This window comes from Camarhynchus parvulus, chromosome 5 (assembly GCF_901933205.1).
Source record: "Camarhynchus parvulus chromosome 5, STF_HiC, whole genome shotgun sequence".
In the NCBI taxonomy this organism is placed as follows: domain Eukaryota; kingdom Metazoa; phylum Chordata; class Aves; order Passeriformes; family Thraupidae; genus Camarhynchus; species Camarhynchus parvulus.
In genome coordinates this window covers 56,377,447-56,442,793 of record NC_044575.1, presented here as the reverse complement: position 1 = coordinate 56,442,793, position 65,347 = coordinate 56,377,447, and the positions used below count along the sequence as shown (strand labels likewise).

General features: G+C 40.9%; 1 protein-coding gene across 1 annotated transcript; it reads left to right on the top strand.

The window, feature by feature from the left end:
• Positions 1–18,308: 18,308 nt before the first annotated feature.
• PPM1A (protein phosphatase, Mg2+/Mn2+ dependent 1A) lies at positions 18,309–53,036 on the top strand. Its single transcript, XM_030948750.1, has 6 exons — positions 18,309–18,674; positions 32,593–33,444; positions 35,150–35,267; positions 40,242–40,350; positions 42,989–43,046; positions 45,377–53,036. Exons 2-6 carry the CDS (start codon positions 32,611–32,613, stop codon positions 45,404–45,406), a joined length of 1,149 nt encoding a protein of 382 aa, XP_030804610.1. The 5' UTR covers positions 18,309–18,674; positions 32,593–32,610; the 3' UTR covers positions 45,407–53,036.
• The last annotated feature ends 12,311 nt before the right edge of the window (positions 53,037–65,347 follow it).

Here is a 65,347-nt window from a genome sequence, read left to right as displayed (position 1 = left end):
GAAAGGACTCACAGCGAGATAGCAGCCACGGGACACCTAAATCTTTCAGAGAAAAAGAATTTATTGCTCCATTATCAGAAGAAACAAACTTCTTCTTGCCTCGAAGGTGCTGTTAGGATTCAGAGGAAGAAGTTGACACTGACCAGACAGAATCCTGTATTTGAATGGAATTTAAGCATCATGTATGAGGTGTATGAATATGCAACAGGCTGTTGCTTTTAAGGGTTAATCCTCTGTTAACGTGGGTCCTTTTTCCAGCTCCAGCTACCCAGAAAAGGTACCTGGACAGTCTGTAACTCTTTGTCTCTATTGTCTCATATTGTCCTAATTCAAATTGTCCAAATTATTATTACTCTAATTGTATTACTATTTTTATAACCATTTTATTACTATTAAACTTTTAAAATTTTAAAAACAAGTGATTGGCGTTTTTCACAGGAAAGTAGATTTAATTGGTTTCTTTCCTTAACTGATCTGGGAGAAAAAAATTTTTTTGGAGAAAAGTGGAAAAAATCTTGTTTATTAAACAATTAAATTTTTTGTTACTCTAAAAGAGATGACAAACTCAGAAAGTTTCTTTTCTGGGTTGCAGCCCAACTTACTCAGTTTCTTATCAGTCTTTTTGGTGCTGGAAACACTGCGGCTCAGGCCCAGCCTGGTGGACTACAGTGAGTTGCTGGTGCTCTTTTGGGTGTTTAGTTTAGAGCAGGTTTAAACAGGTCTAAAGAAAAGGAGAAAAAAAAAATCTCCAGTTTAGGGAAGTTCTTTGCTTTAGCTAGCTAAAACTAATGAAAACAAAGGAGAGCTCTGTCCTGCTGTCTGTCCATCTGCAAACAACGCAGTCCAGGAGCAGGAATGTGGAGGAGTGACTGCAGTGTATGAAAACAAACTGCAGCTTCTTCTCTCCCCCTTCACTCTTGGAACAAGTCTTAAAGGTGCAAAACTTATTATTCAGCATAAATAGAACAAGACAGTTGGGGATAAAAGCATCATATAGTCAACCTAGGACAACACGACACATCCTTTCCCAGCCAGGTTCCTGCAGGAATGCTGCCCTTGGACATGCCTCCTGCTTCCCCACCTGTGAAAGCAAGCCCAGTTCTCACATGTACCCTCTCTGGCCAATGTTTCAGACCTTGGGCTCCAAAATTCCTGGTGGTGGATACTAAAAACACCAGGGACTGCAGCATTTCTGGTCATCATGTCACTCATCCACAGTTCTTAATGACAGATTTGTTAAGTCATTTCTTAATGACACATTTGTGCTTATGTGCAGAGGTGAAAAACTCTGCTCTGGCTGCTTTGATGTACCAAAGTATTTCACAAAAGGAGGTATAGATGCAAAAAAGAGGCCAGAGAGGGACTTTTTACAAGGAAATACAGTGATAGGACAAGCAGGAATGGCCTTAAGCTAAAGGAGGGTAGGTTTGGATTTGGTATTAGGAAGAAATTCTTCCCTGTGAGGTTGGTGAGACCCTGGCACAGGGTGCCCAGAGCAGCTGTGGCTTCCCTGTGCCTGGCAGTGTTCCAGGCCGGGTTGTATGGGGCCTGGAGAACCTGGGATAGTGGAAGATGTCCCTGCTCATGGCAGCAGGGCTGGAACAAGATGATCTGTGAGGTCTCTTTCAACCCAAACTGTTCTATGATTCTGTGAAAAGGGTAACCCACAGTAATTCCTGGCTCCTCACCAGATATGACACAAATGCATGCAGAGCTTATGTAGGACAGGACATACCTCCTGTTCCCAAAATCTGCCAGGCTCAGGCCCCTGATCTGTCAGCAGATGCAGCACAGGATGGCTCTTCACCACACACAGCTGCTCAGTCTGTTCCAGCTCCACCAGTGAGCAAAGATTTCATGAATCACCTCCTGAATTACCATAAAATTTGCATTACAGCTTTTTGAGGCAAAACACAGCCATGGTCTACCTTTGAACCTTTGGGCTCCTACTGATTTTTCAGCAAATCAGTCCAAACTTAATTAATACAACAAGGGAAATGTGACAGAAAACAAAAATACACCATCAGCATACTTTGTTTCTGTAAATAGCCCCAGTCATCAACCATGTCCAAACTAATAAGTGCAAATTAAATGGTTATGGTAGTTCAGAATAGAAACAGACCTCTGAAGGTTATAAAGGAAGTCACAGAACTATGAATGTTCACAGTTACACAGTTACAGGTAACAGCTATTCTTTATATTCCCCTGTTTTCTCCTGTTTTACTGAGTTAAAAACTATCTTGTGTTAATGCAATGCACAATGTAATGGAACCTTAATGTCATAGAGAATGCAAATAATATAAATAAATAGCAAGTAATTAAACTGTTTTCTGGGTCTCATTTCCTACTTGTGCTAAATGCAGGGGGTGCACACACAATTGTGGATCTTTGTGCCACAACACACCCAAACATGCAGTATAAACCTGGAAAAGGATGTAAACTGCAGCTGCACAGTGCATTTCCAGTGAGGGTTTTCCCAGCTATCCCCAAAGACACAGGAATGCAGCAGCTGGGGCTGAGCACAGAAAAGATGAGTAGGAGAAGTTCAGAAGCATCTTGTGATTGGTTAGTGGTGAGAATTTATTGTGTTAACTCTGTGCTTCAACCTTTCTTTCACAACAAAGCTGAGTAAAATATATTTCTCTTGCTAAAAAAAAAAAAAGGTTAAGTCAGGGAGGTTTTGTGCATTTGTACACTCACACAGTCTCCATCAGTGGGGATTTTATGTCCTGCCCAGAGACAGGCATGAAGTTCCTGTTTGGTGTCAACCTGAGCTTCAGAAGAAGAGCACTTGGAAAACTTAAAACAAGGTCTTTACAAGGTAATGTCCATTCTTGCTGTTTAACAACTTATAAAAAGTAAATACACTCATCTCATTAGTATTATCTTAATGATAGGTAAGCACATCTTAAGGTTACCCAGAGAAGCTGTGGCTGCTCCATCCCTGGAAGTCTCCCAAAGCTAGGTTGGGAGAATTCTTAGGGAATTGTTGGAAAAAGTCTTAAGGATTTTTTTATTCAAGTCTATTCTATGAATTCTGAAAGGATCACATCATAATGGAGCCCGTGGATTTGACCAACACCTTAATTTCCAAGGAAGACCAAAAAAAATTTTCTCCATGTAATGCCTGAACTTAGTTTCCACACGAGAAGCTAATTTTCACTTTCTGAAGAGGCCATCACTGCTAACAGCTTTTAAAAGTCAACCAAAGTCAACCTGAACATCAGAAGCAGGAGCGACAGCTCTGCTGCACTTTGCCCCATGGCTGATGCAGATGGCACTTTGGAGTTCAGCAAACACATTCTGACCTCTGCCCAACGTGCCTAACTCCAGCTGGGAAGTGCAAGAGCCAATGTAGAGCTGGAGTGCAAGGCCCTGAAAACAAAATCACAAGCAGTCACTGGTGTGGGAGGTCACAGCCTTGCCCCACACCCTCCATGAGCCCTGCTGAGGTTCCCCTGCTGTGTCAGTGGCAGCAGACAACAGGTCAATTAAACTCAGCACATAATATGATAACAAGCCTTATTCTCAAGAGTTACACAAATTATATTGACACACTTAGTGTAAATAAAAGCAAGATAAGCTGCCTTCTGTCTCTAAAGCAATATGGCAGAAGTATAGATTTGATTGGATTGCTCTTTCTACATTTTTTTCCTCCAGCTGTGCAGTGTTGAGGAGACTTTGTGCAGAAGTAGAACTGAGGGATGGAAGAACTGAGAGCTGTCCTGCAGAGAAAGACTTGGGGATACTGATGGGTGAAAAATTGGACATAAGCCAGCAATATGATCTTGCAGCCCACATTTTCCACCTCTACTCTGCACCGGTGAGACTGAAGATCTGTGTCCTGCTATGGATTTTTGGGACAAAAAAGGTGTGGACTTGTTGGAGGAGGGCCATGAAAATGGTCAGTGGGCTGAGGCACCTCTCCTGTGGCAAAAGGCTGAGGGAGTTGCAGTTGCACGCCTGGAAGAAGAGACCTCATTGTGGCCTGTTTATATATAAAGGGACTTCTAAGAAACACAAAGGTTACAAAAGATGTAGTGTCAGGATAAGGGGCAACAGTTTTAAACTGAAAGAGGGCAGGGTTAGATTAGACATTAAGAAATTCTTCCTTGTGAGGATGATGAGGTTGCACACAGGAGCTGTGGGTGCCCCTGCTTTGGAAGTATTCCAGGCCAGGCTGAACCAACCTGGTCTGGTGGAAGGTGTCCCTGCCCATGAAATGAGATGGTCATTCAGGTCCCTTCCAACCCCAAACATTCTGTGATTCTATAAAATGAGTAAATTTGCAGAGATTTATGGGCGAAGCACTTCCTCTTGGAACGTTCACAAGGTGGGCCTCCCATGACTTGCTGCCAGCCCTGCTAATAATACTCTGACAGCATGGGTGTGAGTGTTTTCCATAGTGCTGTGATGCAATTTCTTTGATCCACATTAGAGTGAATAAAGCTTCAGAGCAATTATCTGAGATTATTTCAGTGTCCGTGTAAAACATAGATTTGAAAAATGCTCTTACTTCACTCAATTATTTATGAGAGTACAATAACACTAAAATGAACAGCAGTAAGTAGAGCACCCTCTTCCTCTATTTTCTCTTTGCACTGTGAGCAAAACAGAATACTTTATAAGGAGAAAAGCTCTTTGCTTTGTTTAGGAAAACAAAACTTTAGGGAGGATCTGTCATAAAATGAATGCAAGTGAAGTAAGGCCATGTCTCCATCCTATCTGCTTCAGAATGTGATCTGTGCTGTATGGTTTAGTACTGCCTGAAGAGGAGACAAACACACATCCAGCCAAAGACAGTCCCATGTAAATGTAACAAAGTGCCAAAAATACTTTTTACATACATCTGTCTGAACAGACAATGGACATGTTCCTTTCCTCTATTGATTTTAGTTTATACCTTGTTTAACCACAAATTACTATTTCAGGAAGTGTCATCCCTTTTGTAATAGCATTTACCAAAAACCTAAAACTGTATCCTAGGTAAGAATTCATTTTAGCCCTTTAAATGTGGCAATCATTGTGACCTGATGTTGATTCAAGGAACAATTCTGCTGGCACTACATCAATTAAATTTTTCCTCTTGCTTGCAAACAGCACAAGCTCCTCTGCTTTCTGCATCCAAGTTACCTTCTGGAGCTCAAGTCTCTGAGGTTTTCAGCACTTAAGCCTCTGCATTCCTACCTCCCCTAATTGCCTCTCATTTCAGCTTTTAGCAGCATGTTGTTCCACCTTCATGTTTTTTCACACGTAACCCCTTCTGCCTGCTGCCTTTCTCAGGCAATTTAGAGACTTGAAGAAAATAACTCCCATCTTTTCTTCCTTCAAATCATTCCTTAATTCTGCTTAGGACTTGCATCCATTTCATTTCACTTTGTTTAGTTAAACTTTTGTGTGCAAACTCCCATCAATTTAAAAATGGATGTCTGATTCTAATTACCATAGAATTATTGAATGGTTTGGGTTGGAAAGGACCTTAAAGATCACCCAGTCCCAACCCCTCTGCCATGGGCAGGGACACCTTCCACTATCCCAGTTTGCTCCAAAACCCAACCAACCTAGCTTGGGAGACTTCCAGGGATGGAGCAGCCACAGCTTCTCTGGGCACCCTGTGCCAGGGCCTCCCCACCCTCACAGGGAAGAATTTCTTCCTAAATTCTAATCTAACCTCAGTCAGTTTAAAGCCATTCCCCTTTATCCTGTCACTCCAGTCCCTTGTCCAAAGTTCCTCTCCAGCTCTTTAGGAGCCTCTTTAGGCACTGGAAGGTTCCCTAAGGGCTCCCTGAAGCCTTCTCCAGGCTGAACAATTAGGACAAGATGAAATATTGTGTCTTCTATCCATTGGTAAAACAGTAAATACAGCTGTGAGCCAGTGTTCCCAAGCAGTTGATGGAAAACCAGAGACATTGCACTTTTTTTTTGCCAGAGTGAGCTGCATCTGTACCAGTCAGATCAAACAGGGCCAGGGTGTGGAGTTGTACACTATGGTCATCCACACTTTCAATCTCTTTCTGAGGTTCCTGGTATGGCTTTGCACACAAGCACTGCCCCCAGGAATGTGGGGCATGTCTGAGGGACATCAGCTACACACACAAGCCAGGTCAGCCCAGCTAATCTCAGTACTTGAAAGCTCAAAGATTGCTTTACTTGCTAAAGGTAAAGAGCTAAAGAGCAAAGGTGGTTATACAAGTCTGTGCAGCTACTTAGGTAAGTGAAGTGTAACTGTGAGTAAATAATTTCTCCTCCTCTCCCCTCCTTACATCTCACTGTTTGCTCCTTCAGGAAAAAAAATAGAAAAATAGATAGAAAAATGTTTTATAGCAACAGAGCATCACAGAAAAATAAAAAATATCAATATAAAATACACAAGGGTAAGACAATGCTTATTCAGGCAGCCAGGACAAAAACAGGAGCATCTTCAGGCACAGAAGATGATTCCTGGGTGTTGGGCAGTGACTTTTTGTGGCATACCCTGGGCAGGATTTCCTCAGTAAAAGAAGCAAGAGCCATTTGCCACCTTGTACCTGGTGTGACACTTGTGTTTGAAGCAGTAAAACTCTGCAGTGATCCCAGCCACCTGCAGCTCCACTTGGCCCTGCCCTTCTCCCCAATTTCACATCCATGACTTTTCAATTTGATTATAAACTCTTGGTTTTGTGTTTTGTTTGCAGAGTTCAGTGTCAGCATTCGCACCTGCATTAACTGTATTTGTTTAAAAGAGGCACATTACTTTTAAAGGACAACGTTTGCCTCCAGACAAAGAACTCCTGCACATCAAGTCTCCTCCCTGACCCAAGAGGATATTTTGTTGTGACTGAAGTGATGCAGATGTGTCCTTCACATAAGGTGAACTCAAGTCAGGTCTGCCTGAGCCCTGCACATTCCCTCCAGACCACTCTATTTTGACTTCTCTTCCTGTTTATTGACATTAAAAGCACTTTTATTCAGAGAAATAATAAAAAGAGAAATGCAGAAAAACTTCAGCCTTGTTTGCAGGAGATGGGCCAGCTATATGAAGATAAGATTTGTTTATTATGAAGGGACAGTGATGGAACCCAGAGTCCTTGAGTCATATTATCCATTTCCTTTTCATAACATACTTTTTAAAGTTTACATTAGGGGTGTGACTAAATCACCTGTGTTTATTTAAATAACAGAAATAGAGAACAAGTTCAGGTAAACTGAAGAAAATCCCATTTGATGATAATAGCATTTTGTTTGTGTGACATTACCTCTACATAATTCCTTCTGATTATTCAAAGAAACATTAGAAGAAGTCAAGATAGAAGTTGTTGATTCTGTTTTGCTTTAAAGGAACAGCTTTTTTGCTTTCTTGCTACAGAGCAAACCATCTTCTCTTAGTGAAGAGGCAGACAATATCATTGCTATTTACATTCTGATTCTTAGATCCCTGTTTTGTGTCTGTCAGCTTGGGGTGGTTTTTCCAAGGTCACCAAATTTAATGGAAAGGTTCATATTCCCTTTCCACATCTGGAATTTTATATATGTATATATCTCTACATATGTGTGTATATACAATATTTATTCAATTTAAATCTGCTGTGATGACTCTAGAAGGTTTTTTTTCCATGTGGTCTCTCTCAGTGCACTAGAACCGAAAGAATTACTCAAAGAGAACAGGGAAAACTTTCTCTCTTGCAAGATTGAATATTGTGAGTGAGGGGCAGGAGGAGGAATAGGAGTATTTCCAAAAGGCTGATTCTGCAGAGTTTTGCCTCACTGGGCACCTGCAATAGTCAGCAGAAAAAAACTCCACCATGGGGGTGGCCAGGGAACATAAGTTGGGAGCCTGCTCTAAATCCTGCACTGAATTTTTCTTCCTCCATCTCCTGACACAGAGGCAACTTAAGGAGCAGCTTGTGGAGGGAATGTCTTCCAAAAAAAGATACTTCAAGAAATCAGTCCTCTATTAGCTGTTATCCAATGACAGAATTGTATAAATAAAATTTCTTTCCTAATTGTCAATCTTTTTTTCCTTAATAATTGATACTACTTTTTGGACAGCCTCTTAATAGTGCAGTTTTCCTAAGACAGCTACTGTCCCTTCCTTTTCATATGTGTATTCTGCTTTGGTTTTAATAGAGAACTAAAATAAAGTGTGACTATTTGGGATTTTTTACACTGATATTGTTGACAACTCCAGCACAAATCTGGGATGGGGTTTGCTCTCTGGTTTAGGCCCCCTCTGCTGGTCTTCCCAAAGCAAAACACAAAATACCAGGAATTTTTCATTACCAACAAACCTTTTTAAGAGAAAATTTCAGATTTCTCTTTCTTAACCTTTACTATCTGAGATTAAATCACAAGGAAGATCAGCTTTGGGGCTGTGAACTCAGCACAGGGGCAGTTTTTAAAATGAATTCAAGAAAATAATTGCATAATCAAGCATGTGAACCTGTGGAATTTCTCAGGCAAAAAGTCCAAAAGTGAACATGGCCTAAAAAGCTGATCCCAGCCTGATCTGGCTCTTAGCAGCACCCTGTGATTGGCATTTTAATGAAGATATTATGTAAGGAGCCCAAGAAGCATAGGTTGCTGGGGATGGGGTTTTTCTGTGTATCTCAGCTAACAAAATCCAGAGGCTGCAGTCCTGCTCAGATAGCACACATAAACAGATAAGGAGGTGACTAAATATTAGCACCCATTCCAGCAACACCATAAAACAGAAATCTGGTTATCTGGGGAAATCCCTGGATGTCAGAGAAGTTAATAAAGCACAGTGCTTTCTTAACCAGGTGAAGGGCAGGACACAGTGGCACTGGGAGGAGGGAAGTTTGGTGCACCTGCTATTCCAGAAGTTCCTTTCTGCTATCTAAAACTGAGAAAAAGAAGCTCCAAGACTGCTCTAACCAGTACCAGCACCTAAAAATGTTTCCTGCATTGCCCAGGATCGGGCAGAAAAGGGTGGTAGCACAGATGTAAACCCACAGATGTTTATGAGAGTCACAGAAGACAATAATGGTTTATTTTGCATGGGTTTGCAGGATTTTTAATGATGTTAAAAAGCATTTCACACGTCACACCAACAGGCAAGATCCTGGCCGTGGGTATTTAAATCAAAGCTCTTTAAGCAGCCTCCTGTTACCTGTCCTGGATAAGTAAATTCATGAATGTTCTGGAGAAAGTGCAGTGGAGGCAACAAAGGTGGAGAGAGACTTAGAGAGCTGTCATTGCTCAGCTGTAAGGGGAGAAGGATAAGGGAAAGTTTTATTGCTGCCTTCAATCACAGACTCTTTTCAGAGATACGTAGTGATAACAGACAACACAAATTATGACACAGGAAATTCTGGTGGGAAACCAAAACAAGTGCCCAGTCAGGTGAGATTTCCATTCTCAAAGATATTTGGGTTGGATATCAGGAAGAGGTTCTTCACCCAGAGGGTGTTTGGGCACTGGAACAGGCTCCCCAGGGCAGTGGGCACAGCACCAAGGCTGACAGAGCTCAGGGAGGGTTTGGACAATGCTCTCAGGCACAGGGTGAGATTCCTGGGGTTGTTCTGTGCAGGGTCAGGATCTGGATTCCATGATCCTTCCAACTCAGGATACACCAAGATAATATGGCTCAGCTGGACAAAAACCTAAGCAACTCTTCATTGGGCCTGCTTTGAGCCAGGAATTGAACTAGGTGACCTCCAGAAGTGCCTTCCAACCAAAAATATTCCATGATTTTATGGGAAGTGACTACTGGATCATTAATCCAGCTTAACCTGATGGAAGTTACTTTGACAGTTCTAATGAGTGAATTAGAAATTTAAACCCAATCCAGACTCGCTGAAGTCAGTGGGAATATCGAGCTTAAATTGAAAGGCACTGGATCAACTTCAATGCTTTTAGGATTCATGTTCAATAAAGATACTAAACTTTGATTTTATAGGTGACACTAGAAATTGCCTTTTTTTTTTTAACTATGAGTTTCTCAATAGGTTGTATCTGCAGTTAGATGAGAACTGCTGTCTTTTGAGTAGTCACAAATCCTGCCCAGAGGGTCACCAGCAGAGCAGGAGTTTGCTCAGTGTTCTGGGGGGGTTGTAACTCCACTTTTCAGTTTGCACTTGCAGGAAAATTCCCATTTGCCAGGTGTTATTGGTAATGAGCCTCTTGTCTAACGTGAGTTCAGCTCAGTTCAGCTGCTGCTTTCATGTTGAGACACTGTCTATAATAATTGAAATTTATGTCATAGAATGGCAATCCTGTGACCTCTGTAGAGTGAGCTAATGGTTCCAATCCTGTTTTCAGCAGACTGCTGTGAATTAACATGGCCACTTCTTTCCCTTTTTCACCTCATCATTTTTCTTTGTAAGACAAGCTTTTTCCCTCTTCCTTCCTTATCTTGTCTCTTAAAAGGGATCCTATTATTTATCCTCATCATGAAACAGAGGAAAACAACACAAGGGAGTAATTACAACACAATAAATGTCAAGTACTAGCCAATTATTTTGATAATTCCTATGAAGGTGAAAGATGAAAAAAAGGCCAATGACTTTGTAAAAACATAGTGAATGCCTTTATACACACAAGGAGAATGGAAACATAGATTTATTTTAATAAATATGGGAGTCATATACTACAAAGAAAGAAAACAAGCAAGGAAACAAACTTGTTTCAAATCCTTAAAAGAAATCACATTCACAATCCCTCAAGAAGTAGCTGTCCTAATCCCTTGGATTAACTGAAATTTCCTGAGAAGGAAGGATACTTTTCTGGTTAGGGTGGAGATTTGGATTATCTCCAAGTAGCATCCATGTTTTGAGTAATCCTCTGATATGAAGCTGCACCTTAAATGTTCTCCAAAAGAATGCATGCTAATGTGACCTGCAATACAGATCTTCCTTTCCTGATACCTCTGGGTTTAAAATGCACCATGAGCACTTTCTTTTCATAATGGCTCCTGTTGTTTTGCTGATATTTTGTTATGCACCATCCCCAACAAAACAGAATATCGATAGTCACTGCGGGGTGAGGGTTGTCATAAAATGCTAAAAATCCAAATTGCTGCTTGTTTTGCTTTTCTAAGAAAGCCAACACATGGAACTTGTGATCTCATATCCATTTTTACCATGTCCCTTATGCCAGCAAACATGAAACAATGTCTTTACTTCTTAGTCATACCCCTTCAGCACCTATGTAATGAAACTAAATTTAAACTTTGGTTAGCCTGTCAAATAAAAAAAAGGCATGGGTGGCAAAAATCCAGCTCCAGACCAGGATTATCCTGTAAATCCGGGGCTTTCCAGAGTCCTTGGTACTGCGGAAAACTTATTTTGTAAAATACTGAGTAATGTTTAGATTTTAAATATCTCCCTGCCTTGGTTATTTGACTTGGACATGTTGCTTTTAGCTTAATTTAACTGTTTAATTGTCACAAAAAAAAATTCATCTCCTCAGCTGTGTCCCAGCTAACAGCTTGTTAAAAGAGACAACTGATTAAACACATTTATGTGAATGAACGTAGCAAAGCATAAGCTGTGTGTGGTTGTACAAAGAAGATGACTACATATTGAAAGAAAAGGGGTGGTAAGACAAAAGGGAAAAAAACGGAGTTTACAGAATATAAATCTTATCCTTTCATCCTAACTAATCTCCTTCACATCTGGAAATTTCAGTCTTTTTCAAATTTCAGTGTCTCTTGCCTGGATGTTAATAATCATAAACCCCCTAAGAGCATCATAAGACTCTCGATGAGTCAGGATGAAGTATTCCTACGCATCGCCAGTCTCTCATGTAATTTCAGCTGTGATTGCTAAGCTAATTCTTAGGTTAAACACCCGGCAATTGTGGGCAGGCCCATCACAATTGGCTGGCTAAGAGCAGTTTTCACAACGCGCTAATGACTGGGGGATTGATCCTGCGGCGCCGAGGTCAGTGGCAGCTTTGTCACCGGGGCTCCCTGCACGGACCGAGAGGAAACAAAACCAGCAAATTCTCTCACATTTTGAAAAGAGAAGAGAGTCTAATAAACAGAATAGGCGAAAGCCCGGCTTGTTAAAAATAGGTTAGAAACTGCTGTAAAATAGTTGCTAGATTGTTAAGCATGTACTGTTGGTTTGGTCATTATATTGTAAAAGGGGTTAGAAGGGGAGTTGTAAGAAATACGGTACTCAAGGTACCATAACACACCTAAGGAAAGTGCACCACGAGCCAGCCTGGACAGAACTGTAATGGGCCAATCAAGCTCCTTAAACCTTCATGCAAATGAAGGATCCAAAAAGAAACCAATCCAAAGGGACAAAAAACAGGATAACAAGGGGCTTCTGACCCACTGAGTGCGTGCCTCTCCGTGTGAGACATCGCTACATCGCTGCTGAAAAGAAAGCCCCAGCGCCGGCGCTGCTCCATCCTCGACAGGAGCGCTCCTGCTCGGCCCGCGGGCCCCCTTGCTTTAGGCCTTTATTTTTCTTATCATAAAAGCTGAAATCACTTTAGTACCGGGAGCCTGCTCTCGTTTTTATCATGGCTGATAAAATATTCTGGGTGTTCTCCACTTCGCAGCTTGTCTTGTAGCAGAAGATAGTCTTGTCAAGAGAATCAGACTTTGAGAAATGGAATACCAAGACATTTCTTGGTGTCCAGTGATGAAGATTAAACGAAGTGTACCCCTCCATGCTGGAAAGAACTGTGGAAGGTATCCCTGCTGGAGTCCTGGTGTGTTCTAATCTGCCCCAGCCTTTTAAATACTTCAAATCAACTTATGCTGTCTCCTAATGTGGCTTTAAGCTGATTGATGGTTTCTGTGCTACAGAGAAGCACAGATGGTCCCAAAGAGCCCATATGCATTGTACTGCTGAGAAACTGGTGGAGAGCTCAGGGACAGGGGCCAAAATGCATTGGCATAGCCAGGCAAGCCATGCCAGCACTCCTTCAGACATAAAACACGGTTATTTTGTCCCTTTTTCCATAACAAGTTCAGGACACAGAGGCTTTCTAGCAAGGCTTTTCCATTTCAACTACCAAGGCAGCAAAGATTCTAAAGGGAGGGGGATAAAAATCACTGTTTAAATGTTTTTCTTCTTTCCCCTCATTTTTAATTTTCTTTAAAATATATTTTGGTCTTTACTGTACTTTGCTTTTGCTGATTTTCTTGAATTATAGGTTACTTCCATCAGCAAATTCTCCCTGGAAAAATAAAACTCATGACTGAGCATCACTTGCTTTCTCTTACAGCTAAAATAAGAAAACCACATTGTGATGCCCTAATGATTTTATACCTAATTTTGTAGTTTGAAAATTACCAGCATTTGGTTTTTAAATGAGGTCATAACTGTTGTTTTTAAAAGCAATCAGCAGAGCATGGATCTGGTCTCAGAGGCAACAAAGTATGGCAGGTTGGGAAGCACTTTTCAAAAGTCCAGCAGAAAGGGGATTAAATCAAAAGCGCTGCATTTCAGGAATGCACAATGTTTGTATGTGATGACCAAAACCTTTGTGACATCCTTCAGATAAATTCAGGTTGAATGCAGGATCCACCCTAGGTGTGTGCTTTTGATGATTTAAACATCATGTGATTATTAATCATCACCACAGTGCCAGCATTTTATGGAGTTCCCAAAGGCACAGCTGCCTGAGCAGATCCCTACAGGTGCCATCACACCAGGGTGCTGCAGGAATAGCAGCAGGAAGATGGGAAACCTGCAGGGTAATCATCCATCTGGCTTTGGGATCCCAAAATTAGGTGCAGCCCCCTGGAGAAGGGATGGACATCAGTACTTCCCAAGCCAAGCATGAAGTTATGGCAACATCCCACTATTACAGGCCCTACATATCATTAATATGAAGATCTCTGTAGATAACCTCTAAACATCTCTAAAATCCAAGGTAATTAATTAATTAAAGCTATCTAAAAATTAAGGATCTAGTCTAAGTAGTCATCTCAGCTTCTTCTGAACTCACAGAAACTACAGAAGAGAAAAAAAATCACCTTCAAAGGACTCACCCAACCTGCTCCAGGCACTGGCAAAAACAAGACAGTAATGATCACCTGTCTCCTTCCACCAAACCAAGCAACCTGGACAACAGCTTGATTATACATCTAATATTTAGATGAGTATTACCAGGTGATACAAATCCTTTTCCAAACAAAACCCCACAGTTTACCAACTTTTTAGGCTGCTGAGTAGCTTGAAATGTATTATTTCCCACCTACATGAGATATTCATGGCAGACCATAAAAGAGGGGAGGAACAGGGACAGCAAGTAAGAGAAGCTGAAATGAAGGTTTCAGATGAGAGAGTTCAGTTTTTTTCTCTGAGAAGTCATGAAATCTAAATGGTGCAATACAACAGTTCACAGTTACAACAGTGATCCTCCACCTCTACTCTGCCCTAGTGAGGCCACATGTGGAGACCTCAAATCCATGCAAAATAAACCATTATTGTCTTTTGTGACTCTCCTGAACATCTTTGGGTTGATATGTATGCTACCACCCTTTTCTGCCTGACCCTGGGCAATGCAGGGAACATTTTTAGGTGCTGGTATTAGTTAGAGCAGTCTTGGAGCTTCTTTTTCTTAGTTTTGGGTAGCAGAAAGGAACTTCTGGAATATTCAATTCTGGTCTCCTCAGTTCAAGAAAGACAAAGAGGTACTAAAGAGGGTCTAGCAGAGGCCACAAAGATGATCAAGAGTCTGGAGCATCCCTCTAATGAGGAGAGATGAGTGAGCTGGGCCTGTTTAGTTGAGAAGAGACTGGGAGGGCCTCTCATCAATGCATACAAATATCTCAAAGATGGATGTCATGAGGATGGTACCAGATTCTTTTTGGTGATGCTCAGAGACAGGATGAGGAGAAAAGACCATGAACTAAAACACAGCAAGGCTCACCACCACATGAGGAAGAACTTCTCACATTGACAGTGGCAGAGCACTGGAACAAGCTGCCCAGGAAGGTTGTAGAGTCTCCCTCTCTAGAGACACTCCAACCCACCTGGATATGTTCCTGTGTCACTGCTCCAGGTGACCCTGCCTTGGCAGGGGGTTGGACTGGATCTCCAGAGATTCTTTCCAGCCTGGCTGTTCTGTGATTCTGTGATATTGGTATTAAAAGTCCCTTATTTGAAGCAAACACAGACAAAACTGTGATACTTCATGATAAGCCTTACAATAAAAGAAGTTTAATCACTGATATTGAACCAGGAAGAGTTAAAAGGGGTGTTGGGCAATCCAGCATGCAGAGATTACAGCAGGCTCACACAGAATATGGCCCCTGTGATGGAAGCTGATTCCAAAGTGCAGCTCCATTGCCATGTGACCCCAGAAGCCACTGTGGCCCCATTTTCTCTTTTATGGGAAATGATGTCATTTGGAACAGCTTCATTGGGCCAAGTGTGGAATTTTCTAAATTGAGTTTTAATGAATAGACAGGACAAAGTCATCCTCCTGCCTGCAATAACTGAGTGTGCATTGGTGACAAAAAGCTGCTTATTTAGATACACAGGAGTTTATATATTTTTTTTTAAATACTCTTGGCAATTACCATCCATCTAAAGACTTTTAAAAAGCTGTAACAGGAAACAGAATTAAACTGTCCAAAATAATATTTTCTAAAAATAGGCTGGGGAGCAGCATATCATTTTAAATATGACTATAATGCTAAAAGAATTTTCTTGTTCCAAACAGTGAAATATGATCCTTCTCAATAACTCATAAATGATTTATGATACAGAGTTGAGTTTCACAATGGTTCTTGTTACTGTGTTGCTAATAAGTGTGGTGACTACAGGTCCCAACCATCTGTATCACAACTTGGTGTACAGCTAAAGAGAAAATAAATACTTGTACGCTGGGAGATGCAGTCTTATCAACTACAAATACATTTAGTAAAGGGATATTATATACACAGCTGTTTTATCCTAATTAAAAGTGGTGCTTGAATTTCTTGTAAATATTTATTACCATTGTCAGTGCAACAGGCCAAGCAAATCTAGGCAGCTAAATAAAAGTTATGCTTTAAGAAAATATTGTAGTAATTTAACTTAGTCCAACTTCCCCTGAAAAGTGTATAAATAGCAAATGAGAGCAGCAAACTCTCTGCTGTCATTACATTCTTGCAGCTTAAAATGAGGCCATTGCCAAAAAGATACAGGGCCATGCTTTCATTCAGTTTTATTTTTTAAAAAAAGCACTCAAAACACGGATGTAGGTGGAATCTAAATGAAATCCATGATTGTATATAATTTGAAGTGCTAGGAGAGCTTTATTAAAGTGGAAAAAAGGGGTGAAAAATTAAATTTACTTTTAAATGCAGAAGGTAAAGAAACATGTCACATGCCTGCAGGAGCAATTCTGTGTAATCTTGGGAAGGGAAGGGTTAGGGCTTGCATTTAAATGTCTCTAAAGGTCTGTTTCCACCAACAAATTTCACTGCATTTAACTATAAAGGCCTGAAATTTCTAAACGAAAGGCCCTTAATAGCTACCAGAACATTGAGCAGGACTGAGCAGTGCTCAGCATCGTGATAAGGATCACGATTAGGCTGAATACAGGGAGATTGCTGTCCAGCCACAGGCAGCAATGGGAAATGGAGATTCTACAGTTGTACCAAAACATGGTCAGTTCATCTGTCACAGGAAAGATAGAGTGATGAGGTTTTGTTTTATTTTTCACAGCTCTTTAAGCTCTCTCAAGGTTTTGCTGTAAACTGCCCTCAGTCACTGATGCACTGCACTAATGGCTGTCGACAGTGGGAGCATAACCTGCAATTGGAGGCCTCTCTAAACATTCAGTTTAGGGAATGCTTTGATTTGGAAAGGACCTGAAAGACCATCCAGTTCCAACCTCCTGCCATGAGCAGGGACACCTTCCACTAGGCCAGTTTGCTTCAAACCCCATCTAATCTGGTCTGGGACACTTTCAGGGATGGGGCAGCCACAGCTTCTGTGGGCAACCTGTGCCAGGGCCTCACCACCCTCACAATAAAGAATTTCTTCATCATTTCCAATCTAAAGCTACTCTCAGTTTAAAGCCATTAACATATGGCTGTTTGCTGCAATTACTGTTCAAGATGGAAACTATCTAGACAACCTTGCCAAGCACCCACTTCACCTTTCCCAGTCCTCAGCATCTCTCCCTCTGCATTCAATTCCTTCTTCACGTCCTCAGAGTTACTGTGCATTCCTGATCCTCCCCTTGAAGCACTCCTGGCACCCACTCCACCTCAGAAATCCCCAGCCACAAGGTTCAACCCTGGCTCACTGGAATCAGCCATTCCTCCCCGAATCACCCCCTCCCATCGCAGCCTCCTTGGGCGTCCTCCTCCCCTCCTCGAGACAAAAGAGAGATTTGTCTAAAAGCTTCTCCTCTCAATTTGCTCCCCGCAGGCTGATGGGGGAGTCGCTCCATGAACACACTCCCATGTCTTTTGTCCACAGGCCAGCCTTCATCAAAGGGGGCTGAAACCCGTGGGATTATTAAACCCGTTATGCGTTCATTACTGGTAATCCGCTGCTGATTCTGCCAGCGGTCGTGCTTCCAACGGGAAATCCTGCGGGGCTCCGACTCAGACGAGTGTGAGTCCCTCAGGAGCAGAGGGCAGAGCCACAGGCTGTGCCAGGCTGGACATCAGGAGGGATTTCTTCACATAAAGGGTGATTAGACATTGGAACGGGCTGCCCAGGGAGGTGATGGAATCGATAGGGAACGACTGGACACGGCACTCAGTGCCACGGTCTGGTTGACACGGTGGTGTTGGACTCGATGATCCTAGAATCTTTTCCAACCTAAATGATTCTGTGATCCAGGGAGACGAGGCTGATCCCGCCTCGGAGCGCCTCGGGACCCACTCTGCGCTCCATCGTCCTCAGGTGGGCTGAGCCGCCGCCGCCACCGCACCGGGACCGGGATCCGGATTGGAATCGGAACAGGACCGGGATGGGGATGTGGATCGTGAATGAAGATCGAGATATGGATCGGGATGAAGATCGCGATTTGGATCGGGATGAGGAACCCCCGCCCGGGCTCTCGCGCCAGCCTCTCCCCCTCAGGGGCAGGGGCGGGGCCGATGACGTCACCGCCCCGCGCGGCGCGGCGCGGGACCCGGGGCGGAGGGTGATGTAATACCCGTAACGGCCCTGCTCCGTCCGACATCCGGGTACCCTGCCGGGGTGCTGCTTTTTTTTCGCCTTTTTTTTTTTTTTTTACTTTCTCTTTTTTTAATCTGAAAAGCTCAATTTGCCGCTTTTTTGGGTGCTCTAATTATTTCTTCCTTTTTTTTTTTTTAACGGGGGAGGGGAGGCGGCGAGGAGGGAAAGGGCTCGGGGGCGCGCGCGCGCGCTCCCGCCTCCCCTCCCCTGCGGCGTGCGCGCCTGCGCAGAGGGGCGGCGGCAGCGCAGTGCGAGTGTGTCCGTGTGTCCGCCCGTCCGTCCGTCCGTCCGTCCGTCCGTCCGCGGCCGGCGCTCCGCGCGGCGCTGCGCGGGTGGGCGCGGAGCAGCTCCGGCGGGGGACGGGGACGGGGGGCCGGCGGCGGCGGGGGCGAGATGAGCGCTGGGCTCCCCCTGGGCACAGAGCCGCCCTGTGAATGAGCTGAGGCGAGGCCGCCAGCCGGGTGCCCCCTCCTTCTCCTCCTCCTCCTCCTTGTCCCCCCCTCCTTCCCCTTCTCCCCCGCGCACCGCCGGGAGCGCGGCCCTGCCCGCACAGCCGGCGCCGACGCCGCGGCCGGGGGGGTAAGTGGCGCTGCGCAGTGCGGGGCCGGGGCGGGGTGAGGGGGCGGCGGGGCCGGGGCGCTGCGGGGCCCTGGGGCCTGTAAACAACCGGGGGCGGCGGAGCGCGGGGAGCGCGGGAGCTCGGCGCCATCCCCGGCGGCACAGCTGGGAGCGGGTCGCAGGGAGGGAGGGAGATGGATGGGGAAGGGGACGGGGGGAGCGATGCTGCTGCCGGGAGCCCCCTGCGCAGCCCCTGCATTGCAGGCGCCTGCTGAGGGTGGGGGTGTCCCCGGAGCCCCCCGGGCACGGCGGGAGGAGGGTGAGCAGCGGGGTCTGGGCCTGGCTCAGGTAGGAGCAGCAGCTTTCCCTTTCTCCCTGCCCCCTCCTTTCCTCGCCCAGAGTTCATTTAATAAAGGCTATAAACAGCCTCCTCTCCCATCGCCACCCTGACGCTCGGGGCACGGCACTGACTTGGGGAAGGGGGGGGGGAAGAAAAAAAAAAAAAAACAGCAACAACACGCATCTATTTATAAAGCACCCCACCCTGGCGAGGGTCGGAGCATCAAGCGCTCCCCAAATAGTGACATTGTGAGGCAGCGGGCGGCTTTCCCTCGCCAACGCCTTTCGGGCGTTTAAAGTTTGTGAGAGGTTTCGGTGCCTTTGAAAACAATGTCGTGAGCGAAGGTTGCGCTGACGATCTGTGATCTGTCACGGCGTGCGTGGTAAAAGTCCGTGGAAGAAAATGCTGTCCTCGGTGAGAAAGTTGTGCGGCGATGTGCTGGGTAATTGGGCTTGCGTGTGAAATGCCAGAGGTTCTGAGCATAGGTCTAACCTTTTTGTTACATTAGATTGTGTTCTGGTAGCTGTGATCCAACAGCTAGAGCTTGACAGTTTCAGGAGAATTGATTTTGCAGACATCTGTTCGATATGTATTTGTATTTATTTGGTACGATTAAAATATTTCTTAGTGTTGCCATGTGGATGGCAAAATGTTGTGGGTACAGAACTAATGTTTAAGTTTACAGTAGCACTTGGGAAAAACTAAATTTTTTGGAGCTATATCTTCTGTCTGATGGAAAAGTGCACTGGCGTGGCCTCTGTGCTGACCTTAAAGTTTAAGGTCCTTAAGGTATTTCATCCAAAGGAAATTTTTATTTTGTTAAGTAGAAGGCAGTTTTAGATCACAAAAGCAGTAGCTGGAAGGAAGGTAGGTGATATGTTTTCCTTAGATTGTGATATTTAGCATCAGAGTAAGCAGAATCAATTTATGAAGTAAAAGTTCTAACTGTTGTGATTCTAGGAAATGAATTTCCAGAGATGAGCCCTTGTGGCACTTTCCTGAGCTGTTTCAGTGATCAGGTGGCTGAAGCAGGTTTTGTGAGGTACTGGTGGAATTAAGGCTGGATTTAACTCAGGACCCTGAGTGAGTTGCCAAATTACCAAGAATTTGGTCAATTCTTTTGCAATTTCTAGACACATTTCTTCTCAGATAGCTTCCCATCTGTTGCTATTCATAGTTTCTTCTGTGAAAAACAGCAGAGAAAACGTGGGCCAGGGAAGTTTTGTGCTTTACCTATCCAATCACAGCGGTGTTCAAAGGGAAGGTATTAAAGGACAGCAGCTTGGATTAGTGCGCCAGCATTAGCTGCTCCTAAAGTTTTTACTCCCTGAAGTTTCTGGATCTCCTTTTTGTATACGAGACTGGGCTAAAAGACTTGCTATGCATCGTGGCAGTTATTAATGTTTTTCTCACAGAGATCTTTGTTAAAATCCTCGGATAAACGTGGAGAGAGTTTGTCTGTCCTCTGCTCTCTTCTGGCATAGCCATCTTCTTCTCATATACAAGCAAGGCCAAACTCTGGTTTACAGGTCTGGTCCTCTGCCTGGTGGTTGTCAGGTAAATCTCTCCCCTGGAGGTACAGTAGAAAACTATTCCTGTTTTCCAAGTATTTCCTTAACTGTCTCTAGGTTTGCTTGGGATACTTTTGTTGAAAGCGAGGAGAGATGGAAATGCCAAATGACTGGTGAAGCTTGCAGGTCCGAACAAGCAGAACTCACTCAGAGCAATTTGAATTAAAGCAGAATACTAAAAAGTTGGGTTTGGTGTTTTTTTTCGTATAAAATCAAGCTGGTTGCTTCTTATCTGGAGTGCAGCTTATAGAGTGGAGTTGAGTCATTCTTGCTGAGGTAGCATTTTAAGAACTGTCGTTAAAATGCTTAGATATTTAACTCTGGCACAGTGTAATTTGCAAACTTATGTAACTGGTATGTTTTTGAATGCAGCTGTCAATAAGAGATCTCATTGCACTTTTTTTTAGTGCAACTAGGGAATCTAAAGCAGCTGCTTTTACAAGATGGCCTAAATGTAAATAATTTAAGCATAGTATATTTCTTACTAAAATGTTGATATTGCTACTGGCTTAATTTTTATGTGTTCGGGTCAATTCTGATTTACAAAATATTACGTAATTGGCTAAGCAGAATGGCATTGCAACTAAGTGATGGAATGATGCAGGTTGTGCTAATAAATAAACAAGTTTTCGAATGGGAAGTACTGTAAAATAACTCTTTTAATTTTGCCTCTGCAACCCAGAGACATTTTAAGGACTTGAATAGTAGTAATGTTTGAATTCAAGACAATAGTGGTTTGTCATAGTTAAACCTGAGCCAAACTGCATTTATTCTTACTATGGCATGTGGACCTTTGTCATTTTTCCTCTTTTCTCATAAATCATACTTGACTTTTAGTTTTTTATTTAAAAAAATTGATGTATCATCTGTTTCATTCTAAATGACGCAACTTGTCGTCTCATTTGTTCTTTTGGAAATTAATCTCTTTTTGGCTAATACTTGATTGCTGAACTCTTACTGATCTCTGTAGTTTTAATCACATGATCCAAATTTCAGTTAGGAATACTAGGATAAGAAGTAAACTTCTGTAACATTTACACCTGCTTAACTACAATCCTCTTCATTGAATGAATGGCAAATGCAAAGTATCAAGTCTGTGTATACAATATGTAATCCCTGAAAAAATGACAGTGTTCTTAGGATATTTAGAAGATCCAGGGAACGTGCATAAATGTACATTTTATGTGCATTCCATTCACCAGTGCTAAAAAATATTTTTAAGGGAGGAATCATATATTTGAGCCATGATGTGGTTCATATCACAGTAGAGATAACATTTTCTTCTTGGAGCTTCTTCATTTTGCTGTCTGTCTGTGAAGGAACAATTTAGCATTTAATAAGATTTAATATTTCTAGAGTAAATCACTTGACTCTTAAGACTGGGAGGAATGTTTAGGCCAAGGGAATTGTAATCAGGGCAGGAGGAGAAAGCAAGGGTGGTGATACCATGGGAGTGAGTAGGCTGATTTTTGTTCTTGGGTAGAGGCAGTAACCACTGGGTGTTACTGGTGTTAAGCTACTGCTGCAAGGTCTGCTTTTCTATATTTGTGTGCTAAACTCTGGTCTGTGTAAAACCACATACCGAGTTACAGATTTCTGTCAAGTTGCTATCTTTTTTCTTATTTGTTTGTGTTTAAACACAAATACCAGTACAATTCACTAATGGATATTTCAGCTGCCTGTTGGAGTCTCCAGAAGAGAGTGTGTTTATAAATACATGAAACAGTTGCTCAGATTTTTTTAACAGCTCTTCTCGAAAGGTGTTTATATGTGGCTAAAACAACAGAATAAAAACTTCTTTCACTGACAGGCAGTTGCAATGAAGTACACTTCTACTGTTTAAACTTTTTAACAGTATATATCTATATGTATCAAAAGAGCATCTAAGAGTGCCAGGAAGGAAAAAGCAAAACTGGCTGTTACAATATTGAAACTAGAGTAATGCAGTTTACAGAGAGAGGAAAAAGTACATTAGCCTCTTCTCTTCATTGCTAGGAGTTTAATTCTCAAAAGTAAGAATATCTTAGTAGATAAAAAGGTCTCTAAAGTCTTCTAAGATAATAATTTACAAACCAAACAAACTCAAGTGTAACATGACTTGTATTTTGATAGCTGCAGTTTAAATAAAGCAAAGCACTTCAGTGTGCTTGTGGTGATATGCCACGTGCAGCTGAATTATGTGGGACTGCTCAGATTTGTGATGTTGCTCTCATCCTCAGTGCCTTGCTGGATTGTGACCTAGAGAATGAAATGTGCTCTCATGTTTGGGTCTCAGCTGTAACTTGAAGGATTTTCTGTATCTATTTGTGCAATTCATTTTTATTGCCAACTGTCCTTGTCATCTGAAATTCAAATGGCAGCCTGTATTCTTCTTGACCATATATCATAGCACTTAGTCCATTAAGTTCTGTGTTATTTTTTCCTTAGAAATGCTCTAAAATGCAGTAGCCACAAGAACTGGGTAAACTGTGCCTGAGCTCTTTGTGTTTAAGGATGAGTTTAAGGAATTCTCCAGCTGTTGAGTAAAACCCAGTCTTTGGAAAGGAGTGCAGAGTGTGGAAAAACGTGGGCAGTTAGGCAGCTAGCATTAAATTGTAGGAAAATTTAATGAAGAAAGAATCAGTTGCTGTCAGTAAATAATTTTCTAGTTCCCTCAGTCAATTACAGTAAGTATTTGGACAGACCCTTGTTAAAAATCAACTGCTGCTGCTCTCTGTAAAAAACCATTCTGAGGCTGCAGAGCAAGGCCCTGAAAGCTTAGGAAATGCTGGCATTAGCTCTGCTTTGATTTTTGAACAGGTGAATTCGACATTGTCCTCATTAAGTGGCCAGAATGTTTAGAGCTGTCATGAACTCTGGTTTGGAGTGAGAGAAGCACCTTTACTGCCTTGTTTATCATGAGCAAATCACCTCTCTGCTGGTACTGATAGAAGTGACTTGGCAATCAGTGTGCCCTCAGAGGAAAGCCTTCTCTCCTGAAAGCTTCTGTCTGCATAAAAGGCTAAGAACAAGGGTTGTTTTTTTCATTGGTTTCTTTTTATGTAGTCTTGGGCGAAAAATCTGTTTTATTGCAGCAGTCATCGTCTGTCCTTGTTCTTTTAATGAGACAGGAATGCTGGGGACGTGAGGGCAAAATAGCTTTGTAAATAAAAGCTCTGTGTGTGTACAAATGAGCAAACTCCAGCTTTTCCTAAGCTTTGAGGATTTAACTTCCAGGTCTTAATGTGCTTCTGGCGTAGTTTTGATGTCATTTCCTTGCAAGCAAAGCCAGGTTCCAGCTGTAACTTCAGAACATTTCCTATTTTATTGCCATTTTATTCCCATGTGTAGTCATCAGGTTTCAAGTCTCTCCTGAATGCTGCTTTTCCTATATCCTCACCAGAATAGTGTTAATGTTGCTGAGATTAGAACCCCACAAATGTTTTCATGTGAAGTGAAGGGTCTGGGAAATTGCTTGTGTATTATTTCATAATATTGAGTGCTTGACTAAACAGGAAGTTTTGGGGCCTCCGTTCAAACATCATCTTCTAATTATTAGGCACATGCATACTGGTTGTGTTTTCTCAAAATAGTTTATTTTTATTTTACTCCCAAGATCTCCCTCTATAAACTTTATTTTCACTTGGGTTTCATTCAGCCATATTGTTAAAATAAATTGCTCATAAGACAAACCATAAACAATTGACTGGTGCTTCTTGTTGAAGTTAGGAAGATCTGAAGTTTGAAAGCTTTAAAGAATTAGTATTTAAAAGGAGCAGTGACATTGGTGAGCAACTAGAAACAGAGAAGAGAAATTAAGGAGCAGATAGAGGAATGATTCCATGTGTTCAATTTTCTTGAAGTATTTAGGACTGTATTAACTAAATTGTTAGGATGTTTGTGGTGAGGTTATCAGTGAAACCATACAGCAGAGGGATGGTGGGGTTCTGTAAGAATTTGTACACATTGCCACAGGCAACAATCAATGTCGACTGTAAAAAAAATGGCAGTTTCCTGAACTGAGAGTAACTGTGTGAGTATAATTTTCTCCCCATATTTCAGGAATAGTTCAATTAATACATTTGCTGTTTTGCTGATTTTAAAATTTTTATTTGAGCCTCCGTTTGTCTTTGGAGTCTCAGGAAATGATCCCATTGGGACCTTTTTCCATGGAGCATCTTTTTCCTGGTTTATTTTAACACTTAGCTAAAACACTGACAAAGTGGCAGTAGCTTGACTTCAGGTGCATTTGAACAACCATAACAGTCATGGACAAAACCCATTGTGCTCTAGAGGCTCCTTACCCAATGTCTTCTACTCTTTTGGGTGGGGGCAGGATGGGCTAGGACTCCCCAGTTGTCTTGATTTTTCTGAATAGATTTAGTTGAACTTGATTTAAAAAAAAAGTAAATGCTTTTTGTTTGATTAGTTTTGTTTTTTTTCATTTGACACCGAAATGGCAGTGGAATTACGTGAGCCTTACTCTAGAAAAAACATTCCTCTGTGAATCTTTAACTTTCTTTTTGTGGCAGGTATTGTTTGATTGGTAAAACTGACAATGAATGAAGATATTGAGGCTTCAAGCTGTAAATAAGAGATCAAAAAAAAGCAATTTAGAGAAAAGAAGGATTTTAGCTATTATTTGAATAATTTGATATATTCAGATTTGTTAAATTGTTGCATTCTGAGTGGCTTGTACTCAAGTAGGAATTTTCAGTTAGGCCCACAATGTTTAGGAGTGGGGAAATGATCTGCAGTGATGAGAAATGACACTGGCAGAGCACTCGTGGTGTTACAAATACTGGAAAATATTGTAATTCAACTTTCATGACTTACTATAGCTCCATTCTTCTGGGTTGTCTCTTTCTGTTTCCTTTTCACCCATGTTTTCTTTGTGGTGAAACTGTTGCTGTGTGCAGTTCTGTTGGAATGGCTGTGTAGCACTGTGTACTCCTTCTGTCATGAGCAGCTTGGTTGGAATCCTTAAATTCACTTGTTTGCCTTGCTCTTTCAAAAAATTTGAATCTTACTGCATCTCATTGATACATAAACTGAAGCAAGGCCTTTCTTTCTCCCAAATTCTGTCTACACAGACTGCAGCTTCCTTGGATCTTCCAGTTCTTTTTTTTTCTGTTGTTTCAATGGGGCTCTGAATTTTGGCTGGAGCCTGCAGGAATTTCTGCACTGTTAACAAAGCACTTCTCTAAGCTTTTTGTCTAAAATGGGTGTCTTGTTTATTTTCCAACACTTGTAAGTAAGAAATCTTTGGAAAATGAAATATAACCAGAAAGGTGCTGAACTCAGCAGCAGCATGGACATGTTTTCTGCTTATTAATGCTTTCAAGCAAGGACCTTGGCGTTTTCATTCTCATGCTGTTCAGACAGCAGCACATGAATTTATGCACAGCTACCTCATTGATTTTCATAGTTCTTGTTAGTGCCATTTTGGTTGTCTACATAGTTTTTCATAGTGATTGGGCTGCTCATACTTTGATGCTGCTGTGGTTTTTTTGATGCCTTCCCACTTCTAATTTGTAGGACAGATATTTAGAAAGAAGCAAGAATTCTGTCTGGGCCAAGAAATATTCACTTAATCATGTTCTGAGAGTGCCAGTCATGTTAGGATCCTGATGAGTGACTGGCACTCATGGATGCAAGTTGTATCTCCTCTCAGAATCAATGTAGTGAATTTTCATTCCCAGCAGTGCTCTTGGTGATTCTGGAAAGAACTTACTTTCTTCCATAACTGACCAGATTGCAAAATTAACTCCATAAAGAATTCTTGAAATTACATCACCATCTTTCAAACTTCTGAAGGAACAATTTGTTAGAGGTGAATTATCTATTTCAATGTCCAGGGCTTCCTTTTGCAAAAATCAGATTACACATGTCTCTGCTGGAGAGAGTTTGAACCTCAGCCAAAATGCACTCATATTGAGAAGCTTCTCTTTTAACCTTGGAACAGGTTTAGTTTTCTGCAGGAAAGGTAGGTAGGAGCAGAAAATAATGTTTTAAGAAGAAGCTGAAACATGTTGTTGGAGGGAGGGTGTTAACTTAGAAATGGTTACCTTCTGTGTTCCAGAAGGCTTTAATAATCCTCTCCTAAATCCTACCTGCCCTGCCATACACACCACGTGGGATCAAATATTTTGCTGCTTAGTACAGGGAGGCATTTGCAAAGGCTGTCAGCTCCTAGCAAGGAGAAGGGATTTTAAGCAGAAGTTATGTTTAAAAAAAAACTAACTCTCCCAACAACTTAGCTCAGTGAAATGGCAGTGCTTGTGGACCAGATATTGAGAGGTCAGAGCTCGTGGGTGTTTGTATCAGAGGTGCAGTGATTTCGTATTTTCTGCTGTGAAGTTGTAATAGCCATCACTGTTGCATGTTAATTACTGGGAGAGAGGGAGGGTAAGTTGGGGAAATTGGGAACAGTTCATACTTTCCTTCATACACACAGAGTTATTAACTTGCTTCCTCTGTTGTTTTGGTTTTGGGTTTGTTTTTTTTTTTTTTAGTCTGCCACGAGCCATACCTCCTACATCTGTTCTAAACCAAAAGTTCTTAATGTTACTAGAAATTTTCTTACCCATATGGGTAGTTTATATTCTTCCTTTTGCAGTTGTCTTACTGAAGTAGAACACAGGCAACAGTTGCATCCCCAAGAAACAAATGTTCTGGTGGGGAAATGGTGGGTTTGTCTGTGTTTATTGAAATAGCCCCAGTTCTGTATTTTATTTCTTTTACTTCTTTTACATAAATGGTTCATGTCTCCTAGCTGCCATGTATTCCTGTGTCTGAGAGTACACATTCAGAAACATCAACTGTAATTTTTTGGTGTTTTATTGATGTTTCAAACTGTGGGTGCCAGAACTCAGTCATATAGCCTCCAATAGCTTTTAAATAGTTTCATTGGCAAGAAGCTTTTTCATGACTTCATTCAGCCCATGACTGTGGTGTAATTATGTCTCCTCATCTGCGTGTTCTGTTTTATTTTAGTCATTCTTCCGATCCCTGGGATGTTCTCTGACATGTTGTTTGTTAAAATTAATTGATTTGGGGCATCCAGTATGTACTCTCAGTTTTTCATTCAGGAGGCTGTAACTTCTGAAAATGTTTCCACGTTTGCACAATTACATGCTGTCTGCTACTGCATCCAGGCAGAGGGAACAGTACTGCAGATCAGGCTGCAGTTGAAGTGAACAAACACCCTTTTTCTAATCAGTAGCAGTCTGTATAATTTGGTGACTTGCTCTGTGTCCTGTAGTTCAAGTGAAGGTTGTAATCTTTCTCTGTGGTCCTCATTACAACACACAGGGTGTAATGTCACTAAGAGAATTGTTCCAGGAAATTGGAGTGTGGGGGTGTTTCTCAGCTTAGTTAGAACAAGTGCCTGTGACTTCAGTATGGTTCATGTAAGCAGCTTATCCTAGTGGAAGGAATACAGCTTGGACATTGTTTAAAAAGGATTATTAATTTACATATTGTTCAAGTGAAAGTTTCAGATGGGGGTGGTTAGTTTTCGGAGACAAAATGGTCAAATCTCTGTCCAGATTCCTTGGAGAAATAAATTTGTATTTCTGTAGGGGTATGTGGAGTCGCATTAACTGTCCTTTGTGAACAATTTAGGGCTTATGTTCATTTGAACCTTCAGGCAAATGAACAAGCAAATAGCAAACCAGTAAAATTTATTTTCCTGTGTAGCAGAAAGCGTTACAGTTGTGCTGCCTGGATAGCACAATTTGAGGAACAAATGAAGGGGCAAAGAGATTTCATGCATTCCAGTGATGTATCTGTGGTTGTCCATGGTTGTCCATGGCCTGGTATACTAATTACCCTCCTTTTTCTTTGCCACTCTGTTCTCCAGTTACATCTACTTTCAAGGAGTTTAGCTACTGACTCTTTGGCATGCTCCATTCATTATTTCAGTTTTGTTTCTAATGCTGCAGTCCTTTGAATTTTGGCACTCTTGTGTTTTATCCAAGACCCTGTTATTTGTGTTGATTTTTCTAGGTTGTGTACGGTATTCTTACTTTTCTGTCTGCAAACTTCAACTTGAGTTTTCTGTGCACTTGCTGGAGAGGTTGTCCTTCAGTTTGACCTCCACAAAATTAGTGCTTCAGAAATTGTGGTTAAAATGCACTTGTAGATGCAGAGATGCACCCCCTGCACATTCATTTTTGTTCACAGGGATTCAGTTTCACATCTAGTTTTGTTCAGATCCCTCTCTCTTCTTCAGAGCCAAAATCCAGAAACTTTGACTGCAGAAAGCTCTTCTCTTTTAGGACCTAAAACTAATGGAAGTCACTGATTTGGAAAGGGTGATCCAAGAATCATCTTAGATTAAAATCGAAGTTTGCTTGGCTGATAGCTGTGCAGTTGTAGCACCAGATGATGTGTGAGAGCCAGCATTTATTAAGAAAATGTTGCACCTCTGACCTTTTTACAAGGCACACCCTTACAATACTGTTCAGAATGCTTCTGCTTTAAGGAAAAAAAAAAGGTTGTGTATTTTGCCACTAAACTTCATGATTAAAGTGCCTTTGCCTTTAATAGGAAGAACGTCTGTCTCCTTCAGTACATATGTGCATCATTCAAGCATCTCAAAAGTTGAGGCTTCCAGGGTAGAGAACTGGTTCTGTCTCCTGCCATGAGACTGCTGTTTTTTGGCATGATTGTAGAAATGTGTGACTGGATTAAGAGAGTAAAATTCTTTGGAGAATAAAGATCATAAAACGAGGGCTCCTCTTAAGAAAAATGACTAAAGACACGAAGAGAGGCTGAGTTAAGCCATGTTCAGAATCTGTTTTATGTATTGTATGCAGTCTGTTCTGTTTTTACATAACAAAGTCATGCTGTAACTTGGGCACTTGCACTGCTATAGATTAATCAGATTTGCATACAGAGTTATGTGCTTAACCAAAGGTGTCATTCCAACTCAGTCACCGTAGTGCACAAAGCACCTCATCAGAGAATGACAAATGTGCTCATAATTTAGGTAGACACCGGTGTGTGAAAGATGTTTCCATAGGTATGAACTCAAAAGCAGTCTAAAATGTATTTTTAGTAGGAAGGAGGCATGGCTTTCTTATGTCAGCATTTCTCTGTGTGTGTCCTTCCCTTCTTGTAAAACTAAGATTCTTTTTGTTCATAGCTAAGACTCTTGAAATTCTTTAGGTTTTAATTATACATTAAGGATATGGGGGGAGAAATAGCAGGCAGCCTCCAATTCATCAGAATTCACAGATGGGTCAGTTTTAACTGAATTTTCTCTGAATGAGAATTGGAATTCTGGGTAAAAACCTAAAGATCTGGCACATTCATCCTATCCACAAGTAAACAATGCTTTTTCTGCAGATACAGTGAGGATTTTGAAAACTTGGCCTATTCTCCTGCAGGTTTAGACTACTATTCTGGTAATAGTCTGGTTACCTGGAATATGGCAGGGAAGACAACTGCAGTCTGTTATTGCAGTTTTCAGAGGGGGATCACTTCCTGCCATGGGCAATTTCTGAAGTTGCTGTTCCATGGCCACATTGTGGTTTTCCTTTTGCCCAGCTGTATTCTGATCCATGGTGGGCAACTCTCACCCCTGAAGAATCCTGGATCAACATCTCACCTACAAAGTTTAGCTTCAAAGACCACCAGCTTTTAGGGTTCATTCTAGGAAGGGATAAGGCAATTTGGTATTTAAATGGAGAGTGATTTGTTAATTTAGAAGGTGTGCTGGCAGTTCTGTAGTTGCTAGAACTTCACACAGACTGTCTGTAAGTATTTCTAATTTACATGGTAAACTACTGAGCAGGACAAACAGTTTACAAAGCACAGCTCTGAAGGTTGTGTGCATACTAAGGTGAGAGATTAGAAGAAAAATGGCCCTTTTTAGTCCAGATTTCGACAGTGTTTGTGGTCAGTGTAACTCTATCCTGCTCTTAATGTTTTCCTGGTTTCTTTTAAATACAGCAATAATGCCAAATACCTCACAAAAGTATATTTGCCAGGGCAGTTTCTGCTTTTTGAGCTCCAAATTAAGGTGAAAAAGTTGAATATCTGCATTCTGCTTAATGATCTCCTCAACAAAGAGAACATTCAGTGTTAAACTCTGCTCCTATCATAGAATGAATAAAAAGTGTTATTCAGCAAAATAATTACCCATGTGATTTATAGCAGCATTCTGTAATTATTTTGATCACTCTGACTTCACTAGAGTTGCATGTGAAGATAAAAAAGTCTTAAGTCATATTTTTTTCCTAGCAACTGCAGTAATGTGAACCTCCTGCATGTGCTTGGGACACAAGACACACGGTGCACACTGTTTTGTTGGTTAGTTACAGCTTGCTTGGGCATCGATATTTTGTGTTCACTTGAGAAGAGGCAGAACTCCAGAGCAGGGTTTGGGGTGAGGGGAAGCAGAGGTGAATTGCTGCTGCCATCCCCCTACAGCTGAAGTATGTGTTTTGTTTTTGTTAGCAAAGCATGTGAGCCAAAGAGTGCATAACCAGTCCCCATGCCTCACATTTGAATCACTGTTGTGGTGAGATCAAATATAAACATTTCTTGACTGTTTATTTGAACACAGATGTTTCAGAAAGGTTGACAGTGGCTGGAAGAGACAATGTGAAGAGCTTTGTTGGATATATGGTGTCATTAATGGCTGGTGCTGTGTTGCAGTAAAAGCATGTTATAAAAATGTGATGTTGTCACTCAGAAAACTGGTCAAATATATTCCATAGTCAAGCTAAACATTTCTAAAACCCCTGGTGTACTGATTTTTCTGCTAGTGGAGCTGTTAGTTGGGGCCTCAGGTAAAATCTGTTTCTGAGGTTCTTTTCACAGCTAATTTTTGTCCACAGTCTTCAAACAGAAGAGCTCATAGTTTTGTTCCATTACTTTGTATTGTATAACAGTGATTTGCAGACTCTTTGATGCTTCCCAAGGCATAATTTGCAAGTATGTAAAATGTGTGACCTATTTTTGTACGTTTTTTTAATAATGAATGCACTAATAAAGCAATGTGGATTAGAAGGGTGGGTTGGATGGTTAGGGTGTGAAAACCATGAAGATAAACCAGTCAGTTTACACTGCCTCCAAATATCACTTATTCTCTTAAGCATGAATATTTGCTGCATCACATCCCAAGGAGGAGAGGGTGTGCAGTGAATGGGTCTGGTTTGAATCTTGATTCACACAAGAATATACAATACATGTGATTTTATTTCCAAACAGATTTCCTCAGATATGTCAGGGGCAGTTGTCTTTCAGTGAAGCATGAATACATGAGAGTTTTAAGTAAATCTGCAGCAGAGACATCTGAGAAGCTGCTGTGTAATTTAACCAAAAATCTAAGGATGAGCTTTCACAAGATGGCTGAGCCAAGCTAATGGCTTGCTGCTGCCTAAAGGGACAGCTGCTCTGTTCCTTCCCAGTCCTGCTGCTAGTTTATCCAGTGTTGCTTTTTCCTTTATGCAGACTCTGGTATCTTCTTGGTCATTGTTATAATTTATCTGTTTAAAAAAAGCCAAATAACAACCAAACCCGAAAACCCCTGAAATCTCCACCTTAAAAAAACTACAAAAAAACTAATCAGTTTGCTTTCATTTTCCCATCACTGCCAGAAAAGCAGTGTTAGCAGGAATTTGTGGCCAGCAGGTAGGGATCTAGGGAATGCCAGTGTCCTGGAAACATTGAACTCTTTCATGGCTCAATAAGTTGCAGGGAACAGCCATTCAGATGTGTGCCAGTTAACAAGTCCTCTTTGAAACTGGTTTCATACATAGTTCTGTTAGAGGCTTTTGTCAGAACCATGAATGACAGTGAACATAAATTTTTCAAGTAAAACAGCTGAAAATACAAAAATATGAAAAGTGCAGTTCAGCTAGTAGTAGTGTCCTTGTTTCAATGAGATGAAAGCAATGCAAATTTGACTGCAGACACAGAAAATTCAGCTTTATAGCTGTGTACTTTGGGCATCTTACTTGTACTGTTATTTAATATCTTCCAACAGGATTTTTAAGAAATATCTTAATAATCCTTTTTTTTTTTTCCTTTGTAGAACTGAAGGAAAGTCACCATGGGAGCATTTTTAGACAAGCCAAAGATGGAGAAGCATAACGCCCAGGGGCAGGGGAACGGGCTGCGTTACGGTCTGAGCAGCATGCAGGGCTGGCGCGTGGAAATGGAGGATGCACACACGGCTGTGATTGGTTTGCCAAATGGACTTGATGGATGGTCGTTTTTTGCTGTCTATGATGGGCACGCTGGATCCCAGGTTGCCAAGTACTGCTGTGAGCATTTATTAGATCACATCACGAGCAACCAGGATTTTAAAGGGCCAGATGGGCCACCATCTGTGGAAAGTGTAAAGAGCGGCATCAGAACAGGTTTTCTGCAAATTGACGAACACATGAGAGTCATCTCTGAGAAGAAGCATGGCGCAGACAGAAGTGGGTCAACAGCTGTGGGTGTCATGATTTCTCCCCAACACACGTACTTCATCAACTGTGGAGACTCGAGAGGTTTGCTCTGTCGAAACAGGAAGGTTCACTTCTTCACACAGGATCACAAACCAAGTAACCCTCTGGAGAAGGAGCGTATCCAGAATGCAGGTGGCTCCGTCATGATTCAGCGTGTGAATGGCTCCCTTGCTGTTTCAAGGGCGCTTGGGGACTTTGATTACAAATGTGTCCATGGGAAAGGTCCTACAGAACAGCTGGTCTCACCCGAGCCTGAAGTTTATGAAATTGAGAGATCAGAGGAAGATGATCAGTTCATCATCCTGGCTTGCGATGGTATCTGGGATGTTATGGGAAATGAAGAGCTGTGTGACTTTGTAAGATCCAGACTTGAAGTCACTGATGACCTTGAGAAAGTTTGCAATGAGATAGTTGACACCTGCTTGTACAAGGTAGCCAGACTTGAGAGAAGGAGTTTACTGTGCTTTCCCTATTAGAAGTTTATGAGCAAGCTAATAATAACTTTGCTTCCAATCTATAAATATTCAATGGTTTATGGTAACATGACTTTGACAGTGATGACCATGTATCCTACAAAAATGGTGATAGAGGGGAAATGAACACACAACAGAAACATCTTTCTGGGTGGTTTTGGTTAATTAAGAGGTTATAATCATGTACAGATACACTGTGATCAGTGGAAACTAGAAGCTAATGAGAATTTCTGGGCAAGCTAAAGACAATAACTGCCCTTTTCTGTTTCATAATGTACTTTACAAAACCTCAACTCTGAAGACTTAATCAGGCTAGAGAGTGTATTTTCCCTTCCTAATCTTCCCCTGCTTTCTTGGGCACATAGTATTAACATTACTGTCATATTTACATCAAGATAAATGCAGAATCAGTGAACCATGACTTCATATTTTGAAGACCTGGCTTCCTAAGTTAGTTTTTATTTTTGTTTAATTACTGTATTTCTTATTCACTGTTGTGTGATACAGCTCTGAAACCAGCTCTAGTAGATGGAGACTGTTTGGTTTAACAAAACTATATAACTTTGTCTGCATTAACTTCTACTTTGTATTAATACAAGTTGCAGTGTGATGCAGTTACTGAGTTTCATAGCTTGATACTTATTTTGCAAAGGCAAACTGGCAGTCATAGAGAAAAAAAGCCAAACAAGACAACATCCCTGCTCTTCCCACATGGCCAACAGGATCATTGTTTCCCATCTGAAAAATTGGAATTGCTTTCCAACAGCAGAATTGATAATGGTTATAATTTTGGTTACTATTTTTCTTTGGCAATCCTAAAAGCAAATACCAGGAAGGAAACAGTGGCTTGTGGATGCTGTAAGCTTTGCAGGAGCCAACTGTCAGCACCTCCCCATACCCATATACTGTTGTTTTGCACACTGGCTTGTTCTTGATCTTGCTGACATCAGTGGAGTTAATTAGTGTTAAAAGTTAAGCCTGTGGATGCATGTTTGTAGGGTAAAGCACAGGGGTATTGAAAGTAAACCAAACACTTACTTTGCATAAGCAGAATGTGTTTGTTATTCAAGTATTGGGGTTCCTTTATTTGGAGTGTTAAATGTAAACTTTTTTTTTTTTTGCAAAGATCTGGGTACCTTACAGCTTGTTTTCTAACAAATTCTCTCACTTTCAACTTTTCTTGTTTTAAATTAAAAGGAGAAGAAAAAACCTAATAGCTGTGATTTTTAGTGGAAGCACTGTCTGAATTCAGCACCTTCCTGATGAATGCTTTTGAGCAGTAATGGTTTTGTTCACCCATTCAGCTGTTTTCCCAAAATGATTGGATGGCACTTAAAACAAGATGGAACACAACTTTGTAATTACACATCACTCATTACTATTGTCAGTTTTTAGATGACAATGGAGTGTCTGTAACTGGCTCCAAGTAGTCTTCAGACCATAAAAGTAGAAAAAGCAATGACTGAAAAGTTGTATGAAATGAATGGGCCTGGAATTCTCTAAGGGGTACAGGGAGATTAATTCTCATGATAATGTTAATCCATAATAGTGAAAGCTGGATTCTGATACAATATGCTTTGTGAATTTCTGTATTTAAAATGCTTTGATGTGTGTTTAGCCTGGTGTGTATACATTTCTCAAATCATTTTTTCTTTTCCACCAGGGAAGTCGAGACAACATGAGTGTGATATTGATCTGTTTTCCGAATGCACCAAAGGTATCACCAGAGGCGGTGAAAAGAGAGGCAGAGTTGGACAAGTACCTGGAAAGCAGAGTAGAAGGTGGATCATTTAAAAAAAAATAAGTAACTTTGTTTCTAAACAGACCCCTGGCCCCCTTCCCCTTCCAACAATTAAATCCTTAACACATACAGGCTTTTTAATAGACCTTCAAGTGCCATTGGCCATCCTGTGTACCTCTGAAAAAGGCACTCATATATGTTCTGAAAAAGTTCTGCTATGAAAGTGCAGCAGCCTGTAGCCCTGAAAATTATTCAGGATGGCAGAGAATTCATTTATACCCAGTGTTCTTCCTGAGTCTGTTGACAGCACTCACTTCAGACCAGTAAATCCTGGTTCCTGTCACATGGAGTTAAAGAAAATAATCAGAATGTCTTACAAAGTGTCTGTCAAGATGGTCATTTGAGTGCCATTTATAGTTAAGTACAAATCAGTTAGCTTTAATGTTTTATTATCCAATAATAGTAAGGTTACAACTCAATTACTATAATCTTTAAGCACCTGCTTACATATTTACTTATTTGAAAGTACATCAGAAATTTGTCAAAGCTAATCTTTAAGCATTCATGACAAACAAAAGCTGGGAACTCATCTTACTCTGATAGTAACTTAAACATTTTTCTTTAAATTTGTATTTCAGGAGTTCTTAAACTTTAAATTGAAACCAGAGTCTGGGGCTTTTTGGATCACATAAAAATGATATTTGAAATCAAGTAGATTCAAATAATTTCTGATTAAAACTGCATTTATAGTGCCTTTTGATATTTAAAACCAACTACATCTTGGAGTTTGTTTCTGAAATCTAAGACATGCTGTATGCATTATTTGCATAGGTTAAGTCTATTTTTGAAGTGGACTCCTCTGTATGTTACAAGTCTAGTTATGTGTGTGTATACTTCCAAGAATCCTTAATAGCACACAGGGCACGATAGGCAGAGTTCTCCACAGCTATGGTAGCAGTGGTTAGTAAGTTAGAGGAGTACATTATGCACTTTTTTCCTCCTCAACTTGCATGATGGTAACACAGTGCAGCTCCAGAAATTTCACAGAGAACTTGCCTGCATGGGAATTTTGGGCTCAGACAAGTTCATGTGCAATTTTAAAAGCACTTACAACCTGTGTAGGTGCTCCTGCAGAAAGTACCACGTTTTTTTCAAAGGCTTCACTTGCCAGCTCTCAGCAAACTGCATCTGTTCTGCCCCTGAACAAATGCCCAGGCAGACATTTTTGTGTTTTAATCCCCACACTTGCCTGAGAAGAGAGGTTGGTGCACAGTCAGTGCTGGTGTGAATCTCCCTGGCAGCGTGGCAGGAATGTCCCAGTGCAGTCCCACTGCAGGAGGGAAGTGTTAGCAGAGCAGGGAGCAGGTTTGCACCAGGAGGAGCTCGCTGTGTGTGCCCACCCACAGATCTGCTGAAGAACAAGTGTGCTGTACATTCACACATTGATTCACAGCCTGGTAACTCTCCTTATCTGGGCAAGTGCTGCCTCTTATCTTAGATATTGTGTCTGAGCTCAGACAAACCCGTGACCTAGAATATGAAAATATGATGGAGCCAAGGCTGCATCTTCAGCTGGCCTCATCCTACCCCAGGAATGTTACAGTGAGGAAAGCTGGCATTTTTGTACAGCTGCTTCATTTTGTAAAGGAACAGCCTAAACACTGGACCTGCATGTGGTTATGGTACATACAAGGAATTTGGCTGCTGGTACTTTGCATTTATACAAATAGGAAATTTGCAGGAATGATCAAAGTGTGATAATTGCATAGAGGCAGAAGGATTCTGTATGTAGTTATAAAGCACTTTAATGCTAATTTAATGGGATGATGTCTGAACAACTTGAGGAAATATATTGTACTTCCTCTCAAGGGTCTTTGCTTAATTTTTAGAGTTATCTTCAATCTTTTGTCTGTTGTTGCACAAAAATATTATTTAAATGAATATTTAGTAAACACTACTCAACCCAGCAGTGATTTGTATCAGCTGTTTGCAGAATTTGGCCTTTTAGGACTTATGCATGAGGAAAGTTGAAAGGCCTGAACCAAGGCAGATTTTCAAGAACAGGAGTTGATAACTTTGTTATTTAATATATAAAGAATTAATTCATGTGCCATTGCATTGTTTCTGAAGTAAGTGGATAATGCCTTATTGACTAGTAAGGTAGGACTGCTGCAGCATCTGAAACTTTATACACTACAGTGAATCATCTTGCTCTTATCTTAGGATACTGTAAGAGTGGCAGTGCTTAACTTTAAAAAGCCTGATTTTTGGCTGAAGGAACTAAAAAATATAAAGAGTACTTTTAGAATGATCTTACTAATCTATAATATCAATTTAAATTTAAAATTCATTAAAATGAAAACTTGGTTAAAATGCATATTACATATTTTTATGCACTTCAGTACTCAGTGAAGTCCAACAGATAATGAGAGTCGATCCTTTCTAATGTGCATTTTTTTCTGGTTGTGTTTTTATCCCCTCAGCCCAGAATATACCTTTATACTGTTAAAAACTAGTGCAAATTTTAAGACTGAATAGGATTTAATAATGATGGTCATCTTAAACAAGGAGAGATGATTCAGATTTTTAAAAAATGTAGAAACCTTTCTACTTACCATGTCACTTAAGGCTCTCCTGATTTGTTTGTGGTCCAGATTTGTAGCTGCAACAAATAATGGAAGAAGCAGCAAGTGTGGAGAAGCATCCTTGTGCCATTACTTGCAAAAAATCAATGTTACTCCTAAAGTATCATGTGAACTTCGTGGTAGAAGTAATCAGTCATTCCAAAATGTGTTGCTATTATTTGCACTAATATGTGTTATCAATGTGTTGACTCTAAAAAGAAACTTGTCTAAGCTTTTTTTTCTGTTCTCATTTTTTTTTTTACATAAAATCATTCCGTAATAGATATTCCCTGCAATAGTTATACCTATGTAGAGATAAATAATTTTAAGTTAGCTGTTATATGTTCCTTCCCTAATTTTCACATAAACAAAGTTCTGGCTTTTTCTTAACTTTGTATGGAATTCCCATTTTTGAATCCTTTATTTTAGGGTTGTAAGTACATTTTTCCAGTACTTGATGCCATGAAAATGTGTAGAAGGTTTAAAAGTAAATTAAAGACTGGGGGGAGGGTTAAAGGTGTATTGAAAACAAGATAATTCTGATAAATTAAACACAGCTAGCAGACCGACTCCATTTGTTGTGTCTTCAGTGTTCATTCAGTCTGTATCTATAGTTTTATCAAAATATAAATGTATTCATTTAGTGGAGACTGTATGTTAAATGTACTGCAGTTACAGGTTGTGAAACTGTGTAGTATAGGTCAACTATAAATTCCTTATTTTTGTACAGCAGAACTTTAGAACTAGCACAATGTAGCATATTCTAGATGTTCAAAATTGCACAATAAAGGAACTTGGCAAACCAAATCTGAGATCTTGGCTTCTTATTCAGATTTAAGATTCATAGATTATTTCTTTGCTAAATATAAGAGGGTAAAATGAACTTTGGCTGTAGATTTTGAGGAAATGGCAAGTTTTTGAGGTGTCTCTGGTGTGCAGTGTCATGTATTTAAAATTTAAGTTTTGAAGTAAACAGCTTAAAGCTTTGTGCTGCAGAGTTTGATGCTGGTTGAGGACTAGGCAGTGTTTCCACCATACCTTGCAAATAATTTACACAGCCTGACTGCAAAACAGAGCTGATGGTTTTTGTAAACACACACAGCCCTGTAAAACCATTACATACACAAAAAGTAATTCACAATTGTTTTTTAGGTTTTGTTTGTTTTGACTAAAAAGGACTGGATACATGTTGGTTTTAAAAGCTTTCAATGTGCCTTATCTCACAAATTATAAAATGGAAACTTGGTGTGTTCTTCTGGAATTTAGGGCAAAATCTGAGTGCTTGAGTATTTTTCAAAAGTGGTACTGATGAATTCCAACTACTTTCAAACTGTGTAAATGCTTTATTAGGTGAAGAACAGTGTGCATGTACATACATGCATGTATAGATGTGCACATATGTACACATTATTGTATGCATGTTGCAGTATTCACTTGAAGATGAAAAGCACCAGGTCTTAATAATTCACATGTTTTGCAACTTCTGAGAGCTCGTGTTTACAGAGAAATGAATGAGATGCGTTTTAAAAAATGTTCTTTAAATTTCATAAAATGCCTGTTTAAGGAATGACTCTTCATACTTCTTCTGGTATGATCTTGAATGTCTTGAATTTAAATAAAACTGTGTGCTTTTGACTTGAGGAGAAAAGTGAAAAAAGCAAACACAAAAAAAAAACACCTAAAAAACCCCCAAACCAACCAGGCTTAAGAATAAAATTAAAGAATTATATCTTGACAAATGTGGCTGTGGCTACAATACAGATTCTCTTCACCCAGAAGCTGGAGTGGATCAGCTTTAAGTTTCTGCCCTGAATCTAAATATCTCCTGAGTTGAGGATGAAACTGTCAGTTCGATGTGATGTCCCTGGCTTTTAATTTATGTGTAATAGTCCTTAAAATTTGCATGTTGCTGTAATGCAGTGAGGTACAAGTATTGGTTAATACACATACAGCCATGGGAATTACTTCTGACATGTCTAACCTTTTATTTCTTGGAAATACTATGTTTTCTGTGATGGCAATAATATTTTATCTTGTGTTGCAGTGATAAAGCTGATGTTAATATCTGCCCCATGCCTTGGGAAGATATTACATCTTCTGTCTAATGTATAGCAGGAAAGCCATTAAAGATTTTTTTCCCCTCTTACTAGGTAGCTGTGTATTTCTAAAACCAAGTCAGCATGTGAACAGCAGTAAATCTGTGTCAAATCTGTTACAGATTTTTACTTATGGAACCAAAGTTAACAATTACCATGTTGAGTACGGTCTGTCACTTTATTTTTTTTAATTTTATTTTTAATGTTAAGCTGCCTTTTTATAAAACTGAGTGTTTCAATCTTTTGAAGTTAAATTTGGACTGCACTTACAAAAAAAGTACTTCTGATTCCCAGAGATCATAAAGAAGCAGGGTGAAGGAGTGCCAGACTTAGTCCACGTGATGCGTACGTTAGCAACTGAGAGCATCCCAAACCTCCCGCCGGGCGGGGAGTTGGCAAGCAAGTGAGTTCACATCGGTGTACATGTGGGGTTTGATTTAAATCACTTTGTGACTGCAAGGCCACTCTTAAAAAAGTTGGGGGGCAGGGAGGGAGGAAGGGCACAGGACAAAAGGTGATGATCTGTTCTCCAGTTTTTTGTTACTCAGTTGTTCTGGATGAAAAGGACAAGCCTAAGAGTGGAGTTGACTATGAATCATTGCAAAAATTAAATGTCAAACTGTAGTTTTGGGGAAGGAATGAGGGGTTTTTAAGGGTGGCCTGAGTGTCTGTTTTTTGAAATTAATTGGGGTTTCTGGGGGATGTTACATTTGAACATGTGAAAATAATGCCCTGGCTTTAATTACTTGGGTTGAAGTGTTATACATTTCAACAAGAAGTGATATGCATAAAATGTTTTGCTTGGCAGCTTTCTTTTCTTGTCTGTAGCCATGTTGTAATTGCTTAAAAATTTGCTTTTGTTCCTCTCTGCTTGTGACAAATCTGAAAGCGAGATAGACATCTATCAAAAGAGAAAAGTGGGAAGTTAAATTTGTAGCTTTATATAGCTGACTTTGTCCTTGAAGGGTTCAGTGGTGATGCTTTGTGGTTTCTCAAATATTCAGTATTTAAGGAAGCAATATGCTCAGCTTGTTTGCACCCCAAACCAAGATCTTTTTGATTCAAAAGATTCTTCATGAGCCTGTGCTGTGTTAAAAAGGATTGGGCACATGTGATACAGAGTATTTTTGACCTTTCAGAGTATGATTTTTGTGTTGTTACACCAAAACAGCAGAACTTCAGGCACATAATTGAATAAATTATAAATTTAAAAATTGAATAAATTATGAAGGGATAAATTGATTAAATTATAAAGTGATAACTGTAAAGATGGCTTCTAGAAAACAATGTTGTTCCTATAGGAACTGTTTGACTAGGAGAAGAAGAGATGGCAATTTAAAGTATAATAGCATCTATTTAGGATGGGCTGCTGTACTGTTGAAGTATGAGTGAGTCAGTTACTCCTGAAATGCAGCATACAAATTGATTTTTCTTCATCTCCTTTGGCTGGAAGTGGCATCATGGCTGTGAAGAAATGCTGAAGTGATGTGACTTCAGCAGGATTTTGTGTCTCGGTGATGCTAGGTTGAATAGGAACTTAGAGAAATATTGATTTAATTGGATGTTTATGTAACTTAAAGCACTGTTGCCAATTTGGAAGGAAAATAATGCTTTCCAAGAAACCTGCCTGTATTTAGAATCAAAGATACCTATTTCTTGAAAGATATGGGAAACTTGTAATGTACCTTGTGTGTAATTGCTTGACTTTATTGCTTTAAATCCAACCTCTTCTTTCATGCCCTATAACCATTCACTATGATGTTTATACATGGTAGTTCCTGACTCTTCAGTGTTGCAGGATGATTGCAAAGCTTGTCATCTGCTTTTTTTCTTCTCTTGCACTTCTTTGTGATTGCTCTGCATGCATTCATCAGCACTTTAAAGGTTGCTCTTTGAATTTTGCTTTGCACCATAATCTGCTACTTCATCTTACTTGGTTCTGCAGAAGGGGATCCAAAAGAAAGTTACATTTGAAGTCCAATATGTAATTTCTGTTTTTTACTCCCCTCTTTCCTTCCTGTTCTCCCTTCAAAGTCTTTTCCTTATATACTGGGGAAGGCATAGGCAACTTCTTCCTTCAGCCTCACATTCACTTGTGTTTTGTTTTTTGGGTTTTTTATTACCAGTTTTCAAGGGTATTTTAACTCTCAGTTTTTCACCTTATATTAAAACAAATAAATAAAAATCATGTTGCTGATTTGCATGTTGATTGCAAATGTATTCGTATTTTATCAATCTATTTCTTATCAATTTTCTATCACTATTAGAAAAGTCAAGAATCCCAGAGATGAAGGTTAATTTCAAGCTATCTTAAATATGCTAAGCAGAGGCCTTTTTAAAAGGAGGTAACTGTAAAAATGCTTGAATTAATTTTTGATGTTTTTTTACCAGACAAAATTTATCGCAGTCTGAAGATACAATACAAAAACCTGCAAATTTGATTTTTTTGTTGTTGTTTTTGCTGTTGTTGTTGCTTTTTGATAAAAAGATTGCAGGACAGTATTGGCCATGTCATTGTAGAAGAGTACTGTTCTAGGTCTATTTTTTCATGTTTGCACATGGAAAGTACATTTTAGGACATAACACAATCAAAAATGTACCTCAGAGTGTAATTTTTTTGTGTCCAGAAAATAACACAACACTGTTCCCCTATGGAAGTAATACATAATACATGCCATAACACGAGGCACTATTGCAGTGGTTTTTGGGCACAAATGACCAGGACATTCAGTGTCCACTGAGGTTTTCTGCTGCCCTTTTTCAAAGTCAAGAGCTGACTGTCAGGTTATGCCCTTCTCCTGCTGAACTCCAAGGGATATTCAGACTTGTTTGTCTTAAGCCTAAAGGTTTTAAAGGATTTTTTGAAAAATCCTTTTTTTATAAAAAAAGTTTTTAAAGTGCTAACTTGCAGTAAAAATGGATCTGTGAATTTGGAATCTTCTTAAGTTTGCATTTAAATTAAAACTAGGAATTTGACTTGGGGGAAAAAAAGAAAAACACAGCCTTAAAATCTTGTGGGTTTTTTGTTTTCTTTGCTCTAGACGGAGTGTGATTGAAGCTGTGTATAACAGACTGAACCCCTACAGGAATGATGATGCTGTAAGTATCTTTTCTCTTACATTCTCTTTCACCCCACCCCAATTATTTGAGCTCTTTTGTAAAGAAAGATATTGCAAATTCCTGTTAAAGATCCTTTGCCCCCAAGAAAGGAATAACACTGTTGTGATTTTTGGACTGTGTTTTGTAATTGTTTTCTGCTGCCTTCTGCTGATCATCATCTCAAAACTCCAGTGGGGTTGATTCATTTGTCCTCTGGAATTTCATTATTTCAGTCCTGCTTGGGTTTCCAAGTGCTGCCAAATGGTGGAAAGAGTCATGGGGGGCTTTTTTCCCCTTCTTTATAGGAGACATTTTTTCCTAAATATCAAGAAAAAAATGCTATATCTAAAGGTTAAATGGATGTGTTAAGAATATATTAGTTTACCAAATGGACTGTGTAAACACTTTTATTCTTAAGCATACAGCATCTTAAGCAAGCAAACACTTTGGGTTCTTACATGTCAGTGCTGAGACATAAATCCACTGTCAGGATGAGGGGAAGAAAAACCAAACAGTGAACATGAGCATGATTCCAGTGGCAGTTTGATCACCAGAAACAACATTCTGTCACTGAAAATACAATATCTCATAGAGCAGTTAAACTGATCCTTTAACTATCAGCCGAAATTTCTTCCATGCTTGGATGTGACAGAAGTGAAATGCAGCCAGACATGAAGATTGTGCGTTGGCCTTACAACTGTGCACTAGTTTTATTTGGCAGCCCTCCTTCTATTTTTAGCATTAAAATTCCTAAATAGGGGCTGAAAGAGGATGCTTTACCTTCAAAATACATTCTGTAATATGTTGCTGTTCTACAAATGTACAGTACACAAACTTTGTGATCGTGTTGGCAGCTGGGATACAGAAATTTGCATATGGAATAGTTGGCAAGCAGCTCCTGCATTTTTACTCATGCTGGTTTTATTCTTCATTCTTGAAACAACCATTTTGCTCTTTCATATAATTGCTCTCCTTTGCTACTTCTGGTCTTGAAGGAAAAGCTGGAGGTGGTACTTTTGCAAAGGGCAATTTCAGTTTGTGTTTCTTTAACTACACCTCCGTGCCAACTGTTCCTCTCTGGTTTGCAATGGATTCTGTGTGCAAGTTTGAATGAAGGGTGCAGAACTTCAGTGCTAAGAAATTATCATGTGTAGCATTGCTGGAGACTTAATTAGCCTCTCTTCTCTCCAAGGAGTCACTAAGGCAGTGCTTTTGAAGAGAAGTAATATTTCTACCTCCTGCAGCCTCAGTAATGGTGGGGAGGTGTAGCTGTGGAAGCACCAGGATGAATTGTTGTAAAAGCCCATCCTGCCCTTTAATTGCTTAGGGAAAATGAGCAGATGATGCTGGGACCACCAAAGGTGGTGCACAGGAGCAATTTGCTCTGATTCCTGTGCTGCTGATTCAGCTGTTACTTCAGCTGTAGAGCTGTGGCCTCACTTGCTCTTGGTTAACCTGTGAGCCCACCTGAGGAGGTGGAAAAAGCTCAATACAGAGCAGTCTAAGCAACGGAAAAGGGAACAGGCCTGACACAAAGGCAAGTGGATTAAAAAACACTTGGTAAAATTAAATACTGGTTAAACCAGGATTTGGTTAAACGTTTGTCAGGCTTGTGGTAGTTATACAAAATCTGCTGTTGCCTGTGGGCCTTAATGGAATGAATTTTTGGGATACTCATATATTGGATAGGTTGATATACCAAGTGGTGTGACCATACAATTATGATTTGGAGTACAGCATGCTTCTACTTTCAGGTTTTTTTTTGTTATATACATTTATTTTTTTCCCCTTGCAGTTTTATTACCATCCAAAATTACAATTTCCTTCAGTTGCCTAAACTACACTTCTGTAACCTTAAATTAAAAGTGTTGAAATAGCTCTGAGTTATAACAGGGTGTCAGTTGATGTCTGTATCTTCCCATGCAATGAGGGAGGGCTGAGAAGACAAAAGATGATAATGGTGATAACACATGACATGAGCACATCCAGCTCTTTTCTCACACCTGTGAGCTGGGTGTATCCATTTTGTATTACTTCTGACTGCTCAGGAAATAGCTAGAAAGGCTCTGGAAATGCTTTTGAGTAACATGCCTAGGATCTTATTTTCAGCATTGATGAAACGGTCATATTTTGAAATTTCTTGATTCTGATGTTTTGTTAATTAAGAATATGTGGGGTTTAGATACTTTGTAAAAGCTGTTTCTGAAAGGGGAGAGAAAAGAGACTCCTGAAATGATTTAAGTCTTTACCCTTTTCAGTCTGGATTATCCAGAAATGGCCGCAAGGATGGGCACTCCAGACTTTAAAGGGTTCCTTCTTTTTTCTTTAAGGATTCTGCCTCAACTGATGATATGTGGTAAAACTGCTCATCTAGCTGTGGAGTTCACCTTTCATCCTGCAAATGAAAGTGCAGCCCAACCTCAGTGACCCTTCTTAACATCCATCCTCAACCTTAATTAAAGAAGGGAATATGATGTGTTGGTGAGAGTGACTACAGCAGTACAACATCTAGCCCAGGAACTGATCTTTTTTGTAAAACAGACTTCTGTAAACGTGATTTCAAACCATAAATTCATGTTGTAAATCAGACTCCAGCAATTTATGTTGTATGATTTTGTTTTTGTAAAGTGCAATTGTCTTTGTACAAATGCTCATATTTAATTATGAACCGCTTTAAATCACTATAAAGGTTAGAAGAAATGTTTTGGCTTGTGTGATGCAACAATATATATCCCTTTTAAAAATCATGTTGTGGTTTTGGATTGCAAGGAGCAGCAGCCTAGCCAGCTAGGTGCTCAAGAGGTGCACAAAACTGTTAAAGATAACTTTTTTGATTTATACGAAAGCTGAACTCATGGGCAACCTACCAGAAATTACAGTGTGTGAATTTCACTTGGCAATGGAGAAATAACTTAGGAGTAGTGCACATTCTTCAACAAACATACATCATTTTCTTGGATGCACTCCTGCTCTCACATGGAGTCGAAGGGATTTGTGATTTTGAGTTCAGTGGGAGTTAAATCATGCCCTATTAACAGTATCCTGTTCATACATGTACCAATCTTGGGATTAGAACACCTTGGTTCTTTGCACCTCTTTTTCATTAACCCTTACCTGAAACTACTAATCACTGAGCACGAAGACAACTTTCTACATAAAGTAGGAGTCTGCAGCATTTTTACAATCCTGATTGGCTGGGTCTGCTGCTGTTCCAAGAAAAATACTCTTGAATTCCATTTTATCAATAAAGCTTGATTTAACAAACAAGACATTTACCCATAAATGTGTAATTCCTTCTTTTCCTGCCTTTTAAAATGTCAGTGCCATTGTAAATGATATTTTACTTGTGGAAGAATATTTTTCTTAATTGGTAGCCCATTTTTAAAATGGGAAGGATTTTGATTATTGCCCAAGACATAGCCATATGCTAGAGGATGATGTGGGATTAATCCGTTACCCTATTTTTTACAAATGTGGGTTTTTTCAGGCTTTTTGGTGTTGTTTTTTTTCCCCTCTCCCTACTGAAGATGTGCATTGGTTTGAATTTGCCTACTGTTTGATAAAAATACATTTGTCAAAGCCTGACAATCTTTAACATTTTATGGTGTGTGTTTTTAATTGACCCACTTACTTAGAATGAGAGACTAGTGGTTAAACAGTACTTGTGATTTGAGGTATAGCATGTTGACAATATTTAACTGTTTGTTGTTTAAAATTCTAATTTAAAATTTTATAAGATAATAAACTAATTTGATTTAAGCTTAGCTTTCTCCCATTGAGCATACGAAAATTAAGTTTTCAAGTCAGTCGTGTTTGCAAAACTGCTGTTTTGTGCACCTTGTATTGTCTTTTTGGTTGAGAATATTGTATTTAATATGTAGTTTACTCATTTAGTAGGCAGATTCCTCAAAAGGAAAATCAGTAAAACAAGTAGATTGTAACATTTACTGCAGTTAAACAGAATCAGAACTTGGTGTATAATTACTTTTTGATAGGAAAATGTAGTACAATGCATTTTGCTATATTTGTCTTTCCCTAACTTTGACATATACATATTTGTATATATAGCCTTAAAACTAATGCAGAGTTAGGGAACACTGAACAGTGAAAAAGTAACTTATAGTGTCTTGGAACTAAGTATAGTATATACCAGCAAACTTTTCTTTTATCCCTCTTGTCTATGTGGGGTGCTTAAACGTAACTTCATTGTATTCAGTTTGTAATCTGTTCAAGCATGAATGAAGAAAACATAAGCACTATTTGTATTTATAAATTTATAGCAATTTTTGCTTAAAGAACCAGTTCCTTACCTACCTATGAATAAATGCTTAAAATGTCTAATTTTGTTGTAGAGTGCAAAACTATAATGATGTTAAGTTATAGCTTCACAGGCACCTAATTAACGAGCATATTTAATAATACATGGCGTATTAGTGCAAAAAGCTAAACTTAATTTAGGACTAGGCAGATAAAGTTCTGTCCTTTTTTTTTCATAGAGACTAAAGTTTAGTTTTGGAAACTGCAAAACCTTGAACTGGACTGTGGAACCTTTGAGTTTTAAACTTTAAAAATCGGAAGCAAAACTGTGGTGTGAAAAGCCATACTTCAAACCATAATCACTTAAACTGTCTCAGTGACAAAGGAGATTCTTTGAAGCCTCTTCTGACGAGGTTTCCTGAAGGTTAGAAAGAAAATAATTCTGCTGTTGCTACAGGTGATGTGAGTAGGTTTGAGGGTAGTGGCAGAAAGGCTGTTTCAGGCCTTTCTCTCTCTCGCCTACGTTCAGCGTTTTGATGAGCTCAGAGCACTGAATTGTGATGTATGCATAAACACTGCCATTTTAGATACAGACTTTGACTACAGAATAAACCAGTTAAGTATATAAAGCATCCTAGAAAAGAGGCAAGCTGTACTTTTTTCACTGCTCTGAAAAGAAAAAAGGCACTTTTGCACCTTTGTGCATCTCCTTCTTGCACCAGAAACTTTTTTTTTTTTAATGCTAAAAACATTAGCACCTCAGGGGCAAGGCAGCAATTTTTATTTTGAAATATTGTGTGCTATTTATTTCCCTCTTGGAAAAAGATTCATGTGTGACAAAAATGAAAATTGTGTGATGTTAACAGATGTATTTTTAAATACATGTTCAAATAGGATGGTCCCGATTTGCTTGTTTTTAAAAGGAAATGACATTTGTAAAGCTACTTTGCTTCGTATGCCATGCAACTTTGTTTTCCTTCTACATTTGACAGCTTCACTGGCTACAGTTTCTGTGAGTTTTGTTATAGTCAGATTAAATGTTTGGCTGATCGTTCTGGGAGAATACCTGTAACTGCTTTATAGACAACTGTTCCAACTAATTCTCGCTAATTCAGCATCAAAAATATGTTCAAGACAGAGGCTTCTAAAATGTGCTTTAAACCAATGTTGGATGAACTAAATGCAGTGACATTAAGTAGGATCCTAGGTTTGCAAGGCTTTGTAAATCCTTTGTATCCATAGAGACCCCGGTGCTCTGCTGGGGCAGGAACAGAGCCTGAGCCTTTCAGCTGGGCTTGCTCTCAGCTGGCCCAGGAGCAGCAGCACCACCACCTTGAGGCACAGCTATCGCTCAGTTAAACCTTGAGCTGGAGTCAGAATGGGAGAGAGGAATTTCATCAGCTTGTGGTTAAACTGCTCTGAGCTGTGGCAGGCGTAGGTTGTGTCAGCGAGGTGCCTGGTGAATACTGAGCAGCAGATGAGTCATGGGAGCACTTACCTTGAGAGTTCCTGCAGGTGCCAAAGCTGATCTTTTCAACATGTACTTGTAGCAAACTGACTTCAATGTCCATTACATTATTTATTGCAAAGCTGGTGCTGTCACTATATAGGTTCATGTCTGAGCCATTTTGCTCAGTTCAGGAGTTGGAAGCTTAAGATGATTTAACAAAATTAGGGATCAGTTTTCACTTCAGTTGATTCCCTGATAAGAATCCCGCCTTAATTTTATACACTGGGATAGGAGACACTTCCTACTGCATTCCATTTTTAGTAGCTTATGGTCTAAGGATGTGGTTTCATGATCTGAGGCCAAGACTAAACCATTGCTCCTAGTTTGCCCCTACTGCCTTTTTTAATGCCAGTGCTTGTCCTTAAGTAGGTGTGCAGTTAGGAGAAAGAAAAAAACTGTCCTCTTGAGCTGGCTAAATTGATAATCCAGCTGTGAGGTGCTGGTGCTAGGGAAAAATGGAGAGTGGGGAGACAGGACTGAGAGCACAGGAATGCTTGTCCCACCCCTCCTGCCACAGTTTGGGAAACCACACCCAGATAAATGATGGCCTGTGTGTAGGGAGCATCGAAGCCTTTGCAGATCTTTCCCCACTTAAGACAAACATTTTACTTTGATAAATGTTTCTTTTCTTTAAACTGGAACCATCAAACTTCTGTCTCAATGTCTTGTGTGTGAGCTCTGTGCTGACAACCTTCCTCTGTGTTCACATTCTCTGGAGGTTTGGAGCTCTGTCCTGTGGGAGAGGCAGCATGGCTGCCACAATTAGGTTAATGATATGGTTGTTACAACTTACCTTGGTTCAGTGTACATCAGGATTTCATCATGGCAAGATGTTCACCTCCATCTCTGCCTGCACCTTCTTGAACTGCTTTTGTGCACAAAGGACTTGGTGTGTTTCTGTTCCTTGGTATTTAAACTTGGCCATGTCTGAAAGGGGCTAACCTTGAGGAAAGCCAGTGCCCTTTTCCTCATCCTTTGGCAAATACAGTATTTGATACAAACCTGAGGTACCTTGCATAGGTTCAGAGATAGCAAAACTCTAGAGCTACAGGGCTGTACCTGACAGTCTTGTGTAGAAAATGAATTGTTACTTGGTGCCAAGCTTTACCAGCTATGAAAATTATGTCTCCTAGATAATGAGTGTGGCTCCTTGTTACTACAACTACCTATGTCTGAGGTGATCATACCTGAGCCTTTATGGGCCAGTTCAGGGTGTAAACTCTCCATCTGGCTGGAGAGGTTTTTTGGCTCTTAAGTGGTGAAAAGAGGCTCCAGACATGAATTTCCAGGATGCTGTAGCACAAAAAAATGAATGTGATTCCTGCTATAGGCTGTAAGAAAGGAGCAGAATTTAAAAGTATCACTCTGTGGCTAAATAATTTTGTCTGACCTGTCTGAAATACTGATCAGAGACGCCAATCTTTTGTGAGCTTTTTCTCTGGAGTGCTTGCACAGTCTGCAGCTTTCTGCAGACCCAGGTGTGCACATCTGAAGCACTCTGTGGCCTTATTTTGCTTTAAAACATTGCTTTATAAATAAGGTAGCAGCCACCTCGGCTGTGGCACGTGTTCTCAGGAGGTCAGGAAGCTGTAGGAGAACTTGAAGCTTCTCTTTAGCATCATGGACCACTAAATGCATTCAAGTAGGAAAAAAAAATAGACATGTTAGAAGTTCAGTTTACATTGTCTCCCATTGACAATTTGTTTCTAAAAAATGGCAAATGTTTCTACCATTTGCTTAATATGTGAAAAAAATGTCTGGAGCTTTAATCTCCTGGTTGTGTCAGAGTTGTTGACTTGAAGTTACTTAGGCTTTGTGCATATTCCTCCTTTTCTCTGTTTTTGTTTGGTGTTCCTTTTGAGTAGCAGTAATACAAATCTTTCTTTTCCCCATCTCTTGTACACATTCTTCTAAAGTCTTTGCTTCCAGGCTAAGGGAACAGGAGTGATACTGATGTCTTAGGAAAGTGTTTTGGGAGGGGCTTGTTTTAAATACAATGACCACAAAACCCCCCAGCTTTTGCACCACAAAAGTTGGGAAAGTGGGCTTAACTTAACAAATGCCTTTTATAGAATCAAGAAAATCTAAAAGTGTCAAAACTTGGGTAGAAGTGGGATGACAGGTCAGATTTCTAGAGTGGTTTATGCATAGCCAGATTTTTACACATAAATAGAACTGATTCCTGCCCGTGTACTTTTTAAAATATCACTAGGCACCTGCTTTCTTATTTTTTCTTTTTTTTTTCCAAAATGAGAAGAATAAAACCAATGATCCTCACTACTGTGTGACCAGCCATGTATCTGAGGGGTGGGTGCTGTGTCAGGCAGTACCATTTTCCTTCAGGAGCACAAGATCAGCACTTCTCAGCTTGCTCAGGAACTTTGAGGCAAAGCTGAAATTCCTTTTTTTTATCTTGAAGTGTTGGCTCTGAAGAGCTTGGTGGGAATGTGGGGGTTTTCCAGGTGGACAGGACTCCCCATGTGTGTTGTGAGGAGGCCTCTGGAGTTGAAGGAGCTGCCATTGTTATTTATTTTGAGAAATACCTTTAGAAATAATGAGAAAACAAACTGCAGGTCCTCAAACAATCAATACTTTTATTCTATTGATGCCTGTAGAGCAAGGTCCAGAGTTTCAATTCAGCTGTTACTGAATTCCAGCCAGTCTGAGCAATGCAAATACTGGGTACCCAATTTCATTTTCACTGTTGGGATTTCAGGCTGGATCACAATATTTCTGTTCACACTGCAGGGGGAAATTAGAGTCAGATAGGCTTGGGAAAATCAGGCACAAACTTAACTTTACATCCTACTGACATTGGTGGAGCTTTTGCTCACAACATACAAATTCTGCACGTGTTGTTGGAGCCTTAACTATCCCACTTCTCTTGGAATGAAAAACAAATGTAATCTTTATTCAGTTTAGGTATTGAAAAAGCTTTTCAAAGCCAAAGGGAAGACAGTGGTAATGTTAAAGCAAAATGTTTGGTTAATCTGAGATAATTTCTTAATTCTTTAAATATCCAAGAATTTTTTTGCTTTTAAAACCACAGATAAGCACAGTTTAAGAGGTTTGATCTTTGATGCAGTGCTTTCAGCTGCAAACAACTGAAATCCATAATGAGGTATCCCAGATAGAAAGACAATGAGACCTTGAAAATGTAGGAGTAATGTGCTGAATTTACACAGAATTTTATCCATGTCCAGTGATGGACTCCTGAAAGGTTGGAACTAGATGATCTTTAAGGCTCTTCCAACCCAGACCATTCTATGGACCATTCTGCAAAAGGATCTTTGACAGTGTTTATAGGGGAACTTTTTATTCTTGCTGAATGATGCCAGACTGAGAAGTCTACTGCAATTTGGAATTTCCAGCCCCTTAAATTGGAAACTGGGCATTGCACACCAGAGTCCCCAGTGCTGGGATGCTGTTACCCCACGTTCCATGGGTTAATGCCCTGCAGCCCATGGGAGTTGGGGTTTCCCAGCCTGGTTTTGCTGATGACTTTGGGCACCAAGAGTTAAATTGTATTTATTAACCACATCTAACTCTTCAGTGCCAGGAATCCACTTTTTGGAGTAAATGCTGAATTATGCAAATATTCTTGGCAAATGGTGCTGGGTATTTCACTGCTTGGGAAACTCAATAACTCGTGACCAAGAGCTGATAGGAGACAAAAGCTGAGGTTCTCCCAGCCAGGGAGTGCTGCATATCTGAAAAGTGTGAGCTTTGACTTCCAGGACCAGCTGTTTGATAAATCTTTATAAGCAGAGATTTTGGGTTCTAGCATCTGTCTTGTTCCTAAGACCACGTACAAACATGCTGAATTAGAGAGTTTTCACCTGTCTTCTCACAGAATTGACTCCACACCATAAGAGTCTCGTTTGTAGTGACATGCTGTGCCTGTCTTTTTAGAAAATTCGTGACCTCTTTATATCTATTTTGTGGAAAGTGTAACTTTTTTCATTGATGACCTGTATAAATGTGTGTTACGAATGGAGAGATTTAAGCTTGAAAAGCATGTTTGCAGATTACACAGCTTCATTATGGAATTTATAAATTTAACAGAGTAATATACAAGAGCATAACTATTTTCCTTAAGTAGAATGTATAACAATATATAATAAATTATTCTCCACGTAGTTCACCCACTATTTACAGTTTTACACAATTCAAACTGTGTGTTTACAGAAAGTTCAATAAATGTATATTTTGTACTATGTACAGATTCCTGGTCCCAAAGAAAATGTGTGAACTTAGTTTCTAACTTAACTTTTGAGATTGTACTTTTTCTTTTTTTTTTTTTTTTTTTTTTTCTTTTTTTTTTCTTTTTTTGGTTTGGAATCAGTTGAACAAACTGCGTTACGCCTGTCGATGGTGGAGGCTTGCATTGGAGTAAATGGGAATTGGAAATATTTCTAATCTACAAAAGTGATTCCACTAAATAAAACAGGCAATTACATTGTGTGTGTGTATTTGAGTGCTACACAAACCATCCTCACATCTCTTTTATTGCCCCTGATTTACAAACTTTCCAGGCCTCCTTCAGTTTTCTGGCTCAAGGGAGTTAGTTAGAATGAAATACTGAGGGCTTATCGTGATCACTTTTTAGTTACAATTATTAAACTCCCTCCTTTTTGCTGTTTTTCCCCTTTCATGGTGAAATTCCAAGATAAAGCTGCATGTGCTTGGCTCCAGCCCCAGCATTCCCCAGAGGCTGCCTGGTCTGGGGCTTCCAAGAGAACTAGAGGTGGATTAGGATGCCCAACTTCTGGAATACTTCACACAGGAGCAAAATACATTTGTGTCTTTTGCCCTGATTCAGATTCAGTACTGTAAAATAAAAGCTAGACCTTTGTAATATAATTTCTTAGAATTTAAGGATGCTAAAGGCTAAAATAAATATGGTTTTAGCCTTTATGATTTGAAGGAAAAATGAGCCTGGATGTAACCAGCTCACATTTGTCATCTGTAGAACTCTTTATAGACAGAGCTGGAAGGATTCTGACATGGATTAAATAAATTAAATCTGGGGAGGGGGCAGGAGGGGATTCTGCTGTCACCTGAGACCTGGAGCAAACTTGTCTGTTAAAGGAACTTAAAGATTCAGCCCCATCCCTTTAAGGATTAAAACTCAGAGCCACTGAATTGTCTAGCAAAAGAAAAGAGTATTTTTCTTTTAAAAGATAAAAAAATTGAATTGCTATGATAAGATTGACTATTAGCCTTGGTTCACATTAATGGAGCAGACATGGGAGACAAAATATATCCCTATGTTTTCCAGCTCAGAGTGTATAAAAAGTTTATCCTATCTAACTGAAAGTATGCATTTTAATGTATTTTTCCTCAAAGCCAAAGAATAATATACCTCTGAATAACATTGTTGGTTTGTTTAAATGGATTTTTTTAATCCTGACATCTAATAATAAATGTGAATGCCATCTAAGCTGTTTAGATAGAAATATTAGCCAACTGCAGATGTTCATTGTGGCTGAATTTCATGAGGCTGCATTTATGTGAGCTAATTTAAAAGAGGCAGAACCCTGAAGCCTGGTTAAGTCATTTAACTCAGTTTTAATTTTCAGCAAATTTTAAGAATATAGGAGATTATTCTAACAACTTCTGAAGGAACAGTTAAATTTGGCAAAAAATAGAAAGAAGATATTAAATTTACTGAAGGTTTGACTCAATCTCAGAGTGTTTTCCAACCTTCATGATTCTGTGATAGAAATAACTAAGACAATTATCCCTGCAAATACACATACCCAGGAGAGGCTCTGGGACATGTTCTTGGGTGAACATGTTGCTTGGCTCTCATTTGTGAGCTTGCAGGGCTGGATATAATATCTAGTATATAATATATATAATATATTATATATAATAGATATTATATATATAATATATTATATATAATAGATATTATATATATAATATATAATGAGAATTCCTATACTGATGAAGTTAATTTGTACATACCAATTTTAGTGCAAACTTTCCTGTGTTTTTACTGGGAGAGTTTAAAATTATCTGCAGCCTTTCAGAGGTCCTACTTAGCCCCAGCTGTGGGAGAGATTTATTCTCTTTTCCCAATTAGCAGCTTTTTCTGGGGTACGTGCTCTACTTGAAGAAAATGCTTACTACAGGTTTTTAATCCTATTGAACAGGACTGAAAACTTTGTGACCTACAACTTAGACTTGTCTGGAATGAAGGGTTTGCTGAACAGACATTTGAAACAGGGAGTTTATTTGAACAGTAGAGCAGATATGAAGAAAATACAATTAGCTCTGTGTTTTCTTGTCTTTACCTCTGCTCCTCAGCAATAGAAGTGTTTGTGACACTGTCCAGTGTCCTGCTGATCTCTTTATAGGTATCACCTTGCTGGAGCTGCACCATGGCTCTTCCCTCTTATTCTGAACAGAGCACCAGAGTTTGTTCTGGCTCGTGAGCACCAAGTGGAACTCAGTGAGAACACTCACCTTCCTCTGCAATTTGAGTCTTCTCCCATACTATAGGAAGGTGGCAAAACAATTCAGGGTTTATTACAAGTATGCAATAAAACATTTTTTAAAGGCTTTTAAGGAAACAAAACATTTTCTGGTCTGTTTTGAAAACAGCCTGTGGAGTTTCTGGGCCAAGAGGAATAGGATTATTTGAAAAAGCCTATCCTCCAAGTCTTTTGAGCTGTGGGGTTTTTTTTTTCCCTGCATTTCCCTCTTATCCAAATTACCTTTTCCAAAATGCCAGAAGCCTTTTGAAGTATTATTTTAGAAGAGTAATTTATTCTTCTGGTGATCATCCCTGTCAGAGCTACAGGAGGAGTCTTTACCTGAAGAATATGAGGTGACACCTTCACCTTAAATCAGTTTTAATCCTGAGAATGTTTCAGCTCATGTTGTAAGTATCTGGAAGTGTGCACTTCAGAGTGGTTTTTGGATCTTTGTATTTGCAGTTGTTACAAAGTTTGGTTATTGGTTTTTTTTTTAAATTTGTGGGATTTTAATGCTCACCTACAGCTTTAGCAGACTATATAGAAATGGAATAGGAAAGCAAGTGAAGTCACCCCCCCAGCTGGTTGTTGTTAACTGCCAGTGAAGAACTGGAGACTGGTCAGATGTCAGGAATCAGTTTCAGGGAGAAAATAAAACCAAAGCAGAAGGCTGATTTAGAAGGCTTTTAGCAATGGTAATATCAATGAAATGTGCAGCATAAATTAAAATAATGTAAATATTTAATTGCAGAAATATGTTAACTTAATGCTTCTACACTCTTAAAGCTCAGTATGAAAACTTTATTGTTCTGTAAGGAAATATTGATAGGTGCCAGCCCAAGGGGCCCTGTTTCAGATATTAGGCTGAGGGTCTCAGTTTGCCTGCACCCAAAAACCTCAGCATGGGCATGAGTTCAGTGCCAGAATAAACCTGCCCCAGGCCACAGACCAACTTTTATTGTCAAATAGCCAACACTGAGCTTTCATATTAGCATTTGATAAGGGGGTGTGCTCTCCTTATCACCTGGTTTCTAGATAGACTGTAGCCTTTAGCCTGATTTTTATATTCCCTTTACCCAGGGATCAGCTGGGTCTTGTCCTGTGGCTGCCTCTTGCCCTGCATGCAGTGAAGCACCTTCCTCCTGCCACCTCTCCTGTGCACCTGATCCCTTTCATTTTTCTCCCTTGTCCATCTCTTTTTGGCCTGAAGCTGCCAGACTATTCTGTAAAAGTCTGAAGATCCCCTCAGTGTTGGGAACTGTGCCCCCTCTTGCATCTTCTCTGCATTTTCTAGGAATAGAAATAGTTCTAGGAACAGTATCTGTGATGGTGTTTGCAGGGGTCCCAAGATGAGGGAAGAGACAAGAACCTTGACTCCATGTTTCAGAAGGCTGATTTATTATTTTATGATATATATTATATTAAAAGAAAATGATATATTAAAACTATACTAAAAGAATAGAAGAAAGGATTTCATCAGAAGGCTAGCAAGGAAGAGAATGGAATGGAATGATAATAAAATTTGTGTCTGACCAGAGAGTCCGAGACAGCTGGATTGTGATTGGCCATTAATTAAAAACAACCACATGAGACCAATCACAGATGTACCTGTTGCATTCCATAGCAGCAGATAACCATTGTTTACATTCGTTTCTGAAGCCTCTCAGCTTCTCAGGAGAAAAAATCCTAACGAAATGATTTTTCATAAAATATATCCATGACAAGTACCATTCTCCATGGCCCCACCTGGCTGCACCCTCCCGCAGTAACTGTGCGGAGTGACGAGGTTCTCTCCTGTTCTCTGCAGGCTGGACCCTCTCCCAGGCTTTGAGGCACGGCTAAAAAGCCAAACTGAGTTTGCTGCAGGCAGGTAACTCACACACCATGGTGTGAGCATCCCTCCCAGCCCATCTGGGCAGGCTGTGCCCATTCCCACTGGCTGCATCCCTGCAGCATGTGCTGAGCATCCATTCCCAGCTGGGGCCAGGCAGCTCCTCGCGTGCTCAGAGTAAAACCTTTCAGATGTTTGTGTGCCACGGAGCTCACAACTCATTTCCTCTGCTGCTTCTGGTGCTCTGGGGGATTTTCTGAGAGAAGAAAGAGAAACAACAGAAGACACAGTTGCACAGTCTGTGTTAGCTGACGCAAAAAAGATTAATGGAGCTGCTTCTGACCCTTTTTGATTTTCTTTTTTTTTAATTTCAGTACTGCTTGACTTCAAAAGTTTTTTGCACAATTTCCTGGAAAATGTTTGTCTGGTGAACTGGTGCTGCTGTATCATATTCTCAGTGTTTGAAGAGTGTGTGGTTTTAAGTGATGTAATCCCTGTGCTCCAGTTTACAAGTTCTGTGGAAGTAATGCTCTCCAACCTGATTCTCAATTCACTGGATCATAGAATCATTTGCATTGGAAAAGATCTCTAAGGTCATCAAGTCCAGCTGTTAACCCAGCACTGCCAAGCCACCACTAACCCATGTCCCCAAGTGCCACATTCCCACATCTTTTAAACATCCCCAGTGTTGGTGACTCCATCACTTCCCTGCCAGCCTGTTCCAATGCTTGACAACCCTTCTGATGAAATTTTTCCCTAAAACCCAATCTAAATCTCACCTGGCACAACTTGAGGCCATTTCCCCTTGTCCTGTCCCTTGTTCCCTGGGAGCAGAGCCTGATCCCCCTGGCTGTCCTCTCCTGTCAGGAGCTGTGCAGAGCCAGAAGGTCCCTCCTGAGCCTCCTTTTCTCCAGACTGAGCCTCCCCCAGCTCCCTCAGCTGCTCCTCATCAGATTTGTGTTCCAGACCCTTCCCCAGCTCTGTTGCCCTTCCCTGGACAAACTCCAGCCCCTCAATGTCCTTCTTGTCCTGAGGGGCTCAGAACTGACCCAAGGATTTGAGGTGCAGCCCTGATGGAGAGAGCAGCCTCAATGCATGGCACTGAACCAAAAACTTCACCAGTTCTGCTCTAATGAGGATGATGGAAACAATTACCAGAAGCAGAGTATCTGCCCACCAGTAACACAACCAAACTCATTTTTCTGTGTCTGTTGGGAGCATTGAGAGTCTAAGAGTTGCCACTTCTTTGCTACCCAAATCACCATTCTATTCTCCCCAGAGAATGATTCAGTGGTTCTCTCCTGTGTCTGACTGTTCTGCTCCCTGGCACCAAACCTCAGCACTGTGTGTTGGTCACAGCTTTCACTGGCTGAGCAGAGCAGCTGAAACTGGGCAGGAGTTACAAATCCTGGAAGTGCAGAAAAGCTGACACTGGCAATTGGACATACCAGCTGAAACTCACCCCATTTCCCCAGTCCCAGTTCTCCTGTACTTGTAGCCAGAGAAAACCTTAAGACAAAGGCACAGGGCAGCCCAAGCCTTCAGGCCAGCTGTCTCTTTTGACATGTATTTCACTAGGCAGTTGTAGATCCTGAATTAAACACATTCTTTGTCTATTACATCCTGACCCCCAGCACAGCTGGTGATGTTTTTCCGTAGGGGAAGAGGAAAACTGGGGTTCATCTATTTTGATCTCATGGAAATCAAATGTTTTTGCAAAGAAAGCCCATATTTTCATCTCCTGGTCTGAGGAAGGGGTAGCTGGAAGGGGCTGTTCCCATCATTATCCCCTTTTCCTTGTCACCACGAGGATCTTGGGCTGGGACCCCTCTCTGTATGAGCTCAGGGAAGATGTGGCTGTTTTCTGTTGCTGTGCAGGGAGAGGGTCATTGACTCCATTCAGCTGAAGGCCTTCTGTAATCGATTTTCAGAACAGTCTGAGGTCGTTGCATGCTGTGCCCTACGGCACCGCAAGGATTTGTACATTGTGTGCTCTGACCTGATTCTTTTTCCCCTCTCTCCCAGCATCCTGAGGTGGATCTGCCTTGCTTTGTTGTCCCTAGCATGCGTCTGGAGGGGGTGGGGTGGCAGTGATTTGATTTGATTTTTTAATTAATGCCCAGAAATGTACATGCAGCATCAGCTTTTGACTTTCCACCGCCCAACCTTTGGTGTCATTGCCCTGAAGTTCAGCCCTGGTGGGGCCTTTTGCTCAATGTCTGGGCCTGCTCTGGAGCACATTCACAAAAAATATTTATGAAGCCACAAGCCATGGTTTTCTAAGATGTAAAAAAAATATAAATTTTGAGTCATGCTCCTTTAGTTCCTTGCAAGAGCCAGAGATACAGCTTTGCTTTGTGTAGATCCTTGGTCTCAGGCAATTAACTGAGCCTCCAGGAGAGCTTTCTTTGTCATTGCAGTCAGCTCAGAATATTTTGATACCTGGAGCAGTTAAAATGTGTCTATGGATCTGCCCATACATGTGGCTGGTGCTGTACAGTCAGGCATAAACAGGAGGTACCAACCCCAGCAGAAATTTAGAAACAAAAGAACTCCACTCAACATTAAGTGTAGGGAAAAATTTATGGTGAAAAGCACCTTAGAACAGCAAAAGATGATGTTATTTCTCTAGATTAAATGTTAATTAGTTAGATTAATATTTGCAAATATTGCATACTTACGGCTAATATTTGATTAAAGTATGAAAGTAGGATAAATACTTCCTTTAATAAAGTTTGGCAAACAAGCTCAGCCCTGTATAAATGTCAAATACAGTCTGTGTTTAAATGAAGTCACTGCTGTCAAAAACAGACATAAAAAGTTTCAAGACATTACCCAAGCAAATCCATGCCTATGTTCCAGTCTCATTTAGGAGCACAATCTCTAATTGCAGAAGTGCTTTGCAAAACTGTATTAGGAATTTTCTCCGCTGGCAAATCAGCGATTTTCTTTGCAGAAGCAAACAATGGAGAAGTGACCTAAATACACACAATTATGCAGGAGATTTTGCTTTGGGGCACAAAATGGAATTGTATGAAAGTTAATTTGAATTTCAGACTGAGTCCCAACTGTTGCAGAAGGGAGAGTCAAAGGAAACTATATTTGAGGGGTTTTTCCAGCCAGCTCTGAACTTTCCTGCAGTAATCTCCTGTTTATAAATGAGACTTGTAAATGCTTGTGGAACAGCCTCTCTCTCACTGCTGAAGTTTTCTCACCCCTTTCCCTCCTGTGCTTCAAATGATTGTCTGTGTGTTCTCAGGGAGGTGTCCTAGAAGAGGATGGCCTTGTTCTCCTGGGTAGTGGGGAATGCTGGATCTGGGATGCTGCCACAAGGTCTGGCTGCTGCTGAGCTGAGCAGTAGGAAAAGCAGCTGATGTGAAGACAAGGTCCAGACATCTCAGCAGTAGAAAACTGGAGAGAAATCTGAGGGTCAAAATGCTGTTCTTGCCTTCTCTTTCTCTTTGCAGACAGGGTATGATTTCCAGAACAAAAAAGAGAGAAAAAAGGTAATGAAAACCAAAACAGTCCCATGCAATCAATGGGAAGAGGCCAGAACTGTCTGTTCATCTCAGCTGATTATAAAGCAGAATGATGAAAAAGTAGCAGAGGAAATGAATCAGAAAATCAAAATAGAAAAACTAATAGATTATAGAAAACCAGATCGAATTAATAAAAAGTTAATAGAAAATCAAATGTAATAAATAGAAAAATTAATAGATAATCCAAAGCTGGCGGTCTCCTATTTTTATACAGGCTAAACCTGTAGTCTTTGAATAATTTAAAAAAAAAAAAACATAAAACCTTGCATTTTCTGTGTGCTCAGAAAATCAAGGTGTTGCAATATGGTGAACCCACATCTCTGGTCTGCAGTGCCTCTCACTGAGCAAATTCCTTTTTGCAGAGATATCAAAGCCTTTCCATGGGAATAATGTCTCCAGTTCTGCTCCTGGGCTGGAAAAATCCTCTTCTGGGAGAGCCAGGTAAAGAGAGGCAGTGGGGAGGGACAAGCAGACAGGCTGTTGTCGTGTCTGGGACCCAGGTGAACCTGAGAACTCCAAGAATGCTGCAGTGCAGCCTCTTGCCCATTTCTGTGCTCCTCTTTCAGCAGCTGAGGAAAACCTCTAAGGGTCATTGTGGAGAAACAGGCAAAAACCTGGTGGGAGCTTTACATGGAATAAGATCCTCATCCCACTGGTGAGCCCATTTCCTACAGTGCTTGGGATCAAGTCCAACTTGGAGACAGGTTTTATTACTTTTTTTAATGCTGTTAATTTCCAATTCAGAAGAACTTGTTCATGGGTGGAATATTTACTGCATCAAATGGCAAGGCTGAGACTGCTGTTTCAAATACCCAAGAAAAGGAATGTCCCTCAAGAGATTTATTTCCCAGTGACCCCTGGTTTTGAGTCACACCAGTCTCAGTGAGTGCACAGATGGTCCTGGGAGCTCTGCAGGTAGCTACAGGTTTGTAGGGAGGAGTTGGAGGTGGAGGAAGTAGGGACAGATCTTCAAACTGGGAAGATTCCAATATTGGGGTCTCTACCTTGATGCTGTGCATGTGCTCATGCCTTAATTTCTTTAGGAATAATTACACTTGGCTCCACTTTGTCCTACATACAGATGGAGAATATAAAAAAATGGTGATGTAATGTCTCTGTTAAAAATATCTGCCCACTTCCTCCTCCAGCTCCCTCCAGGTCAGAGGGAGCCATGGAAAAAAGGACATTCCTCCTGCCTCTGGCTGATTTCAGCCTTGATAGAGCTCAGACCAATCTTGCTTCAATTAATTTATTTTCTTTTATAACACATGTCTCAGAGCACTTCAAAAGCTGGATTTCCTAATCTTTGGGAGATCAGCATGAGTCAGAAGCATCTGCAGGAAGAGCAGGAAGGTGCCTGAGCTGAGTTTTCCAGAGGCAGCAGCGGGCACGCTCCTGGCAGGGGGAGCAGAGCTCTGGCAGGGCTAGTTCAGGGGCTTGAGGAGGAGGTTGTGCTCAGCTCAGCACAGCCCAGAGCTGCTGTCCCCATCTTCTGTGAGCTGCTGCCTTAGGGACATTCAGAGAAAGCAACTTCAGCACTGCTGCCCTCCCCTGGATCACAGAACCAAAGAATTATCAGATGGTTTGGCTTGGAAGGAACCTTAAAGATGACCTCGTTCTGACCCTCCTGCCAAGGGCAGGGACACCTTCCACTGTCCCAGGCTGCTCCAAGCCCCATCCAACCTGGCCTGGAACACTGCCAGGGGTGGAGCAGCCACAGCTCCTCTGGGCACCCTGTGCCAGGGCATCACCACCCTCACAGGGAAGAATTCCTTCCTAATATCCCATGTAAACCTACTGACTTTCAGCTTAGGGCCATTGGGATTTTTGTTGGGATTTTTCTCAGAGGGAAAGACAGGACACACCTTTGATTCAGGTAGGTGCAAAGAAATCTCACAGTGGAATGGCCAGGCTGGGTGGAGCCCTGAGCAACCTCGTCTAGTGGAAGATGTCCCTGTCCGTGGCAGGGGTTGGAGATGATCTTTAAGGTCCTTTCAACATAAACAACTCATGATCCTGTGTGCCACAAAGCCAGGGCTAACAGGGGAGTATTGTATTTGGGTTCCCCCCAGACAAAGGGAGGAATGATGAATCTGACTCCATGTTCTCAGAAGGCTCATTTATTACTTCATGATAATAAATTATATTAAAAGATACTAAACTATACTATACTAAAGAATACAGAAAGGATGCTTACAGAAGGCTAAAAAGATAATAATGAAAACTCCTGACTCTTTCCAGAGTAGGCAAATTTGGGAGAAAACCTCCAAAGGGGCCCCTCCAGAAAGCAAACCCACACGGACCCTACCCTCAGCCGGTTCGGGAAGGATTCCTCAGAGAGAAGTGGAAAGAACCTGTTTATTTAACAGGCACAGCACCCCCAGCACACAAAATGGACAATACTGGGTGACACCACTCTGTCACCGCTCTGAAAAAGATGACAAATTCAGAAAGTCTCTCTGGGGGTGGTGGCTCTGTTCTCAGTCCCTCCGGCCTGGGGCAGCTGCTGCCCAGAGCAGGCCCCGCCAGGCCCCAGGGTGCAAACTCTCGGTGTTTGCCAGGCCCCAGTCCGGAGCAGGCCCGAGTGGTTCCAAAAAGGGAAAGGAAAAACAGTCCAGGAAAAATTTGGACTGCTTAGCTAAACTACATAATGAGCAGAAGCAAAGAGCAAGAGCAAAGCAGGAGCAAGAGCAAAGCGAAAAGCCAAGCAAAAAGCAAAAGCAGCGCCATGTACTGCCCTGTCTGTGTGTCCCGCCAGCTGTGGGGGAGCAGCTGATAACAAAACCCAAACAAAACTTTTGCTCCTCAGAGCCAGTCTTGAAGGCACAGAACATAATATCCAGCATAAACAGAACACAAAAATAGGGATACAAGCATCATCACGTCACCCTAGGACAGCCTGCCAGCCCTGCTTGGGCTTTTCCCTGGCCCAGCCTTGTCCCTCCCCACAGATCCCGCGGGCAGCTCTGCAGGGTCACCTGGCAGGAGGTGTGGAGCTCTAATTCCCTTTGTTCCCCCGGGAAATTCCATTTCCCTCCCCTTTGTGCCGAGCCCCAGGTCAATGCAGCGCTACAGCCGGGCCGGGACAAAGCCCTGGGGGAGGCTGGGGAATTGCAATCCCTCCCTGTGAATGCACCAGGGATGGGCTGGAGGATGCACCTGGAGCCCGTAATTGTGGCTTGAAATGCGGGGAAAAGGCTGAAGGCAAGCCAGAGGCCAGGTGGTTTTTGTGGATGGCAAAGGAAGGACTTTTCCTGCTGGAAGAACAAATAGACCGCTCAGGAGTCTGCTGGTGATGGAATAATTCATCTTTTCTCTTTTCCTCCTCCTCCTTTCCTTGGCTTTTCTGGGGTTTTGTTCATCCTCTGCTACCTCCCCCTTTTGTTTGCATTCCCAGAACAGCAACTGCAGGTAGGAAACTCCACAGTGGCTTATTCCAGCTGAGATTGAATTTCCAATAACCTGTGCCTTAGTTTTCACCACGACCCCTTTGATCTGCAAACTGGCTGAATGACTGCATCAGGAATTTGCTTCTCCAGCCACCCAAGCTGGATTTCTTGGACCTGCAGCAGGTGTGTGGCACTAAATTAATGCTGTAAGTGATGGTGGTGATTCTCTGCTTGCCAGGGATGTGCAGTGCTGCTGAGCTCACCATGGTCAAAGCTCTCTTTTGGCAATTCTTTGTACTTTCTGCTACTACAGGCATCAGACAAGCTCATGTGGGTGAAATACAAAGTAGAGAAACATCTTTAACTGGGAGAGTAACACTGTGCTCTTCCTTTTGAGAAGGAAAGGAGGGATTTTCCTTTTGTGCTTTTTCTTTTGTGCTTTTCCTTTTGAGAAAGGAGGGTGGGATTTCTAGGGGTCTCTGCATAAACAGTGGGGCTTGGAAATGTGTGTGCAAACAAATGTTCATCCAAGTTTGGTCTCTCATGCCCATACAGGTGGGAAGAATCAGAGAATCAGGGAAAGGTTTGGGCTGGAAGGAACCTTAAAGATGCGCTGGCACAGGTTGCCAGGGAAGCTGTGGCTGCCCCATCCTGGGAGAGTCCCAGGCCAGGTTGGGTTGGGTTGGAAGGGACCCTAAAAACCACCCAATCCCACCCCTGCCATGGCAGGGACACCTTCCACCATTCCAGGCTGCTCCAAGCCCCAGTGTCCAACATGGCCTTGGACACTTCCAGGGATGGGGCAGCCACAGCTTCTCTGGGCACCCTGTGCCAGGGCCTCAGCACCCTCACAGGGAAGAATTTTTTCCCAACATCTCATCTAACACTGTCTTCTGTCAGTTTGAAGCCATTCCCCCTTGTCCCACCCCTCCATGCCTTTGTAAGCATTCCCTCTCCAGCTCTCCTGGAGCCAGTTTAGGCCCTGGAAGGGACTCTAAGGTGTCCCTGGAACCTTTTCTTCTCCAGGCTGAACAGCCCCAGCTCTCTCAGCCTGTCTGCAGAGCAGAGGGGCTCCAGCCTTGGATACCCTTTGTGGCCCCCCTGAACAATGATGTCCCTGTACTCACTGTTCTTCAGTCCTGGGATTTGTGCTGCAGTGAGTGACCCCTCTTCTTCCCAAATGTTGTTTCCAATCATACCAATTCAATAATATATGTATTAAAATAAAAGAATCCTTGGGCAACAATCCTGCACATCCAGAAGAGACCATGAAGAGCTGTTAGTTTGCTT

What these genes read in the sequence shown, in the direction of transcription:
- PPM1A (XM_030948750.1), top strand. Translation starts at nt 32,611, where the DNA reads ATGGGAGCATTTTTAGACAAGCCAAAGATGGAGAAGCATAACGCCCAG. An exon ending in CCTGGAAAGCAGAGTAGAAG is followed by an intron (nt 35,268 to 40,241) that starts GTGGATCATTTA and finishes TCTGATTCCCAG; the next exon opens with AGATCATAAAGAAGCAGGGT. An exon ending in GGCGGGGAGTTGGCAAGCAA is followed by an intron (nt 40,351 to 42,988) that starts GTGAGTTCACAT and finishes TCTTTGCTCTAG; the next exon opens with ACGGAGTGTGATTGAAGCTG.